The sequence below is a fragment of the Hyla sarda genome, chromosome 8, assembly GCF_029499605.1.
Source record: "Hyla sarda isolate aHylSar1 chromosome 8, aHylSar1.hap1, whole genome shotgun sequence".
NCBI classification, from domain to species: domain Eukaryota; kingdom Metazoa; phylum Chordata; class Amphibia; order Anura; family Hylidae; genus Hyla; species Hyla sarda.
In genome coordinates this window covers 111,964,124-112,036,212 of record NC_079196.1, presented here as the reverse complement: position 1 = coordinate 112,036,212, position 72,089 = coordinate 111,964,124, and the positions used below count along the sequence as shown (strand labels likewise).

At 42.3% G+C, this 72,089-nt stretch overlaps 2 protein-coding genes across 2 annotated transcripts; one reads left to right on the top strand and one right to left on the bottom strand.

Moving 5' to 3' along the window:
• The first annotated feature begins 22,271 nt into the window (after positions 1 to 22,271).
• Positions 22,272 to 28,527, top strand: LOC130283953 (gamma-crystallin-3-like). The gene is made up of 3 exons (XM_056533753.1): positions 22,272 to 22,280; positions 24,618 to 24,860; positions 28,252 to 28,527. The coding sequence occupies exons 1-3, from the start codon at positions 22,272 to 22,274 to the stop codon at positions 28,525 to 28,527; spliced, it is 528 nt and encodes a 175-aa protein (XP_056389728.1).
• Positions 28,528 to 51,837: 23,310 nt separating this feature from the next.
• LOC130283895 (gamma-crystallin-3-like) lies at positions 51,838 to 55,013 on the bottom strand. Its single transcript, XM_056533593.1, has 3 exons — positions 55,005 to 55,013; positions 53,415 to 53,657; positions 51,838 to 52,113 (listed from the first exon to the last, which is right to left on the bottom strand). The coding sequence occupies exons 1-3, from the start codon at positions 55,011 to 55,013 to the stop codon at positions 51,838 to 51,840; spliced, it is 528 nt and encodes a 175-aa protein (XP_056389568.1).
• Between the last annotated feature and the right edge of the window lie 17,076 nt (positions 55,014 to 72,089).

Genomic DNA, 72,089 nt, shown 5'->3' with positions numbered 1-72,089 from the left:
TATTCATTTTTTCATGATATGAAAAGTGACCAAAAAGACCCTATTTTGGACTTTGGAATTTTTTGGGCGCGTACGCCATTGACCGTGCGGTTTAACTAACATTATATTTTTATAGTTCGCGGCGATACAACATATATTTATTTTTATTTACACAGTTTTCATTTTATGGGAAAAGGGGGGTGATTCAAACTTTTATTAGGGAAGGGGTTAAATGACCTTTGTTAACTTTTTTTCCACTTTTTTTTTTGCAGTGCTATAGCTCCCATAGGGACCTATAACACTGCACACACTGATCTCTTACCCTGATCCCTGCAAAGCCATAGCTTTGCATGGATCAGCGAGATAGGGGCTCGATTGCTCAAGCCTGTAGCTCAGGCTTGGAGCAATCAAATGCGATCGGATGCGACGGAGCAAGGTAAGGGGGTCTCCGCTCGCGTCCTAGCTGATCGGAACTTCGTGATTTTATCGCGTTAGTCCCGATCAGCCCATCTGAGCTGCTGGGAAGCGTTTACTTTCATTTTTAGACGCGAGGATCAACTTTGATCGCCGCGTTTAAAGGGTTAATAGCGCGGCACAAAGATCGGTGCCGCAAGCTATTAGCCCAGGGTCCCGGCTATCGTTAGCAGCAGGGTCCGACCCGGGACCAGACGAGGGGCCTTCGTCCTGAAGGAGTTAAAGGTGGTTCTGTATAAATGCAGCAATATCAAATATGTTTAGGACCATATAAAAAAATATATATATATATATATATATATATATATATATATATATATATATACATATATATATATATATATATATATATATATATATATATATATATATATTATCTCACATAAGTAAGTGCACCCCTCACATTTTTGTAAATATTTTATTATATCTTTTCATGTGTCAGAGACCAACCTTCTACTTCCTCCATCACTTCTTCTAACCTGACACAGGCATGATGATGACATTGTCGCACCCGCCAGGACACACAGGTCCTGAACATATTTGGTATCACCACCAGAATTGTGTTTTTTCTTTTGTGATATTGCATCCTGGAAATAATAGATTAATAAGCGATCAAAAAGTCTACTTCAGAAATAGTAAAGATAAAAAACACAGTGCCACAAATTAGCTCCATCACAGATCTATCAACAGAAAGATAAACACGTTGCTGAGGTCAAAATGTGGTGATTTAAAGCATTTTGTTTCATGATTATTTTAATGTTTAGGAGTATAATGGAAATGATACAACTTGGGTATTGTTCTTAGGGTGCGTTCACCACAGCCCCTCAGCCCCTTGTACTACTACCTCCATCATGGAACAGAGTCTATTCCATTATGGGGGTAGTACTACAAGGGGCTGAGGGATTGATCGCACCGGGTCTCACTTCTGAGACCCGATCAAATCAGAAGTTATTAACCCCTTAAGGACTCAGCCCATTTTGGCCTTAAGGACTCAGACAATTTAATTTTTACGTTTTCATTTTTTCCTCCTCGCCTTCTAAAAATCATAACTCTTTTATATTTTCATTTACAGACTAGTATGAGGGCTTATTTTTTGTGTGACCAGTTGTCCTTTGTAATGACATCACTCATTATATCATAAAATGTATGGCGCAACCAAAAAACACTATTTTTGTGGGGAAATTAAAACGAAAAACGCAATTTTGCTAATTTTGGAAGGTTTTGTTTTCACGCCGTACAATTTATGGTAAAAATGACGTGTGTTCTTTATTCTTAGGGTCAATACTATTAAAATGATACCCATTATTATATACTTTTATATTATTGTTGCGCTTAAAAAAAATCACAAACTTTTTAACCAAATTAGTACGTTTATAATCCCCTTATTTTGATGACCTCTAACTTTTTTATTTTTCCGTATAAGTGGCGGTATGAGGGCTCATTTTTTGCGCCATGATCTGTACTTTTTTTTGATACCACATTTGCATATAAAAAACTTTTAATACACTTTTTATAAATTTTTTTAAATAAAATGTATTAAAAAAGTAGGAATTTTGGACTTTTTTTTATTTTTTTTCGTTCACGCCGTTCACCGTACGGGATCATTAACATTTTATTTTAATAGTTCGGACATTTACACACGCGACAATACCAAATATGTCTATAAAAAAAGTTTTTTATGCTTTTTGGGGGTAAAATAGGAAAAAACGGACGTTTTACTTTTTTATTGGGGGAGGGGATTTTTCACTTTTACTTTTACATTTTTTTTCATTTTTTTTTACACTTGAATAGTCCCCATAGGGGACTATACATAGCAATACCATGATTGCTAATACTGATCTGTTCTATGTATAGGACATAGAACAGATCAGTATTATCGGTCATCTCCTGCTCTGGTCTGCTCGATCTCAGACCAGAGCAGAAGACGCCGAGAGCCGCACGGATGAAGGAGAGGGGACCTCCGTGCGGTGTTATGAATGATCGGATCCCCGCAGCAGCGCTGCGGGCGATCCGATCGTTCATTTAAATCGCGAACTCCCGCAGATGCCGGGATCTGTATTGATCCCGGCACCTGAGGGGTTAATGGCGGACGCCCGCGAGATCGCGGGCGTCGGCCATTGCCGGCGGGTCCCTGGCTGCGATCAGCAGCCGGGATCAGCTGCGCATGACACGGGCATCGCTCCGATGCCCGCGGTTATGCTTAGGACGTAAATGTACGTCCTGGTGCGTTAAGTACCACCTCACCAGGACGTACATTTACGTCCTGCGTCCTTAAGGGGTTAAGCAGGGGAGCGGGCGGCATGGTCCGCAACCCTGAAATCGCCGATGCATTTTACTTTCATTTTTAAATTCCCCCGCAGGGAGCTCTGAATGGCCCGTACCGAGGAGCCAATCGGGGCTCCCTGCGGGATTTTAAAAATGGACAATGAATATTAAAAGCGCTGTGGGGGACAAGATATATAGCGCTATATATCTAGCCCCCCAGCGCATTTATAAAGATATAACCCCCGCCAGTGCAAAAATATGTACCCCTGCAGTATATATATATATATATATATATATATATATGTGTGACCCCCCCGTCAGCGCATTTATAATGTAACCCCCGGCTGCGTCTTTATAATTATATACCCACCGCCAGCGCAATTATTAATATATACCCCCTCCAGCGCATTTATGTGACCCCCCGCCAGCGCATTTATGTGACCCTCCCGCCAGCGCATTTATGTGACCCCCCACCAGCGCATTTATGTGACCCCCATGCCAGCGCATTTATGTGACCCCCTGCCAGTGAATTTATGTGACCCCCCCCCACTGGCACATATGTCATTAATGCAGCCCTATATGTGAATAGTATTTTACTCGCAGAGCATCGCACCAGCCGCCTGGCGCGATGCTGCTGATACTATTCATACATCGCGCTGCAGGGGCACATTATATAGAAGTGCTGTGGGGGCCAGATATATAGTATTAACTGGCCCCCACAGCACTTCTATATAATATGTCCCTGCAGCGCTATGTATGAATAGTATTCTATCAGCAGCATCGCGGCGGCTGGTGCAATGCTCTGCGAGTAAAATACTATTCACAGATAGTGCTGCAGTAAGACATATGCACCAGCGGGGGGTCACATAAATGCACCAGCGGGGGGGGGGGGGTCACATAAATGCGCTGGTGGGGGGTCACATAAATGTCCTGGCGGGGGTCACATAAATGCGCTGGCGGGGGATATATATTGATAATTGCGCTGGCGGGAGGTATATAATTATAAAGGCACAGGCGGGGGTTACATTATAAATGCGCTGGCAGGGGGTCACACAAATATATATATATATATATATATATATATACTGCAGGGGTATATATTTTTGCGCTGGCGGGGGTTATATCTTTATAAATGCGCTGGGGGGCTAGATATATAGCGCTATATATCTTGACCCCCGCAGCGCTTTTAATATACATTGTCAATTTTTAAAATCCCGCAGGGAGCCCTGATTGGCTTCTCAGTACGAGCCATTCAGAGCTCACCGTGGGGAATTTAAAAATGAAAGTAAAATACATTGTGTACATTGCAGGGTTGCGGACCATGCCGCCCGCTCCCCTGCTTAATAACTTCTGATCGGATCGGGTCCCAGAGGTGCAGAAGTGAGACCCGATGCAATCAATCCCTCAGCCCCTGTACTACTACCCCCATCATGGAACAGAGTCTGATCCATGATGAGGATAGTAGTACAAACACTAATGTAGTCCCCCTCAGCCACCAGCAGACTCCCGTAGCCGGGAATTACTACTCCCATCATGGAACAGACTGTTTTCCATGATGGGAGTAGTAGTAGTCCCACAACACTGTAGTAGTCTGCTGATGTCACCTCTTCTGAGCATGCTCAGATGTAATTACGGATATTTTAAACCCGGGTGCAAATGGATGACATTAACCCCTTAAGGACCAGGCCAAATTTTACTGTAGGACCAGAGCTTTTTTTTAGACATCTGACCACTTACACTTTAAGCATTAATAACTCTGGGATGCTTTCACCTTTCATTCTGATTCCGAGATAGTTTTTTTATGACATATTCTACTTTATGTTGGTGGTAACATTTTGTCGATACTTGCATCATTTCTTGGTGAAAACTTCCCAAATTTTATGAAAAAATTGAAAATGTAGCTTTTTTCTAAATTTGAAGCTCTCTGCTTGTAAGGAAAATAGACATTCCAAAAAAAGTATATTTTGATTCACAAATACAATGGGGGACATTTACTAATCTTTTACTATGTAGTCTGGTTTTTACCCTGTTTTTTTCTACTTCATTTTTGACTATGTGCGACAAATTTACTAAATTGTTGCACGGCATTAATAAATTTGGCGCACATAGGCAAAAGTGGGAAATTTACTTCATGTAGTAGAAAAAATAGTCTGTTCCTTTTTCCTGCTGTCTGAATAGGTTTGGCTGCTAGGTTTCCTTCTGGATCTTTTGTTTTTGAGTTTTTTTTTAGCTTTTTCACCACATCTAAATAATTCAATAACTACAGTGGTCCCTCAAGTTACAATATTAATTGGTTCCAGGAAAACCATTGTAAGTTGAAACCATTGTATGTTGAGACCATAACTCTATGGAAACAGGGTAATTGGTTCTAAAGGCACCAAAATGTCATCCAAAAATAGGAAAAAGTGACAAAGAAAAATAAGTAGATAACTGATATAGATAAAGCAAATCCTTACATATAAAAGTAATAAAGATCTGCTGGGAGCTGTAAATCACTGTCTATGTCAGTGTTTCCCAAGCAGGGAGCCTCCAGCTGTTGCAAAACTATAACTCCCAGCATGCCTGGACAGCCAAAGGCTGTCCGGGCATGCTGGGAGTTGTAGTTTTGCAAAAAATGGGGCCACCCTGCTTGGCAAACACTGGTCTATGTAGAGGACAGGAGCTTCTTCAGGGGTCCTGTACAGTACAGGCAATGTCCAAAACAAGTAATGGAGTTGCCCTCACCTGGTGTCCAAAAGAGCAGCTAACCCTGATACAGGTAAAGTGTACAGAACATGTAATACCAGTCAGTGCATACACTTCAGTAATACAGGGGTTTTACCAATGAATGCCCATTTTGATTGGTTGGTTCTTCCAGCCATTGACACGTTTTACAGATCTGGACTGTCTGTAGCATTGTATGTTGAGTCTGGTTTCAACTTACGATGGTCCAGAAAAGACCATTGTATGTTGAAACTATTGTATGTTGAGGCCATTGTAAGTTGAGGGATCACTGTAAATTGTAGTCATGGCTCAGAAGTGGTAAACAGCGTTTAGTGTGTGTGTGTGTGTGTGTGTGTTTATTACATTTTTTTAACACAGTTTTTTTCTCCCTAAATGTACTTACACTTTTTTTTTTTTGGTTACTTCTTGTACAGATCTGTGTATCCTGTGGACTCCTTCGGATTCGGTGGACTGCTTCGATGACCAGCGTTTTTCTTTGCTTGATGTTAATAAAATGGTTAACGAGGGCTTGTGGGGGAGTGTTTTTTGTAATAAATTTTTTTTAAAACCTGTTGTGTTTTATTTTTATTTTACTTTACTAGACAGGCTTAGTAGTGGAAGCTGTCTTATAGACTGAGTCCATTACTAAGCCGGGCTTAGCGTTAGCCACAAAAACAGCTAGCGCTAACCCCCAATTATTACCCCGGTACCCAACACACAGGGGTGCCGGGAAGAGCCGGTACCAACAGGCCCGGAGCGTCAAAAATGGCGCTCCTGGGCCTAGGCGGTAACAGGCTGGCGTTATTTAGGTTGGGGAGGGCCAGTAACAATGGTCCTCGCCCACCCTGGTAACGTCAGGCTGTTACTGTTTGGTTGGTATTTGGTTGAGAATAAAAATAGGGGGACCCTATGCGTTTTTTAAATATATTTAATTATTTATTTAAAAAAAAAAACGCATAGGGTCCCCCCTATTTTCATTCTCAGCCAAATACCAACCAAACAGTAACAGCCTGACGTTCCCAGGGTGGGCGAGGACCATTGTTACTGGCCCTCCCCAGCCTAAATAACGCCAGCCTGTTACCGCCTAGGCCCAGGAGCGCCATTTTTGACGCTCCAGGCCTGTTGGTACCGGCTCTTCCCGGCACCCCTGTGGCGTTGGGTACCGGGGTAATAATAGGGGGTTAGCGCTAGCTGTTTTTGTGGCTAGCGCTAAGCCCAGGTTAGTAATGGACTCTGTCTATAAGACAGCTTCCACTACTAAGCCTGTCTAGTAAAGTAAGAAAAAAACACAACAGGTTTTAAAAAAATTTTATTACAAAAAACACTCCCCCACAAGCCCTCGTTAACCATTTTATTAAAATCAAACAAAGAAAAACGCTGGTCATCGAAGTAGTCCACCGAATCCGAAGGAGTCCACAGGATAAACGGATCTGAAATGAGAAGAAAACAAAAAAAATGGGTTAGTACATTTATTATCACCTGCTCACACATCTCCCGCCCCGCACGACTACAACTGCCAGCATGCCCTTACAGTAAGCACATGCTGGGAGTTGTAGTTGTGTGGTGCAGGAGATGTGTGAGCAGGTGATAATAAATGTGACAAGCTTGTCCCCTGCCCCCAGCTGCAGGACTACAACTCCCAGCATGCCCTTACAGTAAGGTGGGGCGGAGGCCGGGCACAGTGTTTCCCAACCTGGGACTTGTAGTTTTGCAACATCTGGAGGCACCCTGGTTGGGAAACACTGTTTTAGGCCAGTGTTTCCCAACCAGGGTGCCTCCAGATGTTGCAAAACTACAAGCCCCAGCATGCCTGGACAGTCAAAGGCTGTCTAGGCATGCTGGGAGTTGTAGTTTTGCAACATCTGGAGGCAACCTGGCTGGGAAACACTGGCCTAAAACAGTGTTTCCCAACCAGGGAGCCTCCAGATGTTGCAAAACTACAAGCCCCAGCATGCCTGGACAGTCAAAGGCTGTCCAGGCATGCTGGGAGTTGTAGTCTTGCAACATCTGGAGGCACCCTGGTTGGGAAACACTGGCCTAAAACAGTGTTTCCCAACCAGGGTGACTGTTTTAGGCCAGTGTTTCCCAACATCTGGAGGCACCCTGGTTGGGAAACACTGTTTTAGGCCAGTGTTTCCCAACCAGGGTGCCTCCAGAGGTTGAAAAACTACAAGCCCCAGCATGCCTGGACAGTCAAAGGCTGTCTAGGCATGCTGGGAGTTGTAGTTTTGCAACATCTGGAGGCAACCTGGCTGGGAAACACTGGCCTAAAACAGTGTTTCCCAACCAGGGTGCCTCCAGATGTTGCAAAACTACAAGTCCCAGCATGCCTGGACATTCAAAGGCTGTCTAGGCATGCTGGGAGTTGTAGTTTTGCAACATCTGGAGGCAACCTGGCTGGGAAACACTGGCCTAAAACAGTGTTTCCCAACCAGGGTGCCTCCAGATGTTGCAAAACTACAAGCCCCAGCATGCCTGGACAGTCAAAGGCTGTCTAGGGATGCTGGGAGTTGTAGTTTTGCAACATCTGGAGGCAACCTGGCTGGGAAACACTGGAATAAAACAGTGTTTCCCAACCAAGGTGCCTCCAGATGTTGCAAAACTACAAGTCCCAGCATGCCTGGACAGTCAAAGGCTGTCTAGGCATGCTGGGAGTTGTAGTTTTGCAACATCTGGAGGCAACCTGGCTGGGAAACACTGGCCTAAAACAGTGTTTCCCAACCAGGGTGCCTCCAGATGTTGCAAAACTACAAGCCCCAGCATGCCTGGACAGTCAAAGGCTGTCTAGGCATGCTGGGAGTTGTAGTTTTGCAACATCTGGAGGCAACCTGGCTGGGAAACACTGGAATAAAACAGTGTTTCCCAACCAAGGTGCCTCCAGATGTTGCAAAACTACAAGTCCCAGCATGCCTGGACAGTCAAAGGCTGTCTAGGCATGCTGGGAGTTGTAGTTTTGCAACATCTGGAGGCAACATGGCTGGGAAACACTGGCCTAAAACAGTGTTTCCCAACCAGGGTGCCTCCAGATGTTGCAAAACTACAAGTCCCAGCATGCCTGGACAGTCAAAGGCTGTCTAGGCATGCTGGGAGTTGTAGTTTTGCAACATCTGGAGGCAACCTGGCTGGGAAACACTGGCCTAAAACAGTGTTTCCCAACCAGGGTGCCTCCAGATGTTGCAAAACTACAAGCCCCAGCATGCCTGGACAGTCAAAGGCTGTCCAGGCATGCTGGGAGTTGTAGTCTTGCAACAACTGGAGGCACCCTGGTTGGGAAGCCTGCGCAACTTACCGGCTTCCGTAGGATCCAGCGCTGCACGACACTGCCGCGCGACACTGCCGCGCGACAGTGCCGCGCGACGATCTCCGACAGCGATCGTCGCTGGAGCCTCGGAAGGGTAAGTGAACCTCTTCGCCGGTCCCCTTCAGCTGTTTAGTTTTGCAACAGCTGGAGGACTACAGTTTACAGACCACAAACCAGGGATCTGCAAACTGTGGCCCTCCAGCTGTTGCAAAACTACAACTCCCAGCATGCCTGGACAGCCAATGGCTGTCCAGGCATGCTGGGAGTTGTAGTCTTGCAACATCTGGAGGCACCCTGGTTGGGAAACACTGTTTTAGGCCAGTGTTTCCCAGCAAGGGTGCCTCCAGCTGTTGCAAAACTACAACTCCCAGCATGCCCGGACAGCCAAAGGGTGTCCAGGCATGCTGGGAGTTGTAGTCTTGCAACATTTGGAGGCACCCTGGTTGGGAAGCTTGCGCAACTTACCGGCTTCCGTAGGATCCAGCGCTGCACGACACTGCCGCGCGACACTGCCGCGCGACAGTGCCGCGCGACGATCTCCGTCAGCGATCGTCGCTGGAGCCTCGGAAGGGTAAGTGAACTTCTTCGCCGGTCCCCTTCAGCTGTTTAGTTTTGCAACAGCTGGAGGACTACAGTTTACAGACCACACACCAGTGGTCTGCAAACTGTGGCCCTCCAGCTGTTGCAAAACTACAACACCCAGCATGCCCTGACAGCCAAAGCCTATGGCTCTCAGGGCAGGAGCCCGGGCTGACATTACAGTGCAGCCGCCCGGGCTCCTCATACGGTCTCCCCGCTACCCCCCTTGTCTCCCGCCCGGGCTCCTCATATGGCCTCCCCGCTGCCCCCCCCCTTGTTTCCCGCCCGCGCCGCTCAGCTCCCGCTGCTACAAGACTACAACTCCCAGCGTGTCCTCACTGTAAGGCCATGCTGGGACTTGCAGTCTTGCAACAGCAGACAGATGGGAGTTGTGTGGCGCTGGCAGGTGAGAGGGGGGGGATGTAAATCACTGCAGTGTCCCGGTAGCGCAGTGAGGGTAGCGGGGAGAAAGTATGTCGGAGCCCGGGCGGCAGTAGCTTTTCCTGCTCCATGTTGGAGCTGGAGTAAATTTAGTCAATTTTTATGGCCGTTGCGACAGTTTATTGCGCAACTGCGACTGTCTCAGTTAATAAATTCCTGACCACTGCAAGTCAAAACTGAAAACTTGCGTAAATTAAGCGGGAAATTTTTTTTTTACTTTCTAGCTCTTGCTAGGGAAAGTCGCACAATTTATAGGGTAGGCGCAATTGCGACAATTTTGCGCCAAAAATAGTCAGAAAAAACTGACTAAACCCCTTAGTAAATGCCCCCCAATATGTCTACTTTATGTTTGCATCATAAAGTTGACATGTTTTTACTTTTGGAAGACATCAGAGGGCTTCAAAGTTCAGCAGCAATTTTCAAAATTGGGATTTTTCATGGAAAAAGTTCAGGTTTGAAGTGGATTTGAAGGGCCTTTCTATTAGAAATACCCCACAAATGACCCCATTATAAAAACTTCACCCCTCAAAGTATTCAAAATGACATTCAGTAAGTGTGTTAACTGTTTAGGTGTTTCACAGGAATAACAGCAAAATAAAGGAGAAAATTCAAAATCTTCATTTTTTACACTTGCATGTTCTTGTAGACCCAGTTTTTGAAAATTTACAAGGGGAAAAAGGAGACAAATCCTCTCAAAATTTGAAACCCAATTTCTCTTGAGTAAGGAAATACCTCACATGTGTATGTCAAGTGTTCGGCTGGCGCAGTAGAGGGCTCAGAAGGGAGGGAGCGACAATGGGATTTTGGAGAGTACGTTTTTCTGTAATGGTTTTTGGGTGGCATGTCACATTTAGCAGCAGAAAACAGCAGAAAGCCACCCACATGGCATACCATTTTGGAAACTACACCCCTCAAGGCACGTAACAAGGGGTCCAGTGAGCCTTAACACCCCACAGGTGTTTGATGACTTTTCATTAAATTCGGATGTGTAAATGAAAAAAAAAATTTCAATAAAGTGCAATTTTTCCCCCAAATTTACCATTTTTCTAAAGGGTAATAGGAGAAAATGCCCCCCCAAAATTGTAACCCCGTCTCTTCTGAGTATAGAAATACCCCATGTTAGGATGTAAATGCTCTGCGGGCAAACCATAATGCTCAGAAGAGATGGAGTCACATTTGGCTTTTTGAAAGCAAATTTTGCTGAAATGGGTTTTGGGGGGCATGTCACATTTAGGAAGCCCCTATGGTGCCAGAACAGCAAAAAAAACCACATGGCATACTATTTTAGAAACTACACCCCTCAAGGAACGCAACAATGGGCATAGTGAGCCTTAACATTTCACAGGTATTTCACGACTTTTTGTTAAAGTTGGATGTGTAAATGAAAAAACTATTTTTTTTTACTAAAATGTGTTTTTTTCCCCAAATTCTACATTTTTACAAGGGGTAATAGGAGAAAATTACCCCCAAAATTTTTAACCCCATTTCCTATGAGTATGGGAATACCCCATGTGTGGATGTCAAGTGCAACTCCTGGCGAACTACAATGCTCAGAAGAGGAGGAGCGCCACTGAGCTTTTGGAAAGGGGATTTGTGTGGAATGGAAGTCAGGGGCCATGTGCATTTACAAAGCCCCCCGTGATGCCAGGACAGTGGGCCCCCCACATGTGACCCCATTTTGGAAACTACACCCCTCACAGAATTTAATAAGGGGTGCAGTGAGTATTCACACTCCACTGGCGTTTGACAGATCTTTGGAACAGTGGGCTGAGCAAATGAAAAATTACAGTTTTCATTTTCATGTACCACTGTTCCAAAAATCTGTCAGACACCTGTGGGGCGTAAATGCTTACTGTACATTACATAACTTGAGAGGTGTAGTTTCCAAAATGGGGTCACATGTGGTTGGGGTCTATTGTTCTGGCACTATGGGGCCTTTGTAAACACACGTGGCCTTCAATTCCGGACAAATTTTCTCTTCAAAATCCCAACGGTGCTCCTTCTCTTTTGAGCACTGTAGTTCACCTACAGAGCACTTAACATCCTCATATGGGGTATTTATATACTCAAGAGAAATGGGGTTAAAAATTTTGGGGGGCTTTTTTCCTATTTTCCCTTGTGAAAATGAAAAATTTAGGGTAACACCAGCATTTTAGTGAAAACATTTTTTATTTTTTTATTTTCCCATCCAACTTTAATGAAAATTTATGAAACACCAGTGGGGTGTTAAAGTTCACTATAACCCTTGTTAAGGTTCCATGAGGGGTGTAGTTTTCAAAATGGGGTCACATGTGGGTATTTATTTTTTGGCGTTTATTTTAGAACCACTGTAAAATCAGCCACCCCTGTGCAAATCACCAATTTAGTACATAAGGCACTCTCACTCCTGAGCCTTGTTGTGTCCCCGCAGAGCAATTTACGCCCACATATGGGGTATTTCCGTACCCAGGAGAAATTGCATTACAAATTTTGGGAGTCTTTTTTTCCTTTTACCTCTTGTGAAAATAAAAAGTATGGGGCAACACCAGCATGTTAGTGTAAAATGTATTTATTTTTTACACTAACAGGCTGGTGTAGACCCCAACTTTTCCTTTTCATAAGGGGTAAAAGAAGAAAAAGCCCCCCAAAATTTGTAGTGCAATTTCTCCTGAGTACGGAAATACCACATATGTGGCACTAAACTGTTTCCTTGAAATACGACAGGGCTCCGAAGTGAGAGAGTGCCATGCGCATTTGAGGACTAAATTAGGGATTGCATAGGGGTGGACATAGGGTAATTCTATGCCAGTGATTCCCAAACAGGATGCCTCCAGCTGTTGCTAAACTCCCAGCATGCCTGGACAGTCAGTGACTGTCCAGAAATGCTGGGACTTGTTGTTTTGCAACAGCTAGATGCTCCGTTTTGGAAACACTGCTGCGCAATAAGTTTTTCATTTTTATTGGGGGGGGGGGGGCAGTGTAAGGGGGTGTATATGTAGTGTTTTACCCTTTATTATGTTTTAGTGTAGTGTAATGTTTTTAGGGTACATTCGCACTGGCTGAGGTTAACAGTCAGCTTACCGCTAGGAGTATGCGCTGCGACAAAAAATTTGCCGCAGCTCATACTTGAAGCAGGAAACTTACTATAAACCTGCCTGTGTACCCTGTACATTCACATGGGGTGGACAAACCTCCAGCTGTTTCAAAACTACAACTCACAGCATGCACTGACAGACCGTGCATGCTGGGAGTTGTAGTTTTGCAACAGCTGGAGGCACACTGGTTGGAAAACCTTCAGTTAGGTTCTGTTCCCTAACTCAGTATTTTCCAACCAGTGTGCCTCTAGCTGTTGCAAAACTACAACCCCCAGCATGTACTGATCACTGAAGTGCATGCTGGGATTTGCAGTTTAGCAACATCTGGAGGGCTACAGTTTAGAATCCACTGCACAGTGATCTCCAAACTGTGACCCTCCAGCTGTTGCAAAACTGCAAATCCCAGCATGCCCAGACAGCAAACTGCTATGTGGGCATGCTGGGAGTTGTAGTTTTGCAAGATCTAGAGGGCCACAGTTCACTACACAGTAACGTCCAAACTGTAGCCCTCCAGCTGTTGCAAAACTACAAATCCCAGCATGACAGCTGTCTGGGCATGCTGGGAGTTGTAGTTTTGCAACATCTGGAGGGCAACAGTGTAGAGGCCACTGTATAGTGGTCTCGGACTGTAGTCCTCCAGATGTTGCTAGGCAACTTACCGGCTTCCGTCGGATCCATGGAGCCAGCTGCACGACATCGCTGCCCGCCAATCTCCGACACCGATCGTCGCCCACAGCCTCACCCGCAGGGTAAGTGGACTCCGTCGGTTTCCCCGTTCTGCCCCGCCTATTTTGGGTGGGCAGAACGGGGAAGACGAAAGTTAACCCCCCGCCCCCGATGTGCTATTGGACGTCGCTTCTAGGCATCCAATAGCAGGGATAGGAGGGGTGGCACCCCTGCCTCCTCACTCCTATCCCTTCAGGGGGATCGTAGGTGTCTTAGACAACCGCGATACCCTTTATATTCCCGTTCACCGGGTCACCATAGACCCGTAATGACCCGGAATCGCACAAATCGCAAGTGTGAATTCACTTGTGATTTGCGCCGATCGCTGACATGGGGGGGTCTGATGACCCCCTGGGCATTTGCGCGGGGTGCCTTCTGATCGATATCAGCAGTCACCCAGTCCGCTCCCCGCCCGGCATGTTGCGGGGACCAAAATTCCCACGGGCGTACAGGTACGCCCTTGGTCCTTAAGTACCAGGGCGCAAAGTCGTACCTGTACGCCCTTGGTCCTTAAGGGGTTAAAGGTTCATAGACTTCAATATTAAAATTATGATGTCTGTGTTTTCTTCCATTTTTTTCACGGAAGAAAAAATACTGCATGTGCCGTTTTTTTCTTCCATAAAAAAACCGCAAATTAGTGCAAACGGGTGCACATGGATGTAAACAGATTGTAAAAAAATCCCATTGACATAAATGGAATGTTTTTTAAAACCGTTTTTAATCCGTTTACAATCTGCAAAAACGGAGCTGAAACAGGGATAAAAAAACGAGGACAGACGGTCGTGTGAACGCACCCTAACTGTACTGACCTGACAAATAAACATAACATGTCAATTTCACCCCACAGTGAATGGACTTTTTTATTTATTTTACCTGATAAACATTATTTTTCTGATTCTCAGTTTATTTATGCTAATATGAAGGGTGTCATGGCACATTAGAATGAACCCCTTAAAGAGGTATTCCAGGAATTTTTTATTTTTTATTTGACTATGCTACAGGGGCTGTAAAGTTAGTTTAGTTCATAATATAGTGTCTGTACCTGTGTGTGACAGTTTTCTCACAATTCTTATGTGATTTTCACCCCAATATTTATTTTTAACAGCTTACAAAATGACTGTTGTCTCAGATTTATCCCAGCTTACAATGCGGCCGACACCTGACTCACTAGTCAGCTGATGACAGGGAGCCTGTCTGCTTCAGTGGGTGGAGCAATCGATTGGTGGGAGAGAGATCAAACTGCAACTAATGAAACAGCTGTATGCACCCTGATTTAAAACCACAGGTCTTTTGAAGGATGCAGCTCATTTATGTTTCAATAGGGTGGTGTGGCTGATGTGTGGGAGGGAGGAAAATGGAATTGTGGGATTTGGAGTTAAAAAAAGAAAAGTCAAACAGGGAATACCAGTTCACAAAAAAGCTAGCCACAGTGTTAAGGTAATCTCACAATATAGCCATTTAGCCCCAAGAGAAACGCAGATCCTTCCTAAGCATGTCCATTACTGTCTGGAAGGTACATACTAAAATCACCTTTAACCCCTTTAACCCCTTAACGACAATGGACATAAATGTACGTCATGGTGACGTGGTACTTAGCGCGCCATGACGTACATTTACGCACCGCCATCATCGCGAGCACCGGAGCGGTGCTCGCGTCATGTCTGGCAGGTCTCGGCTGCTATCAGCCAGCCTGCTATTACCAGCCTGCTATTACCAGCCGGTAATGGAGGACATCTGCAGCACTACTTTACTTTGCATGGATGATCAGATTGCCTGCAGCGCTACTGCGACGATCCAATCATCCAGCATGGCGGCCGGAGGTCCCCATACCTTGCTCCGGCCGTCGAGCAGACCAGAGCAGAAGATGACCGATAATACTGAGCAGTGCTATGTCCTATACATTGCACTGCACAGTATAAGCAATCAACTGATTGCAATTAATAGTCCCCTATGGGGACATAAAAAGTGTAATAAAATAAAAGTAAAAAATGTGAAAAATCCCCTCCCCAATAAAAAAGTAAAATGTCAGTTTTTCCCATTTTACCCCCCAAAAAGTGTAATAAAAATAATGAATACACATATTTGGTATCGCCGCGTGTGTGAAAGTCTGAAATATTAAAATATATTGTTAATCATCCTGTACGGTGAACGGCGTAAACGTAAGAAAAATTTAAAAAAGTGAAAAATTGCTGCTTTTTTGTCCCATTTTATTCCCCAAAAAATTAATAAAAAATGTATAAAAAGTAAAACCTAAGCAAGTGGTACTGATAAAAACTACAGATCATGGCGCAAAGAATGAGCCCTAATACTGCCCCATATACGGAAAAATGAGAAAGTTATAGGTGGTCAAAATAGGGCAATTTCAAACATACTAATTTAGTTAAAATTGTTTGAGATTTTTTTCAAGCGGTACAATTATAAAAGAGCATATAAAATGGGTATCATTTTAATCATATTGACCCACAGAATAAAGAAAACATGTAATTTTTTTCTGGAAAATGTACAGCGTGAAAACAGAACCTTCCAAAATTTGCTAAATTGTGGTTTTCAATTTTCCCACATAAATAATATTTGTTTGGTTGTCCCTTACATTTTATGGTAAAATAAGGGATGTTATTACAAAGTAAAATTGGTGACACAAAAAACAAGCCCTCATATGGGTCTTTGGATGGAAATATAAGAAAGTTATCATTTTTAGAAGGCGAGGAGGAAAAAACAAAATTGCAAAAATAAAATTGGTCTGGTCCTTAAGGCCAAAATGGGTGTGGTCCTTAAGGGGTTAAGGACTAAGGACCAATTTTCGTTTTTTTCCTTCTCACCTTCACACCTTCAAAAAATCATAATGCTTTCAATTTTGAGCCTACAGACCCATACAAGGGCTTATTTTTTATATCATCAATAAAATAATCTGCGGTGAAACAAAAAAAAAACTAATTTGCGGGGTGAAATAAAAAAAAAAACGCCATTTTGTTAATTTTGTAAAAATGACACATTGGCCCTCATTTACTATTGCAGATCGGACATGTTTTGTCGGTTTGTTCACCAGATTCTGTCGCATTGCACCAGAAATTCTGTCTGCGCCAGATTTTGTGCAAGAATTTGCGCCAGAATTGAAAAAACCCTGACTTACTCTCTATTTTGCTAAGAAAACCCGGAAAAGGGGTGTGACTGTCGATAAAAGGGGGTGTGGTCTCTGAAAAGGGGCATATTCCTGACATTTTCACAAAAAACCTAACATATTTACTAAAGTTTCCACATAAAATGTGGTGGATTTGCACTGAGGAAAACCAGACAGATCAGAGCATATTTAAAAAAAGCAAAGTGTAGGGAAAGTGGAAAATGTAGGGAAACCTTAGAAAATACCATGGAAAATAAATTATAGGGAATTAAAACCCACAAAGAAACCTACACTCCACTCTTAGTAAATAAGGGCCATTATATTTATTCTGTAGGTCCATACAGTTACAAGGATACCCAATTCATGTAGGTTTTATTTTATTTTACTACTAAATAAAATTATAATTACATACACCAAACTTAAAGGAGTAGTCCAGTGGTGAACAACTTATCCCCTATTCTAAGGATAGGGGATAAGTTGCAGATTGCGGGGGGTCCGACCGCTGGGGCCCCCCGAGATCTCCTGTATGGTGCCCCGACAGCCCGCGCGAAGGGGGCGTGTTGACCCCCACACGAAGCGGCCGCCGACACGCCCCCTCTATACAACTCTATGGCAGAGCAGAAGCGCTGCCTTCGGCAATCTCTGGCTCTGCCATAGAGATGTATTGAGGGGGCGTGTCGGCCGCCGCTTCGTGCGGAGGTCGACACCCGCTATCTGGCCGGAGAGTCTGGCCCCCGTACAGAGAGATGGCAGGGGGCCCCAGCGGCCGTACTCCCCGCGATCTCAAACTTATCCCCTATCCTTAGGATACGGGATACTTTTTTCCCCACTGGACTACCCCTTTAAAATTGGCATTTTCTGACCCCTATGACTTTTTTATTTTTCTGCATATGGGGCTCATTCTGTAGTTTTTATCGGTACCATTTTTGTTTTGATGAGACTTTTTGATCGCTTTTTTATTATGTTTTTAATGGTATATGATGCGACTAAAAATGCACAATTTTGGACATTGGTATTTTTTTTAACGTGTTTAGCTGACCATATATTTTAATAGTTCGGGCATTTAGCATTCGCCGTTACCACATATGATTATTTTTATTTTTTATTGCATTATTTTATTTAAAAATTAGGAAATGGGGGTGATTCAAGTTTTTTTAGGGGAGTGGCTTATTCACACTTATAAACTTTTTTTTTTGCACTTTTTCTTTTTTTTAAGCCTCCGTAGGGGACTATACCATGCAATCTTTTGATTAAATATATTGTTTAATGCAATGCCATAGCATAACATTGATCAGTATTATCGGTGCTCTGCCGCTCCAGCCTGCTGAAGCTTCCTGGATCAGCACAGCACCGATCGGACAGCAAGGAAGCAGGTAAGGGCCCTCCCACTGTCCTTTCAGCTGATGGGGACATCTCAATGGTCCCGATCAGCTCCGCTGAGCTGCTGCCAGGATGTTTCACTTTCATTTTAGATGTCACAATCAACTGGGTATTTCCTGTTGTTTTTGTTCTCTAAACTACACATCCCATAGTCCCATGCTTGCAAGTATGAGGCTGCTTTCTTCCCTTCCACACATCAGCTACCCCTGCCATTGAAACACAGTGTTTTCTAACCAAGGGGCCTACAGCTGTTGCAAAATTGAAGCAGGACTGGCTCCCTCTGATCATCTGACTAATGATGTCAGGTCTCGATGCACTGCCAGCTGGGAAATCCCGAGACATGAGTAATTTTGTATGCTGTTAAAAATAAATATTGGGGCGATAATCACAGAAGAATTGTGATACCACAATCACACATACGTACATACACTATGTTATGAACTACTGTACACTAACTTTACAGCCTCTGTAGCATAGTTAAATAAAAAAAATCCTGGAATACCTATTTAATTTCTCTTGTAGATAGGAGTGAGTGGGTCAGATTATAGAAGATGTTAACTACCATATGTTGGTTGTACAACAAATCCTCTCAAAGTACATATACACAAGCACTTGTCTGATGTTGCTCATTTTTACTCTAGGCACATATCCATGATCTCGAAACATTGCACAGAATGTCAGAGGGGAGATTTTTCACACTGACATTACAGGGTCTGGAGCAGGTTACATCACCTATCAGAGGGGTCAATATTAACCAGAAGCTATTGGACTGTGAAATATTTTCGATACTTAAATTTTTAAGGATGCAGGGTGTACCTGTATGCCCTGCTCCCGATCCCAGTGTTTAAAACGGGGTCGCGCTGTGACCCCCGCATCACATCGGGTCGGTCCCGGCTGCTATTTATAGCCGGGACCCTGGGCTAACATCGTGATGCACCGATCGTTGGGAAAAGATTTATTTAAGGAAATTTTTATTTTTTTATAATTATCTTTTAATACATTTTTAATAAAGTGTGTGTGTTTCACTTTTTTTTCTCATTTTATTTTTAATTTTTTAGGTAGTACTACTACTCCCAGCATGGGACAAACTGTTCCATGATGGGAGTAGTAGTATCTGTACTAATAGACATATCGCTACGGGTTTAAGTCCTGATGCGATCGTCCATAATATAGCAGAGATGCTAGCTCTCACATCTCTGCTCTGTACTATGGCCAGTGATGTGAATAGAACATCACTCATTCATATTTTCTGCCCAGAGTGGGGATTGGCCAGATGGTTGCAGCCAATCACAGCTCTCAGAGGGAAATATGAATGAGTGATGTTCTATTCACATCACTGGCCGGAGTACAGTGCAGAGATGTGAGCGCTGTAGAGAGCCGCTCCACATCTCTGCAATAGATGGGACGATCACATCGGATGTCAGGAATGATACCCGGGGCGATATGTCTATTAGTACAGGTACTACAACTCCCATCATGGAGCACACTCTGTTCCATGTTGGGAGCTGTAGTACCTGGAGCTAAGGAAAGATCACAATGAATTTCACTTCTGACACCCGCTGGGATCCTTCTGTATAATGTATAATCCCAGCATGGAACAGACTGGCCGGCCGCTCTTCTATGGTCCCCTGCACTGCCATATATATACCTATTCATATTTCCCACAGATTGGGTGGAACAATCTGGCCAATCACAGCTCTCTGAGGGAAATATGAATAGGTGTATATATATGGCAGTGCAGGGGACCATAGAAGAGCGGCCAGCTGCATCTATAAATTATACAGAAGGATCGCAGCAGAACTCGGGGCGATCTATCAATTAGTACAGGTACTATTACTCCCATCATGGAACAGTGTGTGTTCCATGCTGGGAGTAGTAATATCACCTAAAAAAAAAAAGTGATAAAAAACACATACACTACATTTTTATTATTGTCGGCTACATTTTTAGTGCTCTGCCTGCCCACATAAAATGATCCCTGTTTAAAAATTTATAAAAATGTTGTTATAAAAAAGATACATTTCGTTAAAAACTATTTTTTCCATCAGAACTCTATCTTTTTTTTATTATTATTATTTTTTAATGGTACCCTACGAAATTTTATTCAAAAAGGTATCTCCCTCAATTTTTGGATCGCAAAAGTCCAAAAGAGAATAAAAAAACATCTGAAAAAACACCAAAGTTAAAACCCACATGACGTTTTTCTTGGCGTTTTTTTCACTCCCATAGACTTCTATTGGAGAAAAATGCCACGATTTAAGGGATAAAAACGCCATAGGCTCAGCATGCTGCAATTTTGCAAAACCACCAAGGAGCTGAAAAATGGCAAAAAAGCGTGAAAAAACACCAAAAGGATAAAAAAAAAAAAAAAAAACAACAAACTGAAAAACACCAAGTGGAAAAAGAATTTTGTGATTTCTCATTGATTTACAGCTAGCATCTGGCTGGAGCGTTTTTTGGCCGAAAAAACACCATGAGGCAGAATTGGCGTTTTCCTTGGCATTTCACCACCCCCCCCCCCCCCCCCCCCAAAAAAAAAAAAAAAAAAAAAAAGTGGAATTCAAGCCTTATAGACAGAGATGAGGGAGGAGATTTTGGGAGGTGAAACACTGAGGAGAGCTTTGTGGATGAGAGTGAGAATTTTGTACTGTATTCTGGACTAAATGGTTAACCAGTGTAGTGACTAGTACAGGTGGGCAATATTGGGTAGCCAAAGAATGAGGAAGATCTGGTGCTTTAATAACAACACTCTTTGCACCCCTGGGAGACAGCATTGGGTGCTGTAGGAAGTGGTGTAACATAAGAGTAGGGTGCCAAAGGTGGCACATCACAGTGGGTTGACTGGGAAATATTGCCTCAAGGGCATCATGAAATAGGGGAGGGCAATGCTCCATCTGACTATAGCCAATGTGTTTATGGGATGGGCCCTAGTAGGGATGAGGTAATAATAAAGCCGTACTATGCAGCCTTTGATCGTCCAGAGTGTGACTTCATAGGAAATCGTGTACACAGATTATTTCTTTGGGATTTTCAAAGTGGAAAACCTTTTTTTTTTTTTTTTTTCAAATCAACTGGTACCAGAAAGTTAAACAGATTTGTAAATAACTTCTATTAAAAAAATCTTAATCCTTCCAGTACTTATTAGCTGCTGAATACTACATAGGAAATTATTTTCTTTTTGGAACACAGAGCTCTCTGCTGACATCACGAGCATGGTGCTCTCTGCTGACATCTCTGTCCATTTTAAGAACTGTCCAGAGTAGGAGAAAATCCCCATAGCAAACATATGCTGCTCAGGACAGTTCCTAAAATGGACAGAGATGTCAGCAGAGAACACTGTGCTCGTGATGTCAGCAGAGAGCTCTGTTTTCCAAAAAGAAAATAATTTTCTCTGTAATATTCAGCAGCTAATAAGTACTGAAAGGTTTATGATTTTTTTAATAGAAGTCATTTACAAATCTGTTTAACTTTCTGGCACCAGTTGATTTAAACATTTTTTTTAAAAGTTTTCCACCGGAGTACCCCTTTAAACACAGACATAATAAATACAACGTTACAGTCTGGAGACCTTTTTCAAGGTCTGTGGTACAAATGAGGTCAGAGAGTAATATCAATAGAGTTAGAACAAAAAAAAACAATGTCTATACAAAGTTATAGGTAACAAGTTAGAACAAGTGACAAGTGGTAGGATAGATGGGTATAATCTGCATAATTTATACCCAACATGTTTAAATGATCTATGACCCATACAGAATTGCATATAATTTATAGAAACAATAGGGATTTTGTGTGTTTATCTGTACTGTATGTTTGCCAACACAATACTTATTTGTTATATAACCTTTAAAAATGTACACATTTTATTATTATTATTATAAAACACTTTATCATTTATTTAAAGTGCACATTAATAATACAATTAATTTAATAATTGTATGTAATAATACAATTAATTTGAGAGATTTATATACAACAAAAGAAGGATTTTCAAAAATGCACTGCATAGTTCAACTTTCTTTTTTTGCCATTTTATCTTGAAGAAACTTCTGAATTGTGTGAATAAGCACATATTCCACAATGGTCACAAAGAACAAAACTTTAGTGAAGGTAGCACAACTATTTATTCCAATTAGTAAGCAAAAAGTCAGCAAGTTTCCCATACAATAGAGACTATATATAAAGGCCCATGTAGTTTTGCAGAGAAGACCATTCAGCTAACACATAAAGAAAAATGGGAAAGGTAAGAACGTATAAATGGGAAACTTCATTACGGGCAATGTTAAGGTGTTTTTTACTTATGACATATTACGTGCTTTACAGTCTCCAAATCGATTATTTCCTAGACAGTGCAAACTTAGATGGACAGTTTTTAAATAGGTTAGTTTTTTTTAACAGGTATCAATGCTGAATGAGAAAGATTAGATCAACTATTAGTTGGCTTAAACTTGCAACAGAATTTGGCACAAATGATGGCAAATGTAAAGCTACAATCCTTTTATTAAGTGTTGAAAATTTATTGTAACTGTAACAAAAAGTCCAGTTAGACATTTTTGTGGCACAAATTGTTCCAAAATTCAAGTGCATTTGTAACAGTAAATGTGGGCCATTGTGTTTACGTCATAGATCTGGTATATATTCTAAATGCTTCTGAGGTTCTCTGACAGGTGCCTTCAATGCCCCTGATGTATGCAGCTATACTTGATAAAGTGTAGCCATATATATATATATATATATATATATATATATATATATATATATTGCCTTACATGCCTTCATTCTAGGAATGCATGTATAGGAAAGGTTAACAGTACATGTTTTTCCACATAGTGAAAGGTATATTGACCTAAACTTGCCTAAACGATGCCAAAAGAACACTCTTTTGGCATCCATCAAACTAATAGAAGTCTTTGGATGCTTTTAGCATTTGCACCAGTAGCATTTCTAAATGCACATGCAAAGCATATTCTGCCAACACAATAAGTAAATAAATAAGGCTGAGTTCACATATATCAGGCGTCTGGCAAAGTTTCCCGATGGTGTGCACCGGAGGGAAACTGATGCTAGAACTGATCCCATTCCGGACAGGGACACCGGACAGGGAAACACAGCTTATCCCCTGTCCGCCATCCAGAAACAATGGATGCCAAATGCCATATAGCTGATGACAACTTTTGTCAACAGATGTGGAATCAACATATATTACCTACAAGCCCAAAAGGCTAATAATAATTAACAAAACCTATAAAAATTAGCCCAAAAATATATTCAAAATTTCATCTTTATTATTGTATACAAACAGGTAGAAAAAACACCCATAAAATAACCCACCCTTAAAAAAAAAACAACAAAAAGCTGAGCAGGATATCACTGGGATATATACAGAGATCACAATATTACCAATAATACAGTCCTGCAGTATCAGTTTACTCAGCACACGGTAGAACAATATCTCAAATCAAAACTTTACCTAATTGTGACATGCTGACGGCTTCCCAGTGGTTATCCTGCAACCTCGACACGTGTTTCGGATGATTCCTTTCTCAAGATGTGGAATCAGTTGTGTCCAGATCTAGGCTGAGTTCACCTATGCTAAATGCCGGACATATGTGAACCCAGCCTGACTCTGACACTGAATTCCAAGCATATTGTAGTTGATTTGAATGGCCCCTTCCTTAGAATACTGAATGAGATGTAAATGTGCGACAGCATCAGAAAAACAACCCCAATACCTTCACATTAGAAATTAGTGGTAGTCCAAGATAACAGATTTCAAGAGTATGATCTTCCCATTTAAAAGGCCATTTTAGTTATATTTTTCCAGTAGATAAGCAGTTGTGGTTACATTTTCTCAGTGTTTATGAGAATTATTTATTACAGTCAGATCTCAACTAACAAAAACAAATGATCCCCTAAAAACTATGCAGATCTAAAAAAATACAAATAGAAACACAGAGAATCTCTTCCCAAAGCAGCACCATATGTATCCTCGGAATGTGTGCAGTATTACTACTTATTCAATTTAGCTAAACTGAGCTGCAATATCACACACAAACTAAGGACAGGTGTGGTTCTGCTTTTGAAAGAAATTAGCTTTCATTTTGTAGTCTAATTCTATAATCCCCGTTTCACAAAAAAAAAGTAACATCTGGTCTCTAAATGTCATTATTAAAGTCACTTGCAGCAGTGCTAACCCTGTCCTCCCTGTTAGCTTTGTTTATACAGCTATAGCAATTATGTGCCTGTATACCCTCCTTATTGTTGCTACCCCAGTGTCTTTGATTGGCTAAAGCATTGGTATGGGCATGTCATTATTGCTGCTATGTAAATATAGTTGGTGGGGACACAGGATTTAGCAAGGATAAAACAGGTAAACACAGCATATTTGTTTAATTTTATCATAATAATATGTATGGCTTTAGTAACTACATCCCTGGTGTAAGCAGAAAAACATACTATTTTATATTTGAATCTACTATGAATTTTTTCACACTATGCTACAGAATTTTAATGTATCAAACTGTCTGGATTGTTTATTTTTTTGTGTTCAAAGATTTTTCATTCTGTTATTATATTACAGATTAATTTCTATGAGGACAGAAACTTCCAGGGTCGCTCTTATGAGTGTCACTCAGAATGCTCAGACTTGTCCTCATACTTCAGACGCTGCAACTCTATCCGTGTAGAAAGTGGAAACTGGATCCTGTATGAACACCCCAACTACAGAGGACACCAGTATTTTCTGCATAGAGGAGAATATCCTGACTTCCAGCAATGGATGGGTTATAATGACTCCATTAAGTCTTGTCGCATAAGCCCTCAGGTCAGTTGCTTTACTTTTTTCATGTAAATTTTTTTTTTATTTTGGAAAATGATCAAAATAGAATCTACATTTCTGTCAACTATAAAGTGAAAAAAGATTACTGATTAACCAGCGCATTGATCAGTGTTTGCAATCAAAAGATTGCATGTAATAATACCCTATGGGGACTAAAAAATAGTGAAAAAAAATAAAATAAAATATATGTAAATAATGCCCCCAATAAAAGTTTAAATCATCCCCTTTTTGTTCACTTCAATACTAGAATAAAAAGTTGCTGACGCACAATCCCGCCAGTTTTAGGCAAGTGGCAACTTGAAGATACAGCTTGAACCTGCTGCATATGGAGTGCCTTGCCACCATAAAAAACATGTATGGACAGTGATGTGTTAAAACTGCATCTCATTATTTATGCCTTTATAGCCAAAGAGTCCAAGGACAAAGTATATAAGTAGATTAACATCATGTTAAACTGCTTGTTGTTAAACAGATAAAGGTGGTACTCCTTTATTGACACAATCCCACATACAGTAGAAACTGTAGACTTGGACCATGTTAAAATAATAGCTATATATTTGGATTTGTTATTGCCACGTAATCTATAGGTATCCAATGGAATGGTCTTTTTCTTTTTTCTAAAAATGAGTAGTAAATTACAGTAGCTGTCAAAGACACCTCTGGAGGCATCAGGTCATGTATATAATTTACTGGTACAACCAACAAACATCTCCAAGTGGTACTTAAGCCCATATTTGCACAGTAGGTCCAGGCTAAATAGATTAATCCTCCTGGGGCTCAACCTGACCATACCCACTAAGTGTGAGACATATTATCAAGTTGTGTACTGTAACCATTACACTTTGGTACCACTAAAAATGACAGTAACCACCAAGTGTGTTCTGTATCTATGTGAAAAAAAGTTTCCTTGTAGACAAAGAGCCCCTTCCACCTTTTTTCAAAAAAAGATAGAAAAACATCTTTTGATTTGCCTTAGGCTGGAATTCCACTTGTTTTTTTCCAGCATTTTTTTCACCGAAAAAAACGCCAGAAAAAATACCAGTGCAATTTTATGAGGTTTTTATTGGCATTTTTTAAACTGGCCTTTTTGCATTTGAGTTGAAATTGCATGTTTGGCCCATTTGGCGTTTTTTTCAAAATGTATTGGGTACCAAAAAAAAAAAAAAAAGGATGCAGTAGGGATGGGAAAAAATTTATTTAAGGAAATTTTTATTTTTTATAATGAACTTTTAATTAATTTTTAATAAAGTGTGTATGTGGGTTTCACTTTTTTTCTCTATTTTTTTAAAAACATTTTTTAGGTAGTACTACTACTTCCAGCATTGAACTCCACATCGCTCCACATCTCTGCACTATACTCCGGCTGGCCAGTGATATGAATAGAACATCGCTCATTTATATTTCCTTCTGAGAGTGGCGATTGACTGCAATCATACGACCAATCCCCACTCTGGGCAGAAAATATGAATGAGTGATGTGAATTTCTATTCACATCACTGGCCGGACGGAGTACAGAGCAGAGATGTGAGCACTGTATAGAGCGGCTCCGCATCTCTGCTATATTATGGACAATTGCATCAGGTGTCAGGACCCGAGGCGATATGTCTATTAGTTCAGGTACTACTACTCCCATCATGGAACAGCCTGTTCCATGATGGGAGTAGTAGTACCTGAACTAATAGACATATCGCCTCGGGTCCTGACACCTGATGCAATTGTCCATAATATAGCAGAGATGCGGAGCCGCTCTATACAGTGCTCACATCTCTGCTCTGTACTCTGTCCTGCCAGTGATGTGAATAGAAATTCACATCACTCATTCATATTTTCTGCCCAGAGTGGGGATTGGTCGTATGATTGCAGTCAATTGCCACTCTCAGAAGGAAATATAAATGAGCGATGTTCTATTCATATCACTGGCCAGCCGGAGTATAGTGCAGAGATGTGGAGCGCAGGAGAAAGCCGCTCTGCATCTCTGCAATAGATAGGACGATCGCAGCGGGTGTCAGGAGTGATACCCGCTGTGATCTATCCTTAACTGCAGATGCTACCACTCCCATCATTGAGCTTGCTCTGCTCCATGTTGGGAGCTGTAGTACCTGCATTAATAGACAGATTGCAGCAAGTGTAACTTCTGACACCTGTTGCAATCTGTCTATTAATGCAGGTACTACAGCTCCCAGCATTGAGCAGAGTGTGCTCCATGTTGGGAGTAGTAGTACCTGCCTTTAAGGAAAGATCACAGCGAATGTCACTCCTGAAATCCTCCTGTATAATGTATAGACACGGCCGGCCGGTCTTCTATGGTCCCCTGCACTGACGTATATATACACCTAATCATATTTCCCACAGAGAGTTGTGATTGGCTTGAACCATCTGGCCAATCACAGCTCTCTGAGGGAAATAGGAATAGGTGTATATATTCGGCAGTGCAGGGGACCATAGAAGAGCAGCCAGCCGCATCTATAAATTATACAGAAGGATCGCAATGGAACCCGGGCAATCTGTCAATTAGTACAGGAACTACTACTCCCATCATGGAACAGTGTGTTCCATGATGGGAGTAGTAGTACCACCTAAAAAAGAAAGAAAAAAGGTGAAAAACACACACACACACACACACACACACACACACTACATTTTTATTATTGTCGGCTTTATTTTTAGTGCCCTGCCCGCCCACATAAATTGATCTCTGTTTAAAAATTAATAAAAATGTTGTTATAAAAAAGATACATTTTTTCCATCACTACTGTATCTTTTTTATAATTTTTTTAATGGTACCCAATTAAATTTTATTAAGAAAAGGTATCTCTGTCACTTTTTTGGATCGCTAAAGTCCAAAAGAGAATAAAAACTACCTGGAAAAATGCCAAAGTTAAAACCCACATGGCGTTTTTCTTGGCATTTCTTCACTCCCATAGACTTCTATGGGAGGAAAATGCCACGATTTCCGGGAAAAAAACGTCATAGGCTCAGCATGCTGCGATTTTGCAAAACCGCCAAGAAGCTGAAAAATGCCAAAAAAGAGTGAAAAAAAGCCAAACTGAAAAACACCATTTTGCAATTTCTCATTGATTTACAGCTAACATCTGGCCACAGCGTTTTTTGGTCAAAAAAATGCCATGCGGCAGAATTGGCGTTTTTTTTGGAATGTGGAATTCCAGCCTTAGACCTACTGTATCTGCTGCTCCTTTTCTGTGTGGACTATAATGAGTAAATGAGAATGTGTTATGTATGGTCACTCACAGAATTACAATCTGGGTAGAAAATAGAGTTTTTGTATTTAAGAAGTGGGGTGATAATGACTTTTATTTTAGGACCTTTTGGTTTCTAGCCCCTATTCTTAGTTGTAACAGAATATTTCTTCTAACAGCATCAGGGATCATTTAGAATCAGGATCTATGAGAAAGAAGACTTCAGAGGTCAGATGATGGAGTTCACTGAAGACTGTCCTCATGTCTATGAGAGATTCCGCTACAATGACATCAACTCCTGTCAAGTACAAGATGGATACTGGATGTTTTATGAAGAGCCCAACTACAGAGGACGTCAGTATTACCTGAAGCCTGGAGAGTACAGAAGATACAGTGACTGGGGAGCCACAAGCCCCAGAATTGGTTCCTTCAGACGAGTCTATCATTTCAATTAACCTAATAGAATAATAATTTAACTGCTATTCAATAAAATTGATGATAAAATCATCTGAGTACTGTTCTACAAAGCCTGAATGATAGTTCTATAGCTAATAAAATGATTTATGTAACATAGATAATTCCTGGATACAAATACAGGACAGGCTTCTGCTACCACACATTTCCTTAAAGTTCATTACCTGTTGCATTTCAATTAGCAAAGACTGGAACAGTATTTAATAATTTAAAAATTTATTTCATGTAAAAATAAATATATTGTAGGTCGAACTGCACAACTGAATCAGAACAAAATCTAATCCTACAGATTTGTTGTTGAAAATTCAACAGATCTGGCTCAAAATGTGCAAAAAGAAAAAACCTGTCACATATGATGCACACCACATTAATTATGCAGGATAATTATTAATACATGTGTAGAGGAAGAGAGGTGCATTTTACTACAACAACAAATCAGATTGCTTCTTTTATTTTTTTAACTGGCCTCTACAAAATGAAAGAAGCACTCTACACAGGTTTTGATAAATCTCCCCCTATTTGTTTTAGAAGCTTTTTGCACCACATTAGACATATTTTAAAAACATTCATAAAAGGGAGTGTGATATTGTAAAATTCTACATTTATTGACGGCATATCCTAGTTTTTTGTGTAAAAAATCTGGTCTACAGTTTCTGAACCTATTTAAACCCACACTACCCACATAGTAAGACTTTCTAACAAATTATGTAGGGATAAACAAAGAAACAAACAAACAAACACAAGCAGCTTACTATAAGGTAAGTACATCCAAATAGGTAAATCAAACATGTCTAGTATCAAATATGCTCTCTTTAGTAAGTTGTGCCACAATAAATGCAACATGTTTTTTGGGTAAAGAATGAGCCAGTTCAACCCTTACCTGCAGTCTGTGTTGCAGTCTCTTCTGCATCTGAATGTCCTCATGGAATATACACACAGTGGAATTACGCACAGACACTCCGCTGTGTGAACATACCCTAAGACTGAGGCGCAGAGAAGCAAGAAAAAAGGACTCCAAGCAAGAGCGCTATCCCATATAGCATATAATGGATGGGTTTCAACTAAAATGATAAATAATGAATAAAAGTAAAAAATAAAATAAAATTAAAATGATTGGTTAAGCAGAACTAATACTTTATTGGTAAAAGTAGTCTGCATGTACAACCATAGGCAAGACGTGTTTCGGGTAGAGTATTACCCTTTCTCAATTGCAGGTGTATAAAATAACATGGAGACGGCTTCTATTTATATTCAAAAAGACCGCCAAACACAAAGAGAAAAAGGGGAGGGGGCAATAAGCCCGACATTGTACATGCATAGATAAGAACAATTTTAAAAAACACTAAGCATGAGTAAATACACGAAAGGAAATATACAAATACACGTGATTTCAAAAAAGGTTATATAATTAAAAGTGTGCAGTTATATAATGGAACCCGAATGTAGATAAACTGGGTTCATGCATGTAATAGATAAAAAGTCGTTTTTTTCTTTTAAACAAAACACAAAACATGTTGTTAGCTAGCAATTAATTAAAAAGAAGTGCTTTATCCTTGTATAATCATTGGAGTTTAATGAAATAAGTAGGTGGTAGAAAAACACTAGAATGCCGTGGCCACTATATTTTATGAATGAACTGGCCCGGGAGTAGCGGCGGAGCGCCAGGGGGATGATTACTATTACGCAGCGGCGTCAGTGTTTGATCAATGAAACATAACAGCATCATGTGGTCAGCGGGAGGGCGTAAAGGGAAAAAAAAAACATAGCAACGCTTTGTTGGTAATTGTAGCATAACACCGGAACTAAGCGGATTAAAGATGCCAAGAATGGAGAGGGATTGAAGAGCATTAAATAGATAAAGGTAAGTGGCATGTATTAAGTGCTAAAAGAGCGAATAGCTGTATGAATGCTGAAATAATTAGCATATTGAAATCCCACCACGCTTTGTAGTAAGTAGTTTATAGAGCTAGATAGGTCAAAGCAGATTATAACATGGAAAGTGCAATATATATATATATATATATATATATATATATATATATATATATATATATATATGTTGCAGTGTAACAATAGGATATTGATGGCGCATGCCAGAATACAGGAAAAGAGGTATTGCTACATATTATTCAGCATTGAAAACAGCAAAAGTATAACTTCAAAACCCTTAATAACTGATACAGAGTATCAAATACAATATTGACAAAGGTGGACATATATAATTATATACAAAATTATTAAAAATTATTAAAAATAAAAGTTGAACAAGGGCACATTTTGTAATTCTATAAATATGAGTGCAATCCAGAAATGTTATTACTGTTGCCTGGTGAAGACAGATAAGGTACAAATAATATTGTTGTTACCTATTTAAGATATATAGGAACAGTGGATGTTGATTATAAAAAAGGAGAAATAAATTCTGCTGTTCCAATACTATATGTTTTCAATATATTCGTTTAGACCTGCCGGTGCCAAAGTTTTCAACTGGTAAATCCAAAAATGTTCTCTCTTTTTAAGGGCACTAAAATGTTGATTTGTATCTTTAGTTATATGTTCAATCGGATAGTATTTGAAGGCACTGAAATTGCATTTGTGTAGTTCGAGAGCGTGCTTTGATACACTGTGTAGTGTGTAACCATTAGTCATGTTGGCGCGGTGTTTATTAATTCTGCATCTAAATGGTTGGATAGTGCGACCGACATATTGGAGGCCGCACAGACATTCCATAAGATAGATGATGTAACTGGTGCTGCAATTCATGCGGGATTTAATTTGAAATACCTCTCCTGTGGTCTTGGATATAAAATCTTTTTGAGCATTTAGAAAATTATGGCAACATTTACAGGTGGTCTTGTTGCATTTAAAAGACCCTAAAGAGACAGACAAAAAGGAATGTGGATTAATATTATGTTTGGTTATTTGTTTCAATTTACTGGGGGTTATCATATTTTGAGAGATTTAGATTTGAGGAAAGGGATTTGTGATTTGGATGGAATAATCTCTCTCAGATAGGGGTCTAATACTAAAGTGTTCCAGTGCTTTGATAATATTTCTCTGATTTTTTTGTGACCAGAGCTAAAATTTGTAATAAAATTGCTTCTAAAATTATCATTAACATTTTTTGATTGTGATAAAATAATTTCCTTTTTTCGCAATAGGCAGGTTTGCTGGTCCAGTGCAGCTGCTTTTTGTCTAGCATTCAAAATTAATGATTTAGGATAGCCCTTTTTCTGGAATCTTGATACCAGCGTTTTACTCTGATCCACAAAGGTTTCTTTTTTTAGTGCAATTACGTTGTATTCTTTTAAATTGGCCAAAAGGGATATTCAGAAGCCATTTTTCATAGTGCGCACTTTTAAGATCTAAATAACTATTGCTATCAACACGTTTAAATAAGGTTCGTGTTTCCAGTGCATTATCTTGATTGTGTGACACTACCACACTACCACAATTCCTAGATGTGGTAGTGTCACACAATAAAGATACTTTTGCTGTTTTCAATGCTGAATAATATGTAGCAATACCTCTTTTTCTGTATTCTGGCATGTGCCATGGATATCCTATTGTTACACTGCAACACATATATATATATATATATATATATATATATATATATATATTACACTTTCCATGTTATAATCTGCTTTGACCTATCTAGCTCTGTAAACTACTTACTACAAAGCGTGGTGGGATTTCAATATGCTAATTATTTCAGCATTCATACAGCTATTCGCTCTTTTAGCACTTAATACATGCCACTTACCTTTATCTATTTAATGCTCTTCAATCCCTCTCCATTCTTGGCCTCTTTAATCCGCTTAGTTCCGTTGTTATGCTACAATTACCAACAAAGTGTTGCTATAGTTTTTTTTTCCCTTTTCACCCTCCCGCTGACCACATGATGCTGTTATGTTTCATTGATAAAACACTGACGCCGCTGCGTAATAGTAATCATCCCCCTGGCGCTTCGGCGCTACTCCCGGGCCAGTTCATTCATAAAATATAGTGGCCACGGCATTCTAGTGTTTTTCTACCACCTACTTATTTAATTAAACTCCAACGATTATACAAGGATAAAGCACTCCTTTTTAGTTAATTGCTAGCTAACAACATGTTTTGTGTTTTGTTTTTAAAAAAAAAAAAACTTTTTATCTATTGTATGCATGAACCCGATCTACATCCGGGTTCCATTATATAAATGCACACTTTTATTTATATAACCTTTTTTGAATTCACGTGTATTTGTATCTTTCCTTTCATGTATTTACTCATATTGTAAACTACTATGTATTTATGCTTACTGTTTTTTAAAATTGTTCTTATCTATGCATGTACAATGTCGGGCTTATTGCCCCCTCCCCTTTTTCTCTTTGTGTTTGGCGGTCTTTTTGAATGTAAATAGAAGCCGTCTCCATGTTATTTTATACACCTGCAATTGAGAAAGGGTAATACTCTACCCGAAACACGTCTTGCCTATGGTTGTACATGCAGACTACTTTTACCAATAAAGTATTAGTTCTGCTTAACCAATCATTTAATATTTTTTTAACTTTTATTCATTGTTTATCATTTCAATTGAAACCCATCCATTATATGCAATATGGAATAGCGCCCTTGCTTGGAGTCCTTTTTTCTTGCTTCTCAGCTCCTCAGTCTTAGAGTATGTTCACACAGCGGAGTGTCTGTGCATAATTCCACTGTGTGTATATTCCATGAGGACATTCAGCTGCAGAAGAGACTGCAACACAGACTGCAGGTGAGGGTTGAACTGGCTCATTCTTGTATTCTGTATTCCTGTATTCTGGCATGTGCAATCAATATTATTGTTACACTGCAATATATATATATATATATATATATATATATATATATATATATATATATATATATATAAAATACACTTTCCATGTTATAATCTGCTTTGACCTATCTAGCTCTGTAAACTACTTACTACAAAGCGTGGTGGGATTTCAATATGCTAATTATTTCAGCATTCATATAGCTATTTGTTCTTTTAGCACTTAATACATGCCACTTACCTTTATCTATTTAATGCTCTTCAATCCCTCTCCATTCTTGGCATCTTTAATCCGCTTAGTTCCGGTGTTATGCTACAATTACCAACAAAGTGTTGCTATGGGTTTTTTTTTTCCCTTTACGCCCTCCCGCTGACCACATGATGCTGTTATGTTTCATTGATAAAACACTGACGCCGCTGCGTCATAGTAATCATCCCCCAGTTTATTCATGAAATATAGTGGCCACGGCATTCTAATGTTTTTCTACAACCTACTTATTTCATTAAACTCCAACCATTATACAAGGAATTAGCACTTCTTTTTAGTTAATTGCTAGTTAACAACATGTTTTGTGTTTTGTTTTTAAAAAAATTACTTTTTATCTATTGTATGCATGAACCCGGTTTATCTACATCTGGGTTCCATTACATAACTGCACACTTTTATTTATATAACCTTTTTTGAAATCATGTGTATTTGTAGCTTTCCTTTCGCGTATTTACTCATATTGTAAATTACTATGTATTTATGCTTGGTGTTTTTTAAAATTGTTCCTATTCATGCATGCACCATGTCGGGCTTATTGCCCCCTCCCCTTTTTCTCTTTGTGTTTGCCGGTCTTTTTGAATATAAATAGAAGCCGTCTCCATGTTATTTTATACACCTGCAATTGAGAAAGGGTAATACTCTATCCGAAACGCATCTTGCCTATGATTGTACATGCAGACTACTTTTACCAATAAAGTATTAGTTCTGCTTAACCAATTGAGCCATCATTTTAATAAAAAATAAAAAACTTGTATTCATTATTTATCATTTCAATTGAAACCCATCCATTATATGCTATATGGAATAGCGCCCTTGCTTGGAGTCCTTTTTTCTTGCTTCTCTGCATATCGTGTCACCGGACCTCCTGCCAGAGCCTCCGGTTAAGCTCCATCGGCCTGCCATTCCTAAAGACCACCCCGTTGCCAGGGGTTACGTGACCATTTATTGCACCAATCAGGTGAGAGTCTCCAAGACAGCTGCTCACCCGTTCCCGGTACAGTCGCCGGATTATATGAGGCGCTGCCCTCCTTCTTTTTCTTTTTATCTTCTCTAAGACTGAGGCACCTGGCATCAGCTCAGAGGGATGGCTTGAATATTCTATTCAAGTCAAGCCCTCAGAGAGGGACACAGTAGCAGAGAGCAGATGACATAGAAAAGAAACCAGCTATTAGTCTCTGATATTATAAATCCTACTGTCCAATCCACTGCACATGGGTCTTGAGTAGGAGAAGTCCACCCTCCACTCTGAGGGGAATTATTCCAATAGGGGCTTGGTATTCAGTTCGTTCTGTAGATCCCAGTACCTCCTGTATATAAAAAAAAGGTCCTAGCTCCATTTCCTAGAGTAAAAGATTTTAAGAGGGGCAACACCTCTACTAGGTCTGGATATATTAGAAGACAGTCAATACAGTCCGCATGAAGTTCATATATTACAGAGCCAGATCTTCATAACTACATAGCCAACCAGTACCGAGGAGGAGGAGGGAGGACTTCTAATTTAATCATTTGGGCTATTTTCACTCATTTTCACTCACCGACTTTTCAAGTATGCAATAAAGATAGTCCTGAATGGAGCCACAATAGGAGGCTGCTGCTGTTACAATTAGCAATTGGTAGATGTAATCCATATATTGGCCTAATGGACCTACAGGAGAAGACCAATAATTGACAGCAGGCCTTTATAAAAAAGAAATCACTCACAATATTATAGGCCTCCATTTTAGGGGGCTCCCAACAATATTAGCAATATTAATGGGAGCAGAATTTTACCTTCTCCATGGCCTAGGGGGAGGTCCAATCAGGTTGGCTGGGCCTGTAAAGTTATTCAATTATTACGAGCTGGGATCCACTCCGACGTGGAGTTGGCACAGGGCTCAAACCGTAGCGCCAGGCGTAAATGTCTTGCCGCGCCGGCTCCTCTCTCCACGCCAAACAAGCCCATATCCTTTATAGGAGCTTCCGACAGCGATCTCTGATCCCATTGGCTGAGCGATCCATCCATCTCCCTCTCTCTCCCCTCCCCCCTTCGCCGCTTCTATCCTTTTGGCCAGCCAGTCCAATAGCCCAGGTGGAGGGAGAGGGGAGGCACGCCGTTCACCCCCCATCCACAGCCGCCCTCCTCGCATCCACCACCACTCCCTGCGAAGACGCAGCAGCAGATACCTTCACCTCCCTCCTCCGGAAAACCAGGCCTTCCCACCGAGCGGGCCTCCCGGCCATCACAGGCAACGCAGCCGGCAATATCGGACGTCATCGGCAGTCTCCACCGATCCACCAGGCATCAGGTACATCGCAGCCTCCGCATCACATCCATGTCTCGGGGCTCGAGGAGGGGGGCGAAGCCCAGGAGCGCGCGGCCCTACATCCTGCTGCCGTCACTTCCTCTCTGGGGGGTTTTCGGTCCACGTATTGTATTATGTATAAACGGTTGGACACTGAAGCTTGTTCTTCTTCCAGGGAAACCTCTGGTAGAACGTAGAATCCCCTTTTTTTCTTCTTTTTCTTCTTTTCTCTTTTCTCCCTAATGTAATATATATTTTTGGTCCGAAGGGTCTTGCTAGATCGAATCAACTATACAATTCTGCAACAAATGGTTGAAAGATGCAATAGGGGAGGAGCATCTTACCCCAATATTCGGGATTGAATGGGCCCATCGGGTCCCGAGGAGGATACCACCCCCCTCGGGGGCCCCTTTAGGACAATATTAATCAAATTATACACATCCCAGGGTAGAGATATGATCCTCAAGAGGGCGAGGAAGTTGAGGGATCTGCAATACAATTGGCAAAACATTTTTATGTACCCGGATTTCTCCTGGGAGACACAGAGGAGAAGGGCATCCTTTGGAGAGATAAAAAGGTGGCTCAAAACTGTGGGGGTGTCTTTCTCTCTCTTGTTCCCAAAGAGACTCCGAGTAGAACATAAGGGGAAAGTTGTGATATACGAAACTTTACAGGAAGTTTTCGATTGGATGGACAAGGAAGGCATCTAGAATATTGTGGCATTATGGCATCAGGTAATTGAAGTTTTAGACTGGTATAAAAAATCCGGGCCTGGGGTGGGGTAAGGGGAGCTTGTGGGGCTTCACTAGGATAGAAATGCATGGTAGAAATACGGTGCATTATGGGGTTAGTGGAGAGGGTGGATGGGGGGGGGGGGGGAGAAGGGGGAACTTTTTTATTTTTTTTCTTCCCCAACTTAATATATGTCATTTTTTTAATTGTTAGTTTGGAATGTGCGTGGAATGTATGATAAAGTAAAGAAATGTGCAATTTTCGATTCTATCCAGAGGGGCCTCCCTGCGATCATATGCCTAGTTGAGACACCTAGGTCAAGTGATGAGAGGATCTTACAATGGAGGTGGGCTAAAGAGGAATATCACTCCAGATTCTCTTCGGAGGTATCGGTATATGTCCACAGGAAGGTACCATTAGAAACTAAAAATGTCAGGATCGATAAATACGGTAGATATATATTTCTCTATGGAGTATGGGAAACCAGGGCTATCATCCTGGCATTTGTTTATATCCCTCCGCCCTTTAGGACAGATGTCTTGAGGTACCTCGTGAGTTTTAGTGAGAGTAAAACATATGCGGCATTATGGATAGTTGGAGATATGAACAATGTAATGAATCCTAGTATGAACAGATTTAAATTAGGTAGAAACGTTGGGGGTAGGGAAACGGCATTGGCGAGGTACTGTGGAGAGATGAACTCGGCGGATGGGTGGCGCAAAATAAATCCAGGCGTAAGACAATATTCATGCTTTGTACTTCATATAATATGGCTTCCCAAATTGATTTATGCCTTTGTGATAAAAATGCGATGACCTGAACCAGGAGGGTGCAGTATAAAGCTAAAACTATTTCTGATCACTGTCCAGTGGGGGTTGAGATCGGAGGTAGGGTAAGAAATGGAAAGAAATCTGACTTTCGGCTCAACCCACACTGGATAGAACTGGTGGGGGACCAGGATTGATTTATGCGGGAAATAGAAGCCTTTTGGGAGATCAACCAAAACTCAGCAAGCCCTCAGATTGTTTGGGACGCCATGAAGGCATATTTGAGGGGCCCATATATAGGGCGAATTAATTTTAAAAAAAAAGGAATATGCCCAGAAGGAATTAAAATTAAGCAGCAAAGTGGGCCTACTAGAATCAGGGATAGATGAGGGCAATGGAGGAAGTCAGTTGCTAGAACTCAAGGCAGCTCAAGAGGAATATAAGGAATACCTTCTTAAAAAAGCGCAAAATGAACAGTTTTTTTAGTGGGCAATTTAATTTTTTTGAAAAAGGGAAACCAAATAAAGCACTGGCCAATTTACCGTATTTATCGGCGTATAACACGCACTTTTAAAACGTAAATTTAAGGCAAAAAGTCTGCCTGCATGTTATACGCTGATAAATCTTCTAGTCACTGATTTTAAGCGGCCGCAGCAGCGGCTGCTTGTTAAGTATTAACAGCACGGCCGTGGCCATTTTAAATCAGTGACCAGCGGCGTATCCTCCCCGCACTGTCGCTTGTTTTCTCCTGCACTATCCACAGGTACTGGTGTGGTGGATAGTGCGGGAGACGCTGATTAAAATGAGCCCTACCTTGTCCGGATCTGCCCTACCTTTTAATCAGCGTCTCCTGCATTATCCACCACACCAGTACCTGTGGATAGTGTGGGAGAAAACAAGTGACCATAACTGGTATAGACCAGTATATGGAGGGTAACATTTGTTTATTTAATTCCCTATAGATTCCCTTGTGGGAATCCAAAAATAACCCTTATTTCCCATATACTACTTATCTTGTTAAAATTCAATACTTTATTTGTTTCTACACACTATTTAAAAACAAATAGCACTGTTTCCTTTTTTTTTTGTTTATTTTGATAAGCTGATTTGCTTGCGCAGATGTCTCTGCTAGTGGTGATATATTTATGTTAAAGCAACCCCGTGTGCCTGCAGGTCACACTAGCTAGATTGCTAGGAACAACAGTGCTAGACTTAAAAACTCCACTCTGCCCCCTCAACATGTTTCGCTACGACGTAGCGTTATCAAGAGGTAGCGGGCAACTTTCTTACCCAAACTACAACTCCCAGCATGCCCGGACAGCAGTTGGCTGTCCGGGCATGCTGGAAATTTTAGTTTTGCAACATCTGGAGGTCCGCAGGTTGAAGACCACTGGGGGGATGATGCGACGGTAAATGATGAGGGGTGGGGAATGATGGGGGAATGAGACAGCGGGAAATGATGAGGGGGGGAATGAGGAGGGGTGTGATGAGACAGGGTGGGGGATGATGAGGGGGAAATGATGGGGACATGATGAGACAGGGTGTGGGGGATAATGATGGGGACATGACGAGACAAGCGGAAATGATGATGGGGGGAATAATGGGGGGCATGATGAGACAGGGCGGGGAGATGATGAGGGGGAAATGATGAGGGGGGAATGATGGGGGTACATGATGAGACAGGGTGGGGGATGATGAGACAGGGAAATGATGAGGGGGAGGCACTAAATGCTTAATGTCTGTATGGCTAGTGGTGGTCCATGACAGGGGGAAATGATGAGACATGGGGGGATGATAAGACATGGGGGGTGGTGATGAGAGGGGTAAATGTGGCACAGGGACTGATAAAAGGGAAGGAATGATGTGGCACTGGAGGGGACAGGACCAAACTGAGGTGCAGAAGAAAACGAAGTTGGGGGGATGATGTGGCATTTAGTCCAAGTCATTTATTTTACATTTTATTTTTTTTACTTAAATTTCCCTGTTAAAATGCCAGTGTGTGTTATATGCCGATAAATACGGTACTTAGTAATCAAGGAGATGATTGTGGTATTGCAGCTCTGAGGAGGGCTGATGGTAGTATAACTACAGATAGGGAGGAGATAACTGAGGATATCAGGGATTAACTGAGGATATCAGGGATTCCTTGGAGGAGTCAATTACCCTCCAGGAATTAGAGGAAGCTTTGGCAACAATCAAAGGGAATACATCCCCTGGGTCTGATGGTATCCCATTCCAGATATACAGGAAATATTCATCTCTATTACTTCCAAAACTGTTGGGTACAATTAATGAATCCTGGAGGGGGGGGGGGTGCTCTGCCTAAATCAATGTGTGAGGCTAATATTAGATTGATTAGGAAAAAGGATAAGGACCCTTTGGATTTGGGCTCATACCGCCCCATCTCCTTGTTTAATACTGATATAAAGATAATAGCAAAGGTGTTATCAAGGAGATTAGATAAAGTTGTAGAAGTCGTGGTGGGAAGAGAACAGGGTGGTTTTAGGTCGGGAAGAACGGTCCATGATAATATCCATCAGGTGTGTGAAGCAATTCAGAGTCGCTCCCTGGGCCCCCACTCCATCCTGTCGTTGGATGCTACCAAATCCTTCGACAGGGTGGAGTGGAGATACCTTTGGGAAGTCCTTAGGAAAGTGGGGGTGGGCCCGGTCTTCTTGAGTTATATTCAGTTATTGTATACAAATCCGGAGGCGAGTGTAGTGTTTGATGGAATCCCCTCCTATCCATTTAAATTAAGTAGAGGAACAAGGCTGGGGTGCCCCCTCTCACATTTTTTTTATTTCTATTTATATTGAACCCCTAGCAGCTTGGATAAGAGGGAATAATTTATATGAAGGTTTTGGAGTAAATGGAGATATAAATAAGATCTTATTATTTGCAGATGATATTCTTCTCTTTGTAATTTATCCACAAGAAAAAAATTATCAAATTATGAAATTGTTTGATTAATTTACCCCTCTATCTGGTTTAGAAATAAATTGGAGTAAATCTATTATGCTCCCTCTGGATGGAGATAGCAGGTAGATTGTCCGTGTTGAAAAAAAACAGAATGATTCTCTTATTTGTGAGTTAAAATAGCAGCCACAAATGATAAGTATATAATAATAATAATATAATAATATAATTTAGAGAAGAGAGTAGAAGTATGGATTAAAATGCCCCTCTCAATGTCAGAAAGGATGGCGATAGTGAAGATGGTGGTCCTCCCTCAGATTCTGTTTTTCCTCAGTGCCTCGCCGATGTGGATTGGTAATTTGTGGTTCCGGAAGATAGAAGTGATACTGGGTAGACTCTTATGGGGCAGAAAAAGGGTTCGTCTAAAGTACAGATACTTTATGGCACCAGGTGATAGGGGGGGAATGGGTTTGCCCAATTTCTTGGTTTATTTTTGGGGGGCGCATTGGTACGAATTGTGAATTGGAGGGATTCTAGGTATTTGGAAAAGATGGGGGTTGATAAAAAGAAGGAAAATATATATGAGGTGTTGGAATTAGAGGATTACAATGAGAATTGTCTGAATAATAGTACGTTATTGAATAAATTTAGAAAGGTGTGGGAAAATTAAAGGAAAGGTTATATATAAATAATAATTTGGGGTTTACACCTTTGTGGGGTAATAATAAATTAAAAGAACTTGTGGATTGTGAGTCAAGGTTTTGGGATAGTAAGGGTATAAAAACAAATTGATCAAATGTTTGAAAAAGGGCAATTGTTTTCATTTAACTACTTAAAAAGGGTGTATAATGTGAATGATAGAGATTGGCTGTATTATTGGCAGGTTAGCCATGCAGTCCAAAACACGGTAGATAAAGAGGTGTACTTAACACAGAAACACAATATGATAGAAACACTAACACAAATAGATCACCTTAGAAAAAAAGGAATATCAATTTTGTATAAGAAATTAAATAATACTATGGGAATAAGGGGGATTGATAGAATTAAGGAAAAGTGCTCCGGGGTAGTGGGCTATGTGCCAGAAGATGGTTGGGATACTATGGCTCAAAATATAAGTAAAGTCTCCCGTAGCATGGAACACAAAATTGTACAATTTAAGATATTACACATGACCCATTATTCTGCACTCCACTTATATAGGAAAGGGGTGAGAAATACGGCACAGTGTGTAAAATGTGGTATGAAAAAGGCAGATTATTTACATAGTTTTTGGTCATGTGATAAAAAATCTGTCTTTTGGGAATCTGTAATAAAGGAGGTTGAAACCAAAATCTCTGTAGAGGTTCCCCGTACGATAGAGTTTATTCTGTTGGGAGCCATAGGTGATATGGGGAAATATGAAAATATGTTACATGTTTTGCTAGATTGGTTATCTTAACCCCTTAAGGACCAAGGACGTACCGGTACGTCCTTGGTCCTGTTCTCCTGATATAACGCGGGGTTACACAGTAACCCCGCATCATATGACGGCGGGCCCGGCGTCATAGTGAAGCCGGGACCCGCCTCTAATAGCGTGCAGCACCGATCGCGGCGCCGCGCGCTATTAACCCTTTAGCGGCTAAAAGCGAAAGCGAAAGTTGCCGGCTAGCTCAGTGGGCTGTTCGGGATAGCCGCGGCGAAATCGCGGCATCCCGAACAGCTTACAGGACAGCGGGAGGGCCCCTACCTGCCTCCTCGCTGTCCGATCGCCGAATGACTGCTCAGTGCCTGAGATCCAGGCATGAGCAGTCATGCGGCAGAATCGTCGATCACTGGTTTCCTATGAGAAACCAGTGATCAATGATGAAGATCAGTGTGTGCAGTGTTATAGGTCCCTATGGGACCTATAACACTGCAAAAAAAAAGTGAAAAAAAAAAGGGAATAAAGATCATTTAACTCCTCCCCTATTAAAAGTTTGAATCCCCCTTTTCCAATAAAAAAAAAAACACAGTGTAAATAAAAATAAAAATAAACATATATGGTATCACCGCGTGCGGAAATGTCTGAATTATAAAAATATATCATTCATTAAACCGCTTGGTCAATGGTGTGCGCGCAAAAAAATTCCACAGTCCAAAATAGTGCATTTTTGGTCACTTTTTATATAATTTAAAAATGAATAAAAAGCGATCAATAAGTCCTATCAATGCAAGGGGTCAGAAGATGACAATTTTAAACGTATTAATTTTCCTGCATGTAGTTATGATTTTTTCCAGAAGTCCGACAAAATCAAACCTATATAAGTAGGGTATCATTTTAATCGTATGGACCTACAGAATAAAGATAAGGTGTCATTTTTACCGAAAAATGTACTACGTAGAAACGGAAGCCCCCAAAAGTTACAAAACGGTGTTTTTTTTTCAATTTTGTCGCACAATGATTTTTTTTTCCATTTCACCGTAGATTTTTGGACAAAATGACTGACGTCATTACAAAGTAGAATTGGTGGCGCAAAAAATAAGCCATCATATGGATTTTTAGGTGCAAAATTGAAAGAGTTATGATTTTTTAAAGGCAAGGAGCAAAAAACGAAAATGCAAAAACGGAAAAACCCCCGGTCCTTAAGGGGTTAAGAAATTGGATATCTCCTGTTAAGCCGCAGATAGAGGAATGGAGGGAAGGATTAAAAACTATTAAAGATAAAGAGAGCAGATGGATTAGGAGTAAGAGTGGGTGATCTGACGTTTTTAGCGGTACCATTTTTGTATTGATCGGACTTTTGATTGCTTTTTATTCATTTTTTCCATGATATAAAAAGCGACCAAAAATACGTTATTTTGGATTGGAATTTTTTTGCGCGTACGTCATTGACTGTGCGTTTTAATAAATTATATATTTTTATAGTTCAGACATTTACGCATGCGGTGATACCACATATGTTTATATTTATTTTTATTTAAAAAATGAGCCCTCATATTGCCCCATACGCAGAAAAATAAAAAAAATGATAGGGGTCAGAAGATGACAATTTTAAACGTATACATTTCCATGCATGTATTTATGATTTTTTTCCAGAAGTACAACAAAATCAAACCGATATAAGTAGGGTATCATTTTAATCGTATGGACCTACAGAATAAAGATCAGGTGTTATTTTTACTGAAAAATGTACTGCATAGAAACGGAAATAATGTATTTTCTTCAATTTCGTCGCACAAAGATTTTTTTACCGTTTTGCTGTAGATTTTGGGGTAAAATGACTGATGTCACTGCAAAGTAGAATTGGTGGCGCAAAAAATAAGCCATCATATGGATTTTTAGGTGAAAATTGAAGGGGTTATGATTTTTAAAAGGTGAGGAGGAAAAAACGAAAGTACAAAAAATGAAAAACCCTCAGTCCTTAAGGGGTTAAAATGATACCCAACTTATATAGGTTTTATTTTGTTTTACTTCTTTTAAAAAAAGTATTACTTTTTGTACAAAAATTAGCATGTTTAAAAATGTCCTCTTCCGAACCCTATAACTTTTTATTTTCCTGTGTATGGGGCTATATTTTTCGCACAGTGATATCTAGTTTATCGGTACCATTTTTGTCTTGATGGTACTTTTTGATCGCTTTTTATACATTTTTGTAGGGGATACAAAGTGACCCAAAATACGCAATTTTGGACTTTGGTATTTTTTTTATGTGTACGCCATTGACCATGCAGTTTAATTAACATTATATTTTTATAGTTCAGACATTTACGCACACGGTGATAGCACATATGTTTATTTTTGTTTACATTTTTTTTTTATAAATAGGAAAAGGGGGGTGATTTTAACTTTTATTAGGGAAGGGGTTAATCGCATTTATTAACCTTTTTTAAACTTTTTTTTTTTTACACGATTTTATAGTCCCGATAGGGGACTATTACTTGCAATCTTCAGATTGCATACACTGCTCAATGCTATGCCATTTCATAACATTGATCAGTGTTATTGGTGTTATAAATGTTGGATCTATTAAAATATAATGTTTATTCTTCTGGCGTAAAAGTAAAAAAAAATATATAACAAACACCAGAATTGCTGATTTTTTGTCACATTACAAGTCAGAATTTTTTTTTTTTAAACTATCAAAAAGTTCCAGCAAAACAAAAAATGTACCAATACAAACTATAGATCATGGCACAAAAAATGAGCCCCACATACAGCCCTGTATTTGGAAAAATTTGAAAATTATAGAGTCAGAATAGGCCAATTTTAACCCCTTAAGGACTGAGCCCTTTTTCACCTTAAGGACTGAGCCCTTTTTTTTTCCAATTCTGACCACTGTCACTTTATGCATTAATAACTCTGGGATGCTTTTATTATTTATTCTTATTCCGAGATTGTTTTTTTATGACATATTCTACATTAGCATAGTGGTAAATTTTCGTCATTACTTGCATCCTTTCTTGGTGAAAAATCCCAAAATTTCATGAAAATGTTGAAAATTTTGCATTTTTCTAACTTTGAAACTCTCTGCTTATAAGGAAAATTGATATTCCAAATAAATGATATATTGATTCACATATACAATATGTCTACTTTATGTTTGCATCATAAAGTTGACATTTTTTTACTTTTTTCATTTTTCAGGGACCAGTTCAGATTTGAAGTTGATTTGAGGGGCTTTCATGTTAGAAATACCCCATAAATTACCCCATTATAAAAGCTGCATCCCTCAAAGTATTCAAAAATACATTCAGAAAGTTTGTTAACCCTTTAGGTGTTTCACAGGAATAGCAGCAAAGTGAAGGAGAAAATTCTAAATCTTCATTTATAACACTCGCATGTTCTTGCAGAACCATTATTTGAATTTTTACAATGGGTAAAAGGAGAGAAATCCCCCCAAAATTTGTAATACCATTTCTCTTGAGAAAGGAAATATCTCATATGTTGATGTAAAGTGCTCCGAGGGTGCACTAGAGGGCTCAGAAGGGAAGGAGTGACAATGGGATTTTGGAGAGTGAATTTTGCTGAAATGGTTTTGGGGGGGGCATGGCGCAATTAAGAAGCCCCTATGGTGCTAGAACAGCAAAAAAAACTTCCACATGGCATACTATTTTGGAAACTTCACCCCTCAAGGAACGTAAAAAGGGGTACAGTGAGCCTTAACAACCCACAGTTGTTTGATGACTTTTTATTAAGGGAAGGAGCCACATTTGGCTTTTGGAAAGCAAATTTAGCTGAAATGGTTTTTGGTGGGCATGTCGCTTTTAGGAAGCCCCTATGATGCCAGAACAGTGGAATCCCCCCCCCCCCCACATGTGATCCCATTTTGGAAACTACAAGCCTCACAGAATTTAATAAGGGGTGAGCATTTACACCCCACTGGTGTTTGACATATCTTTGGAACAGTGGGCTGTGCAAATGAAAAATTTTATTTTTCCTTTTCACGGAAAACTGTTCCAAAACTCTGTCTGACATCTGTGGGGCTTAAATGCTCATTGCACTATTTATTACATTCTGTGAGGGTTGTAGTTTCCAAAATGGGATCACATGTGCAAGGGGTCCATTGTTCTGGCACCATGGGGGCTTTGTAAACACATGGGGCATACAATTCCAGACAAATTTTCTCTCCAAAAGCCTCTTCTGAGCATTGTAGTTTTCCAGCAGAGCACTTTACATCCACATATGGGGTATTTCCATACTCAGAAGAAAGGGGGTTACAAATCTTGGGGGGGGGAGCTTTTTTTCCCTATTTTCCCTTGTTTAGGGTAACACCAGCATCTTAGTTATTTTTTTTTTCATTTTCCCATCCAAATTTAACTAAAATTCATCAAATACCTGTGGGGGGTTCAGGCTCACTATACCCCTAGTTATGTTCCGTGAGGGGTGTAGTTTCCAAAATGAGGTCACATGTTGGTATTTATTTTTTGTGTTTATGTCAGAACCACTGTAAAATCAGCCACCCCTGTGCAAATCACCAATTTAGGCCTCAAATGTACATAGTGCGCTCTCACTCCAGAGCCTTGTTGTGCGTCCGCAGAGCATTTTACACCCACATGTGGGGAATTTCCGTACTCAGGAGCAATTGGGTAACAAATTTTGGGAGTCATTTTTTCTTTTTACCTCTTGTGAAAATAAAAATTATGGGGCAACACCAGCATTTTTTATTTTTTATTTATTTTACACTAACAAGCTGGTGTAGACCCCAACTTTTCTGAAGTGAGAGAGCGCCATTCACATTTGATGACTATATTAGGGACTGCATAGGTGTGGACATAGGGGTATTCTACGCCAGTGATCCCCAAACAGGTGGCCTCCAGCTGTTGCTAAATTCCCAGCATGCCTGGACAGTCAGTGTCTGTCTGGAAGTGCTGGGAGTTGTTGTTTTGCAACAGCTGGAGGCTCCGTTTTGGAAACACTGCCGTACAATAAATTTTTCATATTTATTGGGGGGGGGGCAGTGTTAGGGGGTGTTGTACCCTTTATTATGTGTTAGTGTAGTGTTTTTAGAGTACATTCACACTGGCAGTGGTTTACGGTAAGTTTCCCGCTAGGAGTTTGAGCTGCGGCGGAAAATTTGTTGCAGCTCAAACTTGAAGCAGGAAACTCACAGTAAACCCGCCCGTGTGAGTGTACCCTGTACATTCACATGGGGGGAACCTCCAGCTGTTGCAAAACTACAACAGACTGACAGACCGTGCATGCTGGGAGTTGTAGTTTTGCAACAGCTGGAGGCACACGGGTTGGGAAAATTTTAGATGTATACAACAAAAATGCCCATTAAGTCTTGTTTCGGTACATCGGCTTGTAGTATACCACAAACAGATGAGTGTGGTATAGAGCTGAACCTACCCTAAGGTTAGAGGCATAGCTATAGGGGGTGCAGAGGTAGCATTCGTATCGGGGTCCTGATGACCAAGGCGGCCCCAAAGCACATCTGCCCCATAAGAGACCAGTATTATTATTGGCCCATTATGAGGCCCAGTTGAAAATATTGCATTGGGGCCCAGAATCTACAAGTTACACCTCTGCCTAAAGTGTATTGTCAGCTTAGTGAAACGTAAGATATGTTGCCAGCTCATGTAAATGTATATATAAAAGTTCATTGTGATCCATAAAAAGAAGATCTTGGTGGAAAAAGTGTATTCAACAGAAATGATAAATTGTGATTTAAATCCAATGCTGCTACCACAATTCCCTGTCACACAAATATAATAAATCAAATAACCTCCTGAGAGAGCAATTTTTCTCAGGGAGCACTAGCATTGGGCTTTCTGCTAGTAGTATACACAGGGTGTCCCTTCCTTGCTTCTCTAGCCAATAACAGCACCAGGGACATGCACAAACATTTTGGGGGGCAGGGGCTGAACTGAAAAAAAAAAGGCACTTCCCATAATTTTTTATATGAATATCCACATAATAATGCCAGACTACCCAGGTAACATGAAAAGGGCTCAAGCCCCATTTCTAGTCAACCTGTGCATGTCCCAGAACAGCACAGAACAACACATAACATGTTTCTCTATGCTATGCCATGACATAGCTAAGGTAATAGAGCTTTGAACAGAAATAAAAGAAACGGCAGCAGCACAGCAAACACTGAACCCTTAGCACCCTCAGAGGGAAGCCTTTACTTTGTATGGGAAGTGCAGATTATTTGGAGACTCACAGTTTGCAGGTACACAGCCTAGGCTTCCTCGAGCTTTCTTGCTCTCTTTTTCCACCCTCTCCTGCAAAGAGCACATGGTATACTTCACCCCCATAGTCCAAGACTTTAAAACTGATTTTTGGGGGTAAGGGGTGATTTACAAAAATGGCAGTAAATGTAAATTTTTTCAAGAAAATGAAGTATTTATAACAGAAAAGGATTGTAGTAACACATGTTTTAATATACCAAAGTTTATTCCCTTTGTGTGTATTGGAACTAAACCAAAAAAGGGAGGAAAGAAAGCAAATTGGACTTAACCCGATAACGACCACGGACGAGTATAGACGTCCAGGTTGGCGGCCGTTCCCGCACCTGGACGTCTATACTCGTCCATTATTCTCGTGGGTGCTGCCCACTGTCGGGAGTGAAGTTCACTTCACTCCCGGCAGTTTAACCCTTACAGCCGCGGTCAGAAGTGATCGTGCGCTGTAAGGAGTTCTGACAGAGGGAGGGGGCTCCCTCTGTCTCCTCTGCAGCACCCCGCGGCGCGATCACGGGGTGCTGCTTCATACCTGGGCAGCCGGGGGTCCTACAAAGACCCCCAGGTCTGCCCTGGGTATTGCCTGAAAGGACGTGCCAGAGGCTGCCTGCCTGCTAGTCAAAACTGGCAGGCAGCATATAACTATAATGCTTTGGAATACTAAGTATTCCAAAGCATTAAAAAGTGTAAAAATAAATAAATAAATAAAATAAAAGTGTAAAAATAAATAAAAATGTAATAAAAGTGTAAAAAAAAAATATATACCGTATTTATCGGGGTATACCACGCACCGGCCTATAACACGCACCCTCATTTTACCAAGGATATTTGGGTAAAAAAAGTTTTTTACCCAAATATCCATGATAAAATGAGGGTGCGTGTGTGCACGTGTATACCCCGATATACCCCCATGAAAGGCAGGGGGAGAGAGGCCGTCGCTGCCCGCTTCTCTCCCCCTGCCTTTCCTGAGGTCTAGTGTCGGCCCTTCTCACCCCCTGGTTATCGGCGCCGCTGCCCGTTCTGTCCCCCTGACTATCGGTGCCGGCGCCGATAGCCAGGGGGAGAGAAGCGGCGCCGACAGCCAGGGGGAGAGAAGGGGCAGCGGCACCCATTGCCGGCGCCGCTGCCCTGTTGCCTCCCCCCATCCCCGGTGGCATAATTACCTGAGTCCGGTCCGTGCTGCTCCAGGCCTCCGTCGTGCGTCCCCAGCGTCGTTGCTATGCACGGCTCGGCACTCTGACGTCATGCGCCGCGCCGTTCAGCGCATAGCAATGACGCCGGGGACGCACGACGGAGGCCTGGAGCAGCGCGGACCGGACTCAGGTAATTATGCCACCGGGGATGGGGGGAGGCAACAGGGCAGCGGCGCCGGCAATGGGTGCCGCTGCCCCTTCTCTCCCGCTGGCTGTCGGCGCCGCTTCTCTCTCCCTGGCAATCGGCGCCGGCACCGATAGTCAGGGGGACAGAACGGGCAGCGGCGCCGATAACCAGGGGGTGAGAAGGGCCGACAGCAGCGCTCTAGACCCCAGGAAAGGCAGGGGGAGAGAAGCGGGCAGCGACGGCCTCTCTCCCCCTGCTTTTCCTGGGGGTGTATCAGCGTATAACACGCACACAGACTTTAGGCTAAAAATTTTAGCCTAAAAAGTGCGTGTTATACGCCGATAAATACGGTATATATATATATATATATATATATATATATATATATATATATATTAAAAATACATTTATTAAATGAATCTAATTAAAAAAAAAGCATAATGTGTAGGATCGCATTGGCGGACATCCGCAGCATGTAATATGCTGCGGATGTCCACCATGTGATCCTACACATTTTGCAGCAGTCACGGTAATGAGCTCCCTGCTGCGGCTGGGTAGCTTTGTGTGTCCACTCAAAGCGGCGGATTTCCCGCCAGCAGTCATGAGCGAACACACTGAGCTACCCAGCCGCAGCAGTGATGGATATATTCGCCATGAGCGGGTGCTTATTCCCACAACATGGCGGATATATCCATCAGGAGCCTTAACTGTCACAGACAGACGCGTTATACACCCAACCAACCAAGGACTAATCAGAGTGGTCCCTGGTGCAGCCAATAACTTGTAGGGGTGCGGTATATAAATGGGGTCACTTGTGGGGGTGGGGGTACTGTTCTGCCCTGAAAGCCAAATGGCGCTCCTCTCCTTCTGAGTCCTACCACGTGGCCAAGGAGGGGGTATTTCCAAACATGGGACAAGCAGCTAAATAAAATATAGGGTGCATTTCTTTCAATATCAGAAGTGATGTACAAAAAATATGTCCCCCAAATGATGCATTTGTGAAAAATTGCAAATTTCGAATTTTTAACACTGACTTTTTAATAATTCCTGCCAAAAAACTATGGTGTTAAAATACTCACTGTACCCCCTAGCGAATACCTTGAGAGGTCTAGTTTTTAAAATGGGGTCATTTGGGGGGGTGTTCCTATGTTCTACTACCTTTTAATTTCTGCAAACCTTGCATAGCACACAAAAAAAGATGTACTTTTCAAATTTTCAAAATTTTCAAAATTTCAAGTTAACTAATTTAAAATGTTAATTAAAAACAAAAAAAATGACGTCAAAATAAAGTAGACATCTGAAAGTATAAGTTTCATAAACTATTTGGTCAGTATGTATAAATATATGCACCCTATTAGTGTTAAAATAGCAAAAAATCGTAAGTTTTTGTAAAAATTTCATGATTTTTGCATTATAAGAAAAAACTACAAATGATATCGGCTTACTTTTACTATGTACATGAAGGACAACTTGTGACAAAAAAACAATGTCAGAATTATCGTGATTGGCAAAACGTTACCAGAGTTATTCTCTAATAAAGACAGACATCCCCGATTTGAAAAAACAGGCCATGTTTTTCAGGGGCGTACAGGTTTATTTGTATTGGTCCTTAAGGGGTTAATGTCACACCAAACTCCAAAAGTGGGCTGGACACAAATATTGGCACCCTTTCAAAATTGTGGAATAATACGATTGTTTCAAGCATGTGATGCTACTTTAAACTCCCCTGGGGCAAGTAACAGGTGTGGGCAATATAAAAATCCCACCTGAAAGCATATAAAAAGGAGAGAAGTTCACTTGGTCTTTGCATTGTGTATCTGTGTGCCACACTAAGCATGGACAACAGAAAGAGGAGAAGAGAACTGTCTGAGGACTTGAGAACCAAAATTATGAAAAAATATCAACAATCTCAAGGTTACAAGTCCATCTCCAGAGATCTAGATTTGCCTTTGTCCACAGTGCGCAACATTATTAAGAAGTTTGCGACCCATGGCGCTGTAGCTAATCTCCCTGGGCGTGGACGGAAGAGAAAACTTGATGAAAGGTGTCAATGCAGGATAGTCCAAATGGTGGATAAGCAGCCCCAAACAAGTTCCAAAGATATTCAAGCTGTCCTGCAAGCTCAGGGAGCATCAGTATCATCGAGAACTATCCACCAACATTTAAATTAAATGCAATGTTATGGTAGGAGACCCAAAGATGACCCCACTGCTACCCAAGAGACATAAAAAAGCAAGACTACATTTTGCTAACATAAACTTGAGTAAGCCAAAATCCTTCTGGGAAAACATCTTGTGGACAGATGAGACCAAGATAGAGCTTTTTGGTAAAACACATCATTCTACTGTTTGTTCACATCTATTATTCATGAAAGGGAATTATATTGTAAAATATTGAAACATTGCTGTTTGTCTGCACATTGGGTAAATAACCACCAGAATTTTTACTACTCCTCAAGTGCTGCTTCTTCTTTTGATTAATAGAAAATAAGTGAAAGCCACCTTTTTTTATAGCAATTTTATTGAGATGAATGTCAAAATTTCAATGTTTTGTTCACTTTAATTAAAATGGTGAACACGTCTGAAGGAACCAATCCTAGGGCTTGTGGCTCCCCAGTCACTGTATCTTCTGTACTCCCCAGGTCTCAGGTAATACTGGCGTCCTCTATAGTTTGGTTCTTCATAGAACATCCAGTATCCATCATGCACTTGGCAAGAATAGATATCATGGGAGCGGAATCTCTCAAACACATAAGGACAATCCTCATGGAACTCCATAATCTGCCCTCTAAAATCTTCTTTCTCGTAGATCCTGATTCTGTATGATCCCTGGTGCTAATAAAAGAAATAATCATATATATAAAAAAAATAAAAGAACCTGCAGACATTAAATGTGTACAACTAAGGGAAGGGGCATACATAGATACCGTAGACTCAAGCCCAAAAAAAATAACAAGTATTTGTAATAAAGCAAGTGACAATATATTATATATATCCAGTCACAGTTTTTTTTCTCTGTGTGAAAAAAGGTGAATGGAGACTTATTTTTATTAGGTTTCTCTAGTATTAAAGGCGTACTTTGCTGGAAAACATTTTTTTTTTAAATCAACTAGTGCCAGAAAGTTGAACAGATTTGTAAATTACTTCTATTTAAAAATCTTAATCCTTCCAGTACTTTTCAGCTGCTGTATACTACAGAGGAAGTTCTTTTCTTTTTGAATTTCCTTTCTTTCTGACCACAGTGCTCTCTGCTGACACCTCTGTCCATTTTAAGAACTGTCCAGAGTAGGAGAAAATCCCCGTAGCAAACCTATCCTGCTCTGGACAGTTCCTGACATGGACAGATGTGTCAGCAGAGAGCACCGTGGTTAGACAGAAAAGAAATTCAGAAAGAAAATAATTTCCTCTTAGTATACAGCAGGAAAAAAATAATGTTTTTCAGTTGAGTACCCCTTCAAGCTACTCATAAAAGCCTGGCAGGACTGGAAGAATCCAGCTGGGCCTACCCCAGAAACTTGTTTCAGGATAGGTTTTAAACTGTGAATTCTCTGAAACTCAGCAGTGTTTTCAGAGTAAATTATAGATAAATGTAATAAAAGAATCTATTTCTGTTTCATGCTGCCTATAGTTTAGGTAGCATAAAATTGATGACTTTATTTTCTTTAAATTCTGCTGTGCACTTAAAGGGGGTCAATTTCTCATAAGCATGGAGAAAGATTTGGTAAAGCAATATATAATGTCAAATTCATCTAAAAATACAAAATGAAGGCTAGGAACTTAAAAAGTATCTTATTCAACTACAATACGCCTAAATGAAGACAGATTCTACTTAATAGTGTTAGGTTTTGAGATATATCTGACAAGGGATGTTCCCTTTATTTAGTTTATTTAACAATTTGATTATGTTTTGCTTATTTTTTTTTCAGTCAAAGTTACAAATCGATTCAATGCAAAATGTTATTGAACAGAAAAACAGCTAATAAAAGCATAGCTGTAGTAAAAGTCTATAAGTACTGCAAAATAGAAAGAGTCGGCCCTACTTTTTTTTTGTAATAGAATAATTGACAGAAAAGTAGTTACTGTTTTGATTGTTTTCCAAGAGAAAAACAAGTCAACAAAAATGTCAAGTAACTGACCTGAGGGCTAATGCGACAAGATTTAATGGAGTCATTATAGCCCATCCATTGCTGGAAGTCAGGATATTCTCCTCTATGCAGAAAATACTGGTGTCCTCTGTAGTTGGGGTGTTCATACAGGATCCAGTTTCCACTTTCTACACGGATAGAGTTGCAGTGTCTAAAGTATGAGGACAAGTCTGGACATTCTGAGTGACACTCGTAAGAGCGGCCATGGAAGTTCCTGTCCTCATAGAATGTAATCTGTAAAAATATATTGACAAAACAATAATTACAATAAAAATAGAAACAACATATTAATACATTTAAAGTACAAAAATTTTAACAAGCCCTAACTTACAATAAAATTATGTGTGTTGCTCTGAAATAAATCAGATCCATAATATAAAATAGTATGTTTGCATGCTGAAACATGAAATGTGGTTACCAAGGCTGAACATACGCATATACAGTTTATATATATGGCAAAGTATTAGCAGCAATTTATGATGTTGGAATCCTGTCTATTATGGAGCAGCAGGGTGACTAGAGATAGCAGTAACAGTGATAACTTTTTTTTTTTTTCAGGATGGTCTTTCTCTTAGGCTATGTTCACAATCCATAATGTCCCCACAGAAAATCTCCATTACATCGCGAAGCTCCAGATGGGTCCCCTAGACTCCAGGAATTACCGGCATTTATTGGTTAAATACCGTGATCGCGATTGATCACAGCATTTAACCATTTTAATCAACAGACATTAGAACTCTGTCTGTCATTACCGGCAGATGTCAGCTGCTGATAGCAGTGGGGATCTGCCAGTTATGACACGGACCCGACCCATGGGCCCACCTCATATTCCCCTCACTCGACCCATTATGTATCGGTACATCATAGGTTGCGAAGAGATTAAATCATCTACAAGCAGCTGTATCTTCCTTTAGCTGGGCTGCATAATACACTGGGAAATTGTATTAGATAACTGATAAATAACATCCTTTTTAAAGTAAGATTCAGGCTCTTAGCAAGAGGTTTGTGAAAATGTGTTTGATTTGTGATTTGCTGATTCACCACTAAAACTGTGCTTGCATAATAAACCTTGCATATGCCACTAGAAATGCAGACTCTGGGTGTGACAGATTCATTTTTGGAATCTTTCCGGTTTTCCTATAGAAACATTCTTGCAATGTAATTCTATGTAAACAAAGCACGGCTGCAGACATTGAAGCCATCTGTCACAGATAAACATCAGAAACATAAAAGATATACAAATGATAAAATGATGCTCAAACACAAAGATGTGGAGGGGAGTAGATAACTAGTGTAAAAAAAAAGTTGCACATTTTTGGGCAATGCTCTCAATTTCTGCGTACAACACCGAAAAATTCATTAATTTAACCCAAATAAGTGTTTGCCCAAAAATTTACAAAAATTTTGCCAAAACCTACACAATAACCATTTATCAATTCCCCCATATTGAGTGGCTTAATGAACGATGAGTTGGACCCCACAGAGTATAAATGGAAAAATGTTTATTTCTTTTTTTTACATTGCTTGTAGTATATATTTTTCTGTTTGCCAACTAGCAATTTTTGCTAAATAATTTCTTACCTTTCCCATTTTGCGTTATGTGTAAGCTGATCCTGTTCAGTCTTCACTGCTAAATAACAAAGAGCTATATATACATACCTCCTCTTTTGTATACAGAACCTGCTGACTTGCAAACTATTTAGCATAAATAGCTGTGCTACCTTTACTATTTTGTTCAATGTGCAACATGTGCTTTCTCTTATATTTTTTAGAGTTTTTCGCAGACTTGTCAGACAGAGAGAGAGAGACAAAGAGAGAGAGAGACTAATCTATGCAATGTATACCTAAAAATTAAATTGTGTTTATAAAGAACACCTCTCAATGTGTACGATCTTACCAAAGTTATGAATTTACAAGCTTTACTATAGGAAAATAAGAGTAAAGGAAATGTTTTCAGAGTCATGAGAAAAAAGTACATACTCTTTGAATTTCACGGTTTTATGTATGAGGACCTAATACATTTTTTTTTATTGCTAACTGGAGACAAACTTGAAGGTATATGTGAGAATAGCTCGTAGAACCACTTTAACAGCAACTTCAAGTAATAGTTTATGTATGCATTTATCAATCTCTTCAGTCTCTTTTATCTCTTGTCTCTTCTTTAAAACATTGTTTTAGTTCATTGAGGTTTGTGGACATTTGTTTTCGCACATCTCCCTTAAAAAGGTAGTCCAGTGCTGAAAAACGTATCCCATATCCAAAGGATAGGGGATAAGTTTCAGATCACGGAGGGTCAGACCGCTGGGCTGACACGCCCCCTCAATACATCGCTATGGCAGAGCCGGAGATTGCTGAAGGCAGCGCTCTGGCTCTGCCATAGAGTTGTGTTGAGGGGGCGTGTCAGCTGCTGCTTCGTGCGGTGGTCAACACGCCCGCTTCCCGCGGGCTGCAGGGGCACCGTACAGGAGATCGCGGGGGGCCCCAGCGGTCGGACCCCCCGCGATCTGAAACTTGTCCCCTATCTTTAGGATAGGGGATAAGTTTTTCGGCACTGGATATCTATCTCCTTAAAGGGGCTCTCCCTTGTTTATACTGTTTTTTGTTATTATGTTTGTGTGTTATGTGTGTATAAGTATGTTTTCTTTTATGTGTGTTGTGATTATATATATAGGTATTTTCTTACCTTTTGTGAAGATCCGGAAGCTGGCCCCTTTTTCTTCCAGCGGCTTGCTGTGTAACCTCGGCCTCCGCCATGTTGTGTTCGGTAAGGGGGATGTCGGGGGGTGTGTTCTTGCTTCTGTCCTTCCTATCTTCTGACATCCAAGGCAAATCTTTTCTTCCTGTTTGTTCCGTGGCTCAGCGACCAATCTGCGGACTCTTCCGGCGCATGTGCAGGTAGTTTTTTTTTTTTAACCTATAACGTTTTTTTTTCTCTAATTGACATACTGTCTGCGCTAGCGCGAAGCTACGCTATTAGCGTAGACCTAACGTACGCTACGCTACTAGCGTAGCACTTGCGTACTCGCGCATGCGCAGACAGTTTGTCAATTAGACAAAAAAAAACTTTATTGGTAAAAAAAAACTACCTGCGCATGCGCCGGAAGAGTCCGCAGATTCGTCGCTGTTCTGTACTCACCTCCGCTCGGCGGGACGTTAGGGTGCGCTGGTCCGGTGCTGCAGGACTGTCCGGTGGGGAGGTCGACCGGTGGGATAGTGGTTCCGGGCTGCCATCTTCACCGGGAGGCCTCTTCTCCGCACTTCGGGCCCGGCCCCGGGAATAGTCACGTTGCCTTGACGACGACGCAGAGGGACGTTCATTACCAACGTACCTCTGCGTCGTCGTCAAGGCAACGCCTCTATTCCGGGCCCGAAGCGCGGAGAAGAGGCCCCCCGGTGAAGATGGCAGCCCGGAACCACTATCCCACCGGACGACCTCCCCACCGGACAGTCCTGCAGCACCGGACCAGCGCACCCTAACGTCCCGCCGAGCGGAGGTGAGTACAGAACTAAAGGGGGTGAGAGGGGGGCTGGATGATGTCGAAGGCCGCAGTGGTCTTCAACCTGCGGACCTCCAGAGGTTTCAAAACTACAACTCCAAACAAGCCCGGACAGCCGATGGCTGCCCGGGCTTGCTGGGAGTTGTAGTTTTGAAACATCTGGAGGTCCGCAGGTTGAAGACCACTGTATCAGACATTGACAAGCGGTGATGATGAAGGTGGGGGGGGACTGATGATATATGGTATTGATGACAAGGGGATGATGAAGGGGGTGTGGGATGATGACAAGGGGATGATGAAGGGGGGGGTGTGTGGGATTATGACAAGGGGATGATGAAGGGGGGGATGATGACAGGGGGATGATGAAGGGGGGTGGGATGATGACAAGGGGGTGATGAAGGGGGGTGGGGATGATGACAAGGGGATGATGAAGGAGGGGTGTGGGATTATGACAAGGGGATGATGAAGGGGGGGATGATGACAGGGGGATGATGAAGGGGGGATGAGGGATGATGACAAGGGGATGATGAAGGGGGGTGGGGATGATGACAAGGGGATGATGAAGGGGGTGTGTGCGATGATGACAAGGGGATGGTGACAAGGGGATGATGACAAGGGGATGATGAAGAGGGGGTGTGGGATGATGACAAGGGGATGATGAAGGGGGGGTGACGGTTGATGACAAGGGGATGATGAAGGGGGGGTGTGGGATGATGACAAGGGGATGATGAAGGGGGGTGTGGGATGATGACAAGGGGACGATGAAGGGGGGGTGTGGGATGATGACAAGGGGATGATGACAGGCGGTGATGATGAAGGGGGATGATGACAGGCAGTGATGATGAAGGGGGGGATGATGACAGGCAGTGATGATGAAGGGGGGATGATGACAGGCAGTGATGATGAAGGGGGGATGATGACAGGGTGTTAAAATATTTAATATACAATTATAACTTATGCTAGGGTATACAAGATGGCTGACAAAAGTCAAACCTAAAATGGATGCCATGACCTTTAGGAACAGTTAAAGCTATAGCTGAATACTATAGATAGAATTGCTGAGGTATGCAGAAACACACTATACTATTCTCGGATGTTAAGGTTGAAATTACAGCAGTACCATATGTGTGAAAGGTAGTAATGTTCAATCAGTATGCAAGTTAAGCATGACATAATGTATACACCCATAAGTTAAAGATATACTCAAACCAACCCACTAGGAGGAGATATATAGAGATAAGTATATTTATGGATATAAGACACAGAATAACCATGCCCACATATGTAAAGAACACACCCATAAGTATGGTATTTAAGAAGGCTGCATCATTAAGGCATCATTAAGGCATCATTAAGGAAGCATCATTAAGGAAGCCTCATCCATGGAGGACGAGGAGGGCATCATGAAGCAAGACCATTGAAGTAAGCCAAGCTAAGAGGAAGTCTGATGAAGGAGGAAGCTATCTTAGATGAACTTGATGGATCCAGCCCACACAACCCTCAGTTGGTGAGATTGTTCTGAGAACATGCCTATACTTCCTACTGTTATTATTGTAATACTTAAGCAAAAACTGTTATTTACATAAGATATACTAGTCTGTTCTGTTTGCCATATTTGTCTATGAGCCTAAAATAAATGTATGATTGTTTACTTGATTTGACGTAAGCTGAGCAATTTATTATTCTTCAATGGTGACTATACTTGTGTCAAATGAAATTTGACCAGTATAAGAATGTAACACAGGGTGATGATGATGGGGGTGTTAATGGTCTGGATGATGACAGGGGGATGATGTATTTCCCAATCTAGGCTTATACTCGAGTCAATAACTTTTTTTTATTTTTTTTTTTCCTGGGATTTTGGGGTGAAATTAGGGGCCTCAGCTTATATTCGGGTCGGCTTATACTCGAGTATATACGGTATATGTAGAGATGAGCGAATCGAAGCTGATGAACCCGAATTAATTCCGAATTTCATGAAATTTTTGATTTGCAACGAATGCGAATATCGCCGCGATTCGATCACGTGAATCGCTTCATTAAACTTCCTTTTACAGCGTTCCAGGCTATCGGAGACCTAAAATGGCGGATCCACATGTGAGTACATGGGGCAGGGGATTATGGGAGGGCTGGAAACAGCGGCGGGAATGAAGGTAGGTGGGATGACCCTGAATCACATGTGAGATGCAGCTTATCAGTATTCATTGACCCCTGTGATGTCACAGCCTTATATAATTGGCATCCATCTTGCCTCTCTTCATTTCATCTATGCACTCAGAGATAGAGAGAACGGGACTGCGTGTGTGTGACTAGCTTATACCACAGCGTTACACTGCAACTGCTAGTCACATCAGCATTGGGGAAAGACAAGAGTGCAGAGTGCTGTGCTGTTACACTGAGAAGGATCATTGATAGCTAAACCTCCTATTCACGTTATTGAGCATTGCAGCAGAGAGGGGCAGATAGCTGTTAGCTGCCTCATACAGATCAAAAAGCTGCCTGAACTTTATCAACCATCTTTTCACCTCATTTTTCAGCGCAATTCAGTGTTTTTTTTTTTGCTCCACAAATCATCTGCTGCTCACAATTGTGTGACAGAGTGCAATTTAGGGTTTAATCCCTGTATTTTTTTTTTGTGGTGCTGCACTGTTGGGTCCTGCTGCTGTTCACAAATACGTTATTTTTCAGCGGACTGTAGTGCATTTGTCTGCACTCATACGTGCATAACACATGCCTACATCAAAGCAGTCTACTATTCTGTATCTGTAACAAGTCTAGATACAGGGAAAGTCCTGACTCCTGGCAAAAGTAATCACCTGCTGGTGTTTTTAAAAATTATAATTTTTTCTGCGTATAGTTGCGCATATTATTACCTTCATCAGTGCATACCGACATAGGTACATCCAAGTATTGTACCATTTAGTACCTGTTAATCTGTCAAGGGGCTACATACTGTCAAAGTCCAAACAATAGTATTCACCGGATGGTGTTTAAAAAAAAAAAAAAAACAGAGTTTTTTCTGCGTATAGTTGCGCATGTTACTGCCCTCATCAGTGCATACCACATAGGTACATTCAAGTATTGTACCATTTTGTACCTGTTAATCTGTCAAGGGGCTACATATTGTCAAAGTCCAAACAATAGTATTAACCGGCTAATGTTTAAAAAAAACACCGTTTTTTCTGTGTATGGTTGCACATATTACTGCCCTCATTAGTGCATACCGCATACATACATCTAAGTAGTGTACCATCTAGTACCTGTTAATCTGTCAAGGGCCTACATACTGTGAAAGGACAGCCATAAGTAATCACCTGCTGCTGTTCTAGACAAATACTGTTTAAAGAGCAGTGTAGCGTATTGTAATTCCCTCATATACGCTCTAAGTATGTCCGGCAGAGAAGTGCCAGGACGTGCACAGAGGAGTGGCAAAGGCCTAAATACTTCAGGCAGAGTTGGCAGCAGACTAAGGGCGAGTGGCAGCTGGAATCGCAATGAGAGGCCCGAGCTCCCGCTATCAGCCAGCGGTTGTGTATCGACCATTTTCCGTCGTCAATTGGTTAACACGTTCATCCACATCATCACAAGTGACATCTGACACCCCCAGTCAACAGTCGGTGGGTTCATCAGACACAAACCTCAGTTGGCATTGCCCGGGAGCAGTCCCTGTCCTCCAATTGCCTCTGTCCTATGCTGTTCCCTCTCCTAGAGAAGTATCTTATGCTGTGGGTTCAGCTCCACTATTTATTGAGGACGATGTAATAGAGGACAGTCAGCAGCTACTGCCCAGCCAAGAAGGGGAGGAGACCTGCGTTACTTGATCCACTAGGCGGCCAAGTAGTGATGCGGAGAGTGACGTGGGAGGCGGTGTTGCATGGGTTCAGGGTCTTGAAGCAGACACTGTTGGGGAACCTGAGGAGGACATCCGTGACGTGCACACACCTGTTGATGATGATGAAGCCGATCACAATTGGGAGCAGGGTGCAGAAGGGGCTTAATCATCATCAGGAGGAGAGAGTTGCAGGTTGCCCTTGAGGCAGCAAGGCGGTAGCACGGTTGGCAGTCAGCGTGGTGGCAGGAGTGGAAATTCAGGAGCCAAACATGCCCAGGGGAGACCACCTGCTTCGTGGCAGCCTACCTTTCTGGGAGGTAGTGGAACAGGGGTTCCTGGAGATGGCGCCAGTAGCAGTCAATTATTGCTGACTGTAGGTGGGAAAATCAGCTACTCGGCGGTGTGGAAGTTTTTCATCAGGAATCCGGAGGATGTTCACGTAACCACATGCAAGATCTGTCGGCAGAAGGTGAAGCGTGGCCAGGGTCCCAATGTCGGCACCACGGCCCTTGGTCAACACATGCTTCGCCACCATAAAGCGGCCTGGGAGAACCGTGGCTCCGATGTAGTGGTCCAGCCTGCTGCATCACACAGTGGCCATTCGCTCCCTCCTTCATCCAGCCAAGGCTCCATCACCCCAGCCGAAAGGAGCTGTGTGTCAAACCCTCCTTCTGTCACTCCAGATGCTCCTGCTTCTCCTGCTTTTAGTCAGCCATTCCACCAACAATCCATTGGCGAAGCCATGTCCAAGAGACAACAGTGTGCGTCCACTCATCCAACGGCACAGAAGTTGAATGTGCTCCTGTCCAAGTTGCTGGTGCTGCAGTCCCTTCCTTTTCAAGTGGTGGACTCTGCAGCTTTCAGAGAATTTTTGTGTCCAAACCGATCCGGGTGGAGAGTCTCAAGCCGTCAAGCCTGCATAAGTTTGTACAAGAGAAGGTGGGCCAGTCCTTGAGCCTGTCGGTGTGTTCAAAAGTGCACGGCAGCGCCGACGTGTGGAGCTGTAACTAAGGGCAGGGACAATACTTGTCTTTTACGTTCCACTGGGTAAATGTGGTTCCTGCACAACCACAACAGCAACTTGGACAGGTCACACCGCTTCCTCCTCCACGCTCTTGCTCTCAGGCAGTTGGTCCTGTTACAGTGTGCGACGCCGCCTCCTCATCCTCCACCGTGTCCTCGGCCTCCGCTGCATGTCGAAATCTTGGTGGCCCTTCATCGTACCATGTGTGTAGGGCACGGCGGTGTCAAGCTGTTCTTCACATGGTTTGCCTTGGCGAACGGAGTCACACAGGGGAGGAAATGCTAAAATTAATTTGAAAAGAAATCCGAGTATGTCTTACTCCACGAAATCTGGAAATTGGAACCAAGGTGATCCACAACTGGAATAACATTGTGTCTGTGCAGCGACAAGGAAGTGTGAAACATGCGCCCTGCATGCACACGTGTTGAATTTGGTTGTCAAGCACTTCCTCAAGTCTTTACCCTATTTGCAAAACATCCTGAAAATGGCAAGGAAACTGTGCATGCACTTCAGCCACTCGTACACCGCCAAGCACACCTTCCTTGAGCTGCAGCGTCATAACTGTATCCCACAACATAGTCTTATTTGTGACATTGCCACCAGTTGGAATTCCACCCTGCATATGTTGGACAGACTATACAGACAAAGAAAAGCCATCACCGATTTCTTGATGATCCAAGCAGATAGGAATGCTCCCCTGTGTAACTTCAATGTGAACCAGTGGCAGCTCATATGTGACACCTGCCGTTTGCTAAGGCCCTTTGAGGAAGCCACATTATTTGTAAGTCGCCTTGATTACGCCATGGATGACGCAATTCCACTCCTACACTTCCTACAACAAATGATTGAAACAATGGCTGATCACGGCAATGGAGATGTTGCGCCTACATCTCAAGACTACATGAGCCCTGTGGGGGCTGAACTGGAGGAGAAGCATGATGAAGGGCAGAACGGAGCACAGTTTAGGTTGGATGAGATGGCCATTGTTTCTAGTCATGGGACAGGAGAGGAGGAGCAAGAGCAACCAGAAGAGCTGGAGGGTTATAAGAAAGGCGAGACAGAGGACCCAGACACACCGTGGCAGTATGCAGTGGAGATGGAGGCAGGTAGCCCCTCCGAGTCCCTGGCGCAAATGGCATGATGCATGCTCAGTTGCTTGCGTAGTTGTCAAAATTCATCAGCGGGATGACTTCTGAATCTCCACCTTATTAGACCTTTGCTACCGTCCCAGAATGGGGGCCTTTTTTACATCCACTGAGAGGGAGGACAAACTGACCTACTACAGAGAGATTCTACGTAGTTAGTTGGCCGATGCCTATCGGCCATATGGTCCATTCACTCGCAGGTTTGACTCGGGGGGTCCTCTGCGCTCACCTTCCACTGCCATGGCTGCTTGGGAGGGGAGGGAGGAGCAGTACCGGCTCAATCAGTAGCAGCCTGAGTCTACAGTCGCTGATGAGTAGCTTTCTTCACCCTCATAGTGAAGCAACTCATCAGCAGCAGGCAGACATGAAGCAGGACCTGAACCAGCAGGTGGTGGCATACCTTGACATGGCCATGCCAACAATCATTGAAGATCTGCTGGACTTCTGGGCAGTCAAACTTGATTTATGGCCGCAACTAGCAGAGTTTGCCCCGGAAAAGCTGTCCTGCCCGGCCAATAGTGTGCCATCAGAGCAGGTGCTTAGTGCGGCCGGGGCCATAGTCACCACAAGACGAACTCGTCTGCCCACTAAAAATGTGGAGAGACTGACGTTTGTCAAGATGAATGAGGGATGGATCAGCCAGGATTTCCAGCCACCAATGCCAGATGCCTCAGAGTAGATTGACCATGCTGCTACACCAACACTTCCCAATAATGGTTATGAAACCCTCTTGGGTTATCAATTAAAGTTATGAAACCCTCTTTGGTACTGCGATTGCCTGCTCCTGGCTCATCCTGTGTCTTTCAGGAACTACTTGCCTCACAGATGCTTCAGGCCTTGGCCCTTTAATTTTTGGATGTTTAGCAGTAGCGCAATGCATGCTTAATGCAAATTTCAGCATTGATCTTTAAATGTGAGGTATTATGAAACCCTCTTGGGTAATGCGAATGCCTGCTCCTGGCTCATCCTGTGTCTTTCAGGAACTACTTGACTCACTGATGCTTCTGGCCTTGGGCCTTTAATTTTTGGAAGTTTAGCAGTAGCTAAATACATGATTCCTAATACAAATTTCAACATTGATCTTTAAATGTAAGGGGTTATGAAACCCTCTTGGGTACTGCGTATGCCTGCTCCTGGCTCATCCCGTGTCTTTCAGGAACTATTTGCCCCACAGATGGTTCGGGCCTTGGGCCTTTAATTTTTGGAACTTTAGCAGTAACTAAATACATGCTTAATGCAAATTTCAACATTGATCTTTAAATAGCACCTATCATCAACTAAACTTTTCCTAAACCCCCTCCCCATCTGTCCCTGACTCTAACTATCTCTATCCCTGTATTTATTTTTGTTCAAAACCCCATGTATATACCTTTTTCATAGCATCTTCAGTAGCTCAGATAGCTTCTGATAGCGCGACGCCATCTGAAGCCTGGCCGTGCCAGCTTTTTCCCTTCTTCCTGTATGCTGTGCTCCGTTTCTGGAGCGCGCATACAGGTGGAGTACAGGGGAGGGCCCGTGTGAGGTGTATTTTTGCGCCCCCGTCAATTCTTGCGTCCGCTCCTCCCCCAGCTCTCCGAAGATTTCCGAAGCTAGAGCTGGGGGAGGGCAGAGCAAGGGTAGAGAGGAGGTACATGCCCCCTCCCTCCTCTCCCCGAGCTGAGGACGCAGATCTCCACGGGGAGAGGTACACGCCCCTCCCTCCTCTCCAGATCTCCACGGAAAGCCAGAGCAGGGGGAGAGAGGAGCATGGCTAGAGCTGGTCTAGAAGCCAGAGCACTGTTCCTCATGTCCCCTGCCTGAGCTCTGACTGTGTTTACTGTACACGGACTGGGGATTCATACACTGCAGGGACTGGGAATAAATCTCTGCCTGGGTTATGATTTCTATGTGAGGAGGAGGGGGGTCCCTGTTATGTGTGTATGTATGCTGGGAGTTGTAGTCCCTGTTAGGTGTGTGTGTGTATGCTGGGAGTTGTAGTCCATGTTATGTGTGTATGTATGCTGGGAGTTGTAGTCCCTGTTAGATGTGTGTGTATGCTGGGTGTTGTAGTCCCTGTTATGTGTGTGTTTGTGTGTGTGTGTGCTGGGAGTTGTAGTCTCTGTTAGGTGTGTGTGTGTGTGGGTGGGTGTATGCTGGGAGTTGTAGTCCCTGTTAGGTGTGTGTATGTATGCTGTGAATTGTAGTCCATGTTAGGTGTGTGTATGTGTGTATTCTGGGAGTTGTAGTTCATGTTATGTGTGTACACTGGGAGTTGTAGTCCATGTTAGGTTTGTGTGTATGTATGCTGGGAGTTGTAGTATCAGTTAAATGTGTGTGTATGCTGGGAGTTGCAGTCCCTGTTATGCATGTATGTATGCTGGGAGTTGCAATCCCTGTTAGGTGTGTGTGTGTGTGTGTATGCTGGGAGTTGCAGTCCCTGTTATGTAAGTATGTATCCTGGGAGTTGTAGTCCCTGTAAGGTGTGTGTATGCTGGGAGTTGTAGTACCTGTTATGTGTATGTATGCTGGGAGTTGTACTCCCTGTTATGTGTGTGTATGCTGGGAGTTGTAGTCCCTGTTAGTTTTGTGTGTATGTTGGGAGTTCTAGTCCCTGTTATGTGTGTGTATGCTGGGAGTTGTAGTCCCTGTTAGTTTTGTGTGTATGTTGGGAGTTGTAGTCCCTGTTATGTGTGTGTATGCTGGGAGTTGTAGTATCTGTTAGGTGTGTGTGTATGCATGCTGGGAGTTGTAGTACCTGTTAGGTGTGTGTGTATTCTGGGAGTTGTAGTCACTGTTAGGTTTTTGTGTATGTATGCTGTGAGTTGTAGTACCTGTTAGGTGTGTGTCTATGCAGGGAGTTGTAGTCCCTGTTATGTGTTTGTGTATGCTGGGAGTTGTAGTCCCTGTTTGGTGTGTGTGTCTGTGCATGCTGGGAGTTGTAGTCCCTGTTGTGTGTGTGTATGCTGGGAGTTGTAGTCCCTGTTAGGTGTGTGTATGCTGGGAGTTGTAGTCCCTGTTAGGTGTGTGTGTGTGTGTGTGTGTGTGTATGCTGGAGTTGCAGTCCCTGTTAGGTGTGTGTATGTGTATGCTGGGAGTTGTAGTCCATGTTAGGTAGGTGTGTGTATGTATTCTGGGAGTTGTAGTCCCTGTTATGTGTGTGTATGCTGGGAGTTGTAGTCCATGTTATGTGTGTATGTATGCTGGGAGTTGTAGTCCTGGGTATGTGTTTATGTATGCTGGGAGTTGTAGTCCCTGTTAGGTGTGTGTGTGTGTGTGTATGCTGGGAGTTTTAGTCCCTGTTATGTGTGTGTGTGTGTGTGAGTATGTATGCTGGGAGTTGTAGTCCCTGTTAGGTGTGTGTGTGCTGGGAGTTGTAGTCCCTGTTAGTTGTGTGTGTGCTGGGAGTTTTAGCCCCTGCTAGGTGTGTGTGTATGCTGGGAGTTGTAGTCCCTGTTAGGTGTGTGTGTATATTCTGGGAGTCATAGTCCCTGTTAGATGTGTGTGTATGCTGGGAGTTGTAGTCACTGTTATGTGAGTGTGTGTGTATGCTGGGAGTTGTAGTCCATGTTAGGTGTGTGTATGCTGGGAGATGTAGTCCATGTTAGGTTTTTGTGTATGTATGCTGTGAGTTGTAGTACCTGTTAGGTGTGTGTCTATGCTGGGAGTTGTAGTCCCTGTTATGTGTTTATGTATGCTGGGAGTTGTAGTCCCTGTTTGGTGTGTGTGTGTGTGTCTGTGCATGCTGGGAGTTGTAGTCCCTGTTATGTGTGTGTATGCTGGGAGTTGTAGTCCCTGTTAGGTGTGTGTATGCTGGGAGTTGTAGTCCCTGTTAGGTGTGTGTGTGTGTGTGTGTGTGTGTATGCTGGAGTTGCAGTCCCTGTTAGGTGTGTGTATGTGTATGCTGGGAGTTGTAGTCCATGTTAGGTAGGTGTGTGTATGTATTCTGGGAGTTGTAGTCCATGTTATGTGTGTGTATGCTGGGAGTTGTAGTCCATGTTATGCGTGTATGTATGCTGGGAGTTGTAGTCCTGGGTATGTGTTTATGTATGCTGGGAGTTGTAGTCCCTGTTAGGTGTGTGTGTGTATGCTGGGAGTTTTAGTCCCTGTTAGGTGTGTGTGTATGCTGGGAGTTTTAGTCCCTGTTATGTGTGTGTGTGTATGTATGCTGGGAGTTGTAGTCCCTGTTAGGTGTGTGTGTGTGTGTGTGCTGGGAGTTGTAGTCCCTGTTAGTTGTGTGTGTGTGCTGGGAGTTTTAGCCCCTGCTAGGTGTGTGTGTATGCTGGGAGTTGTAGTCCCTGTTAGGTGTGTGTGTATATTCTGGGAGTCATAGTCCCTGTTAGGTGTGTGTGTATGCTGGGAGTTGTAGTCCCTGTTAGATGTGTGTATGTATGCTGGGAGTTGTAGTCACTGTTATGTGAGGGTGTGTGTATGCTGGTAATTGTAGTCCCTGTTAGGTGTGTGTATGCTGGGAGTTGTAGTCCCTGTTAGGTAGATGTGTGCATGTATGCTGGGAGTTGTAGTCCCTGTTAGGTGAGTGTGTGTGTGTGTATGTATGCTGGGAGTTGTAGTCCCTGTTAGGTGTGTGTGTGTGTGTGTGTGTGTGCTGGGAGTTGTAGTCCCTGTTAGTTAGGTATGTGTATGTATGCTGGGAGTTGTAGTCCCTGTTAGGTGTGTGTATGCTGGGAGTTTTAGTCCCTGTTAGGTGTGTGTATGCTGGGAGTGCGTAGTCCCTGTTAAGTGTGTGTATGTTGGGAGTTGTAGTCCCTGTAAGGTGTGTGTGTATGCTGGGAGTTGTAGTCCCTGTTAGGTGTGTGTATGCTGGGAGTGGTAGTCCCTGTTAGGTGTGTGTATGCTGGGAGTTGTAGTCCCTGTTAGGTGTGTGTGTGCTGGGAGTTGTAGTGCCTGTTAGGTGTGTGTATGCCTGGAGTTGTAGTGCCTGTTAGGTGTGTGTATACTGGGAGTTGTAGTCCCTGTTAGGTGTGTGTATGCTGGGAGATGTAGTCCATGTTAGGTTTTTGTGTATGCATGCTGGGAGTTGTAGTCCCTGGTATGTGTTTATGTATGCTGGGAGTTGTAGTCCCTGTTTGGTGTGTGTGTGCATGTGCATGCTGGGAGTTGTAGTCCCTGTTATGTGTGTGCATGCTGGGAGTTGTAGTCCCTGTTAGGTGTGTGTATGCTGGGAGTTGTAGTCCCTGTTAGGTGTGTGTGTGTGCTGGGAGTTGTAGTCCCTGTTAGTTGTGTGTGTGTGCTGGGAGTTTTAGCCCCTGCTAGGTGTGTGTATGCTGGGAGTTGTAGTCCCTGTTAGGTGTGTGTGTGTGTGTGTATTCTGGGAGTCATAGTCCCTGTTAGGTGTGTGTGCATGCTGGGAGTTGTAGTCCCTGTTAGATGTGTGTATGTATGCTGGGAGTTGTAGTCACTGTTATGTGAGGGTGTGTGTATGCTGGGAGTTGTAGTCCCTGTTAGGTTTGTGTGTGTGTAATGGGAGTTGTAGTCCCTGTTAGGTGTGTGTGTGTGTGTGTGTGTGTATGTTGGGAGTTGTAGTCCCTGTTAGGTGTGTGTGTATGCTGGGAGTTGTAGTCCCTGTTAGATGTGTGTGTGTGTGTGTATGCTGGTAATTGTAGTCCCTGTTAGGTGTGTGCATGCTGGGAGTTTTAGTCCCTGTTAGGTAGATGTGTGCATGTATGCTGGGAGTTGTAGTCCCTGTTAGGTGAGTGTGTGTGTGTGTGTGTGTATGTATGCTGGGAGTTGTAGTCCCTGTTAGGTGTGTGTGTGTGTGTGTGCTGGGAGTTGTAGTCCCTGTTAGTTAGGTATGTGTATGTATGCTGGGAGTTGTAGTCCCTGTTAGGTGTGTGTATGCTGGGAGTTTTAGTCCCTGTTAGGTGTGTGTGTGTGTATGCTGGGAGTTGTAGTCCCTGTTTGGTGTGTGTGTGTACGCTGGGAGTTGTAGTCCCTGTTCGGTGTGTGTATGTATGCTGGTAGTTGTAGTCCCTGTTATGAGTGTGTGTGTATGCTGGGAGTTTTAATCCCTGTTAGGTGTGTGTGTGTGTATGCTGGGAGTTTTAGTCCCTGTTAGGTGTGTGTATGCTGGGAGTGCGTAGTCCCTGTTAAGTGTGTGTATGTTGGGAGTTGTAGTCCCTGTAAGGTGTGTGTGTATGCTGGGAGTTGTAGTCCCTGTTAGGTGTGTGTATGCTGGGAGTGGTAGTCCCTGTTAGGTGTGTGTATGCTGGGAGTTGTAGTCCCTGTTAGGTGTGTGTGCGTGTGTGTGTGTATGCTGGGAGTTGTAGTCCCTGTTAGATGTGTGTGTGTCTATGTTGGGAGTTGTAGTCCTTTTAGGTGTGTGTGTATGCCTGGAGTTGTAGTGCCTGTTAGGTGTGTGTATGCTGGGAGTTGTAGTCCCTGTTAGATGTGTGTGCATATGCTGGGAGTTGAAGTCCCTGTTAGGTGTGTGTGTGTGTGTGTGTATGCTGGGAGTTGTAGTCCCTGTTAGATGTGTGTGTGTGTGTCTATGTTGGGAGTTGTAGTCCCTGTTAGGTGTCAGTGTGTGTGTATGCTGGGAGTTGTAGTCCCTGTTAGGTGTGTGTGTGTGTGTGTGCTGGGAGTTGTAGTCCCTATTAGGTGTGTGTGTGTCCGTATGCTGTGAGTTGTAGTCCCTATTAGGTGTGTGTGTATGCTAGTGTTTCCCAACCAGGGAATGCTGGGAGTTATAGTTTTGCAACACCTGGAGGCACCCTGGTTGGGAAACACTGGTGTATGCCCTGTATCGGTGTGGTGAACTACAACTCCCAGGAGACTACAGAGGCAGCTGCTTGTGATATACCACAGACTGAAGACTCCTGAATGACACATGCTGGGAGTTGTAGTCCCTTGTGTGTGTGTATGCGAGTGTTTCCCAACCAGGGCTGAGTTATATTAGTGTGCTGTGTACAACGTAGGATTCCTCTGGCTGCAAGGGGGGGAGGACGAACTGCACGGGCTGGTTTCTGCTTTTTCATGGGATGTTCATTAGCCCCATAAAGAGGACATAGAAATGCATGGGGTTTGTACAAGACATGAATATCACTGTATGAACCCAGTGCATTTCTATATCAGCGTTCATACAGGGAAGCAGAGATGCACGGGGTTCATACAGGGAAGCAGAGATGCACAAGGTTTTTACAGAGGTCTTCATGTCAGCGTTTATTGTACTGCAGCTTTGAGAGAAAATCACGTCAGGAGGGACTTACAAGAGAAATGTACATGTAGCATGTACAGCTTCATCCGTTTTTTCTTCCTTCTCAATTTCCCCTGGATGAAGCTGTACATGCTACAGAGTTATTTCTCTTGTACGTCCCTCCTGACATGATTTTCTCTCAAAGCTGCAGTACAATAAACCCTGACATGAAGACCTCTGTAAAAACCTTGTGCATCTCTGCTTCCCTGTATGAACCCCGTGCATCTCTGCTTCCCTGTATGAACCCCGTGCATCTCTGCTTCCCTGTATGAACCCCGTGCATCTCTGCTTCCCTGTTTGAACTCCGTGCATCTCTACGTCCCTGTATTAACCTCGTGCATCACTGCTCCCCTGTATGAACCCCGTGCATCTCTGCTTCCCTGTATGAACCCCGTGCATCTCTACTTCCCTGTATGAACCCCGTGCATCTCTGCTTCCCTGTATGAACCCCGTGCATCTCTGCTTCCCTGTATGAACCCCGTGCATCTCTGCTTCCCTGTATGAACCCCGAGCATTTCTACATCCCTGTATGAACCCCGTACATTTCTATGTACCTGTATGAATGCCGACATATAAATGCACAGGGTTCATACAGTGATATTCATGTCCTGTACAAACCCCATGCATTTCTATATCCTCTTTATGGGGCTAATAAACACCCCATGAAAAAGCAGAAACCAGCCCGTGCAGTTCGTCCTCCCTTTGCAGCGTGAGGAAACCTGCGTTATGCACAGTTCACTAATGTAACTCAGCACTGGCTGGGATACACTGGCATACACACACAAAAGGGACTACAACTCCCAGCATGTCATTCAGGAGTCTTCAGTCTGTGGTATAACACCAGCATGCTGCATCTGTAGTCTCCTGGGAGTTGTAGTTCACCACACCGGTACAGGGCATACACCAGTGTTTCCCAACCAGGGTGTCTCCAGGTGTTGCAAAACTACCAGATTGCCCTGGTTGGGAAACACAGGCATACACACGAACACGCATACACATAACAGGGACTACAACTCCCAGCATTCACTGGTTGGGAAACACTAGCATACACTCACCTAATAGGGACTACAACTCCCAGCATACACACACACCTAACAGGGACTACAACTGCCAGCACACACCTAACAGGGACTACAACTCTCAGCATACACACACCTAACAGGGACTACAACTCCCATCACACACACGCACACACCTAACAGGGACTACAACTCCCAGCATATGCACACACCTAACAGGGACTACAACTCTCAACATACACACACCTAACAGGAACTACAACTCTGAGCATACACACACCTAACAGGGACTACAACTCCCAGCACACACACACACATAACATGGACTACAACTCCCAGCATACACACACATAACATGGACTACAACTCCCAGCATACACACAAACACATAACAGGGACCCCCCTCCTCCTCACATAGAAATCATCCCCAAGCAGAGATTTATTCCCAGTCCCTGCAGTGTATGAATCCCCAGTCTGTGTATAGTAAACACAGTCAGAGCTCAGGCATGGGGACATGAGGAACAGTGCTCTTGCTTCTAGACCTCCCCCTGCTCTGGCTTTCAGTGGAGTTCTAGAGATGAGGGAGGGGGCGTGTACTTCTCCCCGTGGAGATCTGCGTCCTCAGCTCGGGGAGAGGAGGGAGGGGGCGTGTACCTCCTCTCTCCCCTTGCTCTGCCCTCCCCCAACTCTAGCTCTGCTGCTTCTATCTTGCAGAGCAGCGCTCAACTGACTCTCGGTTTAAAAAAAATTCTGATTGACAGGCGGGGAACTGCGCTGAGTATGCGATTTCGGACTCAGCTGCCAGGCTGGCGTGAGTCCGAAATGACTAAAAAAGGGACTCCTAGGGAGACCTCTAGTGGACAAAAGTATAAACACAAAAAACAATTTTTTTATAGAACCCAATTAGCAAATTAATCTATAGATATTAAACTATAAAATAAAAAAAGATTTTTTTTTTTG

What these genes read in the sequence shown, in the direction of transcription:
- LOC130283953 (XM_056533753.1), top strand. An exon ending in CTTGTCGCATAAGCCCTCAG is followed by an intron (nt 24,861 to 28,251) that starts GTCAGTTGCTTT and finishes TTCTTCTAACAG; the next exon opens with CATCAGGGATCATTTAGAAT.
- LOC130283895 (XM_056533593.1), bottom strand. An exon ending in CTTGTCGCATTAGCCCTCAG is followed by an intron (nt 52,114 to 53,414) that starts GTCAGTTACTTG and finishes TTCTTTTATTAG; the next exon opens with CACCAGGGATCATACAGAAT.